Raw genomic sequence first — 72,089 nt, forward strand, 5'->3', positions numbered from 1 at the left:
AGCAACAAGCTCCATAGACTTCTATTGAAAGACATCAAAGGGATATCTCAGGAGATAAGTGTCATAGAAACATGAGGGTGGGCTCGTTTGACTCGGGGCAGCAAACAGCCAATCCTCAATCACCTCAACACATCCTAGCCCCTCCCTAGCAACCATTGTCGAGCACCTTAGCAACCAAAATCCAAAGAGGGATATCTTCCATTCTGAATGTCACAGAGACGTGGCAGTTGGTTTATATCATTCATACTGACAAGCAGCCTTTGGAGTTTCATTATTGACAGCTGCCAAGCCACTCCCTAGCAACAAAATAGAGTACCCTAGCAACCATTTTGCAAGACCTATATCTCTGCATCAAAACATCGTATAGAGATGGGGGTTGGTTTATACATTCACACTGACTTTGGAGCTTCATGATTGGCAGCTGCCAAGCCACTCCCTAGCAACCAAACAGATTACCCTAGCAACCGTTTTGCAAGGCGTATATCTCTGCATCAGAACATCGTATAGAGATGGGGGTTGGCTCTTTTGACTCATGCTAGCAAACAGGACTTGCTACATGCTACACATGCTAGCAGTGAATAGCTACATGCTAATATTGATTAGCTAAGTGCTAAATCATGCCAATAAAATGCTACAAACTCCATAGTAACCGTCTGTGACAACTACCAAACACCTAGTAACACCATAGCAACGACCCAGAATACCCTAGCAACTGCCTAGCAACGCCCTAGCAACCACCCAGAATACCCTAGCAACCGCCTAGGAACGCCCATAACACCCTAGCAACCGCCTAGCAACCACCCAGAACACCCTAGCAACTGCCTAGTAACCGCCTAGCAACCACCCAGAACACCCTAGCAACCACCTAGTAACCACACAGAACACCCTAGCAACCGCCTAGCAACCACCCAGAACACCCTAGCAACCAACCGAACAACACGAATAAGCCATATCTCAGCAGCAGAACATCGTACAGACATGGTTGTTGGCTCGTATGCAATCATGTACCACACTCTAGCAACCGAGTGTCGAGTTTTGCCACTGCAAGCACCATTCACATTTTCTTCTGGAAATGTACGTTCTAGTTAATGGTGCTTGCCTATAGGCAAAGCAACATTAGTGTTATCTTGCATACTTATTTTTCTTCTTATTATTATTCCACACAAAAGTTTGGCGCGAAACTCGCCCCGCACCGTTTGTCACAGACCCCTGAGTGAGGTGTCAAATCGACCGGCTCATTGAGGAGAGGTGTGCTATATCTTTTCTAAGCGATCGGGTGTACGATGTTCGCACAGCGGACGAAAAAGCGGCCAAAAAAGTCCCATTGACTTAACATTGCGGAATTTTCTAAAATTCAAATCCCAACTGTCATTTTTCACACACACAGACACAAAGGGCCTGACACCCCTGCATGTCTCCCCCTCTCTCTCCCTCAGAGGATTTATATTATCCAGCAGCCAATAAGTAATGGCCTAAAATCTTCATAGCCACACCATAGCAACCAGTTACAGCACCCTAGCAACCATAGGCTATAGGCACGAGGCCGCAGGCCTCGTGCACTCATTATAATGCACTCGTTTAATAGAGATTTTAAATACTCTATAAAAACTCACTCATAGGCACGAGGCCGCAGGCCTCGTGCACTCATTATAATGCACTCGTTTAATAGAGATTTTAAATACTCTGCGGCCGAGTGCCTAACCTTAGCCCTAACCCCATAGTAACCATCTGTGAAAACTACCAACCACCTAGTAACACCATAGCAACCACCAAAAATACCTTAGCAACCGCCCTGAACACCCTAGCAACCGCCTAGAAATGTCCTAGCAATCACCCAAATACCCTAACAACCACCCAGAAAACCTTAGCAATTGCCTAGAAACCACCCGGAACACCCTAGCAACCACCCAAAATACCTTAGAACTCCCTAGCAACACCCTAGCAACCACCCAAAATACCTTAGAACTCCCTAGCAACACCATAGCAACCACCCAAAACACCTTAGAACACCCTAGCAACCACCCATAACACCCTAACAACCACCCAAAATACCTCAGAACTCCCTAGCAACACCATAGCAACCACTCAAAATACCTTAGAACTCCCTAGCAACACCCTAGCAACCACCAAAAATACCTTAGAACTCCCTAGCAACACCATAGCAACCACCCAAAACACCTTAGAACACCCTAGGAACCACACATAACACCCTAGCAACCACCCAAAATACCTAAGAACTCCCTAGCAACACCATAGCAACCATCCATAACACCCTAGCAACCACCCAGAACACCATAGTAACCACCCAGAACACCCTAGCAACCGCCTAGCAACACCCTAGCAACCACCCAGAACACCCTAGCAACCACCTGAACAACATGAATAAGCCATATCTCAGCAGCAGAACATCGTACAGACATGGTTGTTTGCTCGTATGCAATCATGTACCACACTCTAGCAACCGGGTCGTGTTTTTTGCCACTGCAAGCACCATTCACATTTTCTTCTGGAAATGTACGTTCTAGTTAATGGTGCTTGCCTATAGGCAAAGCAACATTAGTGTTATTGCTCATACTTATTATTATTCTTCTGATTATTCTTTTTATTCTGGACAAAGTTTGGCGCGAAACTCGCCCCGCACCGTTTGTCACAGACCCCTGAGTGAGGTGTCAAATCGACCGGCCCATTGAGGAGAGGTGTGCTATATCTTTTCTAAGCGATCGGGTGTACGATGTTCGCACAGCGGACGAAAAAGCGGCCAAAAAAGTCCCATTGACTTAACATTGCGGAATTTTCAGAAATTCAAATCCCAACTGTCATTTTTCACACACACAGACACAAAGGGCCTGACACCCCTGCATGTCTCCCCCTCTCTCTCCCTCAGAGGATTTATATTATCCAGCAGCCAATAAGTAATGGCCTAAAATCTTCATAGCCACACCATAGCAACCAGTTACAGCACCCTAGCAACCATAAGCTATAGGCACGAGGCCGCAGGCCTCGTGCACTCATTATAATGCACTCGTTTAATAGAGATTTTAAATACTCTATAAAAACTCACTCATAGGCATGAGGCCGCAGGCCGAGTGCCTAACCTTAGCCCTAACCCCATAGTAACCATCTGTGAAAACTACCAACCACCTAGTAACACCATAGCAACCAGTTACAGCACCCTAGCAACCATAGGCTATAGGCACGAGGCCGCAGGCCTCGTGCACTCATTATAATGCACTCGTTTAATAGAGATTTTAAATACTCTATAAAAACTCACTAACCTTAGCCCTAACCCCATAGTAACCATCTGTGAAAACTACCAACCACCTAGTAACACCATAGCAACCAGTTACAGCACCCTAGCAACCATAGGCTATAGGCACGAGGCCGCAGGCCTCGTGCACTCATCATAATGCACTCGTTTAATAACACAACCACTCAAAATACCTTAGAACTCCCTAGCAACACCCTAGCAACCACCCAAAATACATTAGAACTCCCTAGCAACACCATAGCAACCACCCAAAACACCTTAAAACACCCTAGGAACCACCCATAACACCCTAGCAACCACCCAAAATACCTTAGAACGCCCTAGCAACACCATAGCAACCACCCAAAATACCTTAGAACTCCCTAGCAACACCATAGCAACCACCCAAAATACCTTAGAACTCCCTAGCAACACCATAGCAACCACCCAAAATACCTTAGAACTCCCTAGCAACACCATAGCAACCACCCAAAATACCTTAGAACTCCCTAGCAACACCATAGCAACCACCCAAAATACCTAAGAACTCCCTAGCAACACCATAGCAACCACCCAAAACACCTTAAAACACCCTAGGAACCACCCATAACACCCTAGCAACCACTCAAAATACCTTAGAACTCCCTAGCAACACCCTAGCAACCACACAAAATACGTTAGAACTCCCTAGCAACACCATAGCAACCACCCAAAATACCTAAGAACTCCCTAGCAACACCATAGCAACCACCTAAAATACCCTAGCAACCACCCAAATACCCTAGCAACCACCCAGAACACCATAGCAACCACCCAGAACACCCTAGCAACCGCCTAGCAACACCCTAGCAACCACCCAGAACACCCTAAAAAAACACCTGAACAACATGAATAGCACTATAGTCAACCATAGGCTATAGAGCACTCATTATAATGCTCTCGTTTAATAGAGATTTTAAATACTCTATAAAAACTCACTCATAGGCACGAGGCCACAGGCCTCGTGCACTCATTATAATGCACTCGTTTAATAGAGATTAAACTCACTCGTAGGCACGAGGCCACAGGCCTCGTGCCTGACCTTAGCCCTAACCCCATAGTAACCATCTGTGGTGCCCTAGCAACCAACCAGAACACCCTAGCAACTGCCTAGCAACCGCCTAGCAACCACCCAGAACACCCTAGCAACCACCTAGCAACCGCCTAGAAACCACCCAGAACACCCTAGCAACCGCCTATCAACCACCCAGAACACCCTAGCAACTGCCTAGCAACCGCCTAGCAACCACCCAGAACACCTTAGCAACCACCTAGCAACCACCCAGAACACCCTAGCAACCACCCAGAACACCCTAGCAACCACCCGAACAACATGAATAAGCCATATCTCAGCAGCAGAACATCGTACAGATATGGTTGTTGGCTCGTATGCAATCATGTACCACACTCTAGCAACCGGGTCGTGTTTTTTGCCACTGCAAGCACCATTCACATTTTCTTCTGGAAATGTACGTTCTAGTTAATGGTGCTTGCCTATAGGCAAAGCAACATTAGTGTTATTGCTCATACTTATTATTATTATTCTTCCACACAAAAGTTTGGCGCGTAACTTGCCCCGCACCGTTTGTCACAGACCCCTGAGTGAGGTGTCAAATCGACCGGCCCATTGAGGAGAGGTGTGCTATATCTTTTCTAAGCGATCGGGTGTACGATGTTCGCGCAGCGGATGAAAAAGCGGCCAAAAAAGTCCCATTGACTTAACATTGCGGAATTTTCAGAAATTCAAATCCCAACTGTCATTTTTCACACACACAGACACAAAGGGCCTGACACCCCTGCATGTCTCCCCCTCTCTCTCCCTCAGAGGATTTATATTATCAAGCAGCCAATAAGTAATGGCCTAAAATCTTCATAGCCACACCATAGCAACCAGTTACAGCACCCTAGCAACCATAGGCTATAGGCACGAGGCCGCAGGCCTCGTGCACTCATTATAATGCACTCGTTTAATAGAGATTTTAAATACTCTATAAAAACTCACTCATAGGCACGAGGCCGCAGGCCTCGTGCCTTACCTTAGCCCTAACCCCATAGTAACCATCTGTGGTGCCCTAGCAACCACCCAGAACACCCTAGCAACTGCCTAGCAACCACCCAGAACACCATAGAAACCACCCAGAACACCCTAGCAACTGCCTAGCAACCACCTAGCAACCACCCAGAATGGCCTAAAATCTTCATAGCCACACCATAGCAACCAGTTACAGCACCCTAGCAACCATAAGCTATAGGCACGAGGCCGCAGGCCTCGTGCACTCATTATAATGCACTCGTTACCTTAGTCCTAACCCCATAGTAACCATCTGTGGTGCCCTAGCAACCACCCAGAACACCCTAGCAACTGCCTAGCAACCACCCAGAACACCATAGAAACCACCCAGAACACCCTAGCAACTGCCTAGCAACCACCTAGCAACCACCCAGAATGGCCTAAAATCTTCATAGCCACACCATAGCAACCAGTTACAGCACCCTAGCAACCATAAGCTATAGGCACGAGGCCGCAGGCCTCGTGCACTCATTATAATGCACTCGTTACCTTAGTCCTAACCCCATAGTAACCATCTGTGGTGCCCTAGCAACCACCCAGAACACCCTAGCAACTGCCTAGCAACCGCCTAGCAACCACCCAGAACACCCTAGCAACCACCTAGCAACCGCCTAGCAACCACCCAGAACACCCTAGCAACCGCCTAGCAACCACCCAATACACCCTAGCAACCACTCAGAACACCCTAGCAACGACCCGAACAACATGGATAAGCCATATCTCAGCAGCAGAACATCGTACAGACATGGTTGTTGGCTCGTATGCAATCATGTACCACACTCTAGCAACCGAGTGTCGAGTTTTGCCACTGCAAGCACCATTCACATTTTCTTCTGGAAATGTACGTTCTAGTTCTTCTTATTATTATTCCACACAAAAGTTTGGCGCGAAACTCGCCCCGCACCGTTTGTCACAGACCCCTGAGTGAGGTGTCAAATCGACCGGCTCATTGAGGAGAAGTGTGCTATATCTTTTCTAAGCGATCGGGTGTACGATGTTCGCACAGCGGACGAAAAAGCGGCCAAAAAAGTCCCATTGACTTAACATTGCGGAATTTTCAGAAATTCAAATCCCAACTGTCATTTTTCACACACACAGACACAAAGGGCCTGACACCCCTGCATGTCTCCCCCTCTCTCTCCCTCAGAGGATTTATATTATCCAGCAGCCAATAAGTAATGGTCTAAAATCTTCATAGCCACACCATAGCAACCAGTTACAGCACCCTAGCAACCATAGGCTATAGGCACGAGGCCTGCGGCCTCGTGCACTCATTATAATGCACTCGTTTAATAGAGATTTTAAATACTCTATAAAAACTCACTCATAGGCACGAGGCCGCAGGCCTCGTGCACTCATTATAATGCACTCGTTTAATAGAGATTTTAAATACTCTGCGGCCGAGTGCCTAACCTTAGCCCTAACCCCATAGTAACCATCTGTGAAAACTACCAACCACCTAGTAACACCATAGCAACCACCCAAAATACCTTAGAACTCCCTAGCAACCACCCAAAACACCTTAAAACACCCTAGCAACACCATAGCAACCACCCAAAACACCCTAGGAACCACCCATAACACCCTAGCAACCACCCAAAATACCTTAGAACTCCCTAGCAACACCATAGCAACCACCCAAAATACCTCAGAACTCCCTAGCAACACCCTAGCAACCACCCAAAATACCTTAGAACTCCCTAGCAACACCATAGCAACCACCCAGAACACCCTAGCAACCACCCAAAACACCCTAGCAACCACCCAGAACGACCTAGCAACCATCTGAACAACATGAATAAGCCATATTTCACCACCAGAACATCGTACAGACATGGTTTTTGGCTCATATGCAATTATGTACCACACTCTAGCAAGTCGTGAGTGTCGAGTTTTGCCACTGCAAGCACCATTCACATTTTCTTCTGGAAATGTACGTTCTAGTTAAGTTGGCTTGTGAAAGCCAACATACTGAAATCCTATTTAAACTTATTAATGGTGCTTGCCTATAGGCAAAGCAACATTAGTGTTCTCCTCCATACTTATTATTTTTTTTATTATTATTATTCTTCCGCCCAAAAGTTCGGCGCGAAACTCGCCCCGCACCGTTTGTCACAGACCCCTGGGTGAGGTGTCAAATCGACCGGCTCATTGAGGAGAGGTGTGCTATATCTTTTCTAAGCGATCGGGTGTACGATGTTCGCACAGCGGACGAAAAAGCGGCCAAAAAAGTCCCATTGACTTAACATTGCGGAATTTTCAGAAATTCAAATCCCAACTGTCATTTTTCACACACACAGACACAAAGGGCCTGACACCCCTGCATGTCTCCCCCTCTCTCTCCCTCAGAGGATTTATATTATCCAGCAGCCAATAAGTAATGGCCTAAAATCTTCATAGCCACACCATAGCAACCAGTTACAGCACCCTAGCAACCATAGGCTATAGGCACGAGGCCGCAGGCCTCGTGCACTCATTATAATGCACTCGTTTAATAGAGATTTTAAATACTCTATAAAAACTCACTCGTAGGCACGAGGCCGCAGGCCTCGTGCCTAACCTTAGCCCTAACCCCATAGTAACCATCTGTGGTGCCCTAGCAACCACCCAGAACACCCTAGCAACTGCCTAGCAACCACCCAGAACACCCTATAAACCACCTAGCAACCACCCAGGACACCCTAGCAACTGCCTAGCAACCACCCAGAATGGCCTAAAATCTTCATAGCCACACCATAGCAACCAGTTACAGCACCCTAGCAACCATAAGCTATAGGCACGAGGCCACAGGCCTCGTGCACTCATTATAATGCACTCGTTTAATAGAGATTTTAAATACTCTATAAAAACTCACTCCTAACCTTAGCCCTAACCCCATAGTAACCATCTGTGGTGCCCTAGCAACCACCCAGAAGTCCCTAGCAACTGCCTAGCAACCGCCTAGGAACCACCCAGAACACCCTAGCAACTGCCTAGCAACCACCCAGAACACCCTATAAACCACCTAGCAACCACCCAGGACACCCTAGCAACTGCCTAGCAACCACCCAGAATGGCCTAAAATCTTCATAGCCACACCATAGCAACCAGTTACAGCACCCTAGCAACCATAAGCTATAGGCACGAGGCCGCAGGCCTCGTGCACTCATTATAATGCACTCGTTTAATAGAGATTTTAAATACTCTATAAAAACTCACTCCTAACCTTAGCCCTAACCCCATAGTAACCATCTGTGGTGCCCTAGCAACCACCCAGAACACCCTAGCAACTGCCTAGCAACCACCCAGAACACCCTATAAACCACCTAGCAACCACCCAGGACACCCTAGCAACTGCCTAGCAACCACCCAGAATGGCCTAAAATCTTCATAGCCACACCATAGCAACCAGTTACAGCACCCTAGCAACCATAAGCTATAGGCACGAGGCCACAGGCCTTGTGCACTCATTATAATGCACTCGTTTAATAGAGATTTTAAATACTCTATAAAAACTCACTCCTAACCTTAGCCCTAACCCCATAGTAACCATCTGTGGTGCCCTAGCAACCACCCAGAAGTCCCTAGCAACTGCCTAGCAACCGCCTAGGAACCACCCAGAACACCCTAGCAACTGCCTAGCAACCACCCAGAACACCCTATAAACCACCTAGCAACCACCCAGGACACCCTAGCAACTGCCTAGCAACCACCCAGAATGGCCTAAAATCTTCATAGCCACACCATAGCAACCAGTTACAGCACCCTAGCAACCATAAGCTATAGGCACGAGGCCGCAGGCCTCGTGCACTCATTATAATGCACTCGTTTAATAGAGATTTTAAATACTCTATAAAAACTCACTCCTAACCTTAGCCCTAACCCCATAGTAACCATCTGTGGTGCCCTAGCAACCACCCAGAAGTCCCTAGCAACTACCTAGCAACCACCCAGAACACCCTAGCAACCGCCTAGCAACCACCCAGAACACCCTAGCAACTGTCTAGTAACTGCCTAGCAACCGCCTAGCAACCACCCAGAACACCCTAGCAACCACCTAAGCAACCGCATAGCAACCACCTAGCAATTGCCTAGAAACCACCCAAAATACCTTAGCAACCATAAAACATATACAAGCCATATATCAGCTCCAGAAAATTTTAGAAAATTGTAGAAACATGGAGTTCGGCTTTTTTTGAATCATACAGTTTATGAGATGATATTCAAAGACTAGTTGATAGTCCAAACATGCTGTTTGGTATAAACGTGTAACAACATGAATTACTTTAATTACAAAATGACTTGTAGTTTCAGTGATTTTTCTTTTATTCCTTAAAAAACCTTTATCTGTGGCACATAAAAACAAGTTTTTTTAATTAAAATTGTTTAGATATCTTATTTTATCCATAGGAATGAAACAGTAACTAGGGTAACCAGCATTCGTTTTGCCAGGTTGGGCGGAGCTTCCTTCCCAAATATGTTTTTGTGCAAGGGTATAAAATAGTTTATTAGCAGGGATATAACACAGCTTCTCATATATGTTTGCTCCATTACTGATGATTGACAAGAGCATTACATACATACTACGCACTGTTGCTCAGTATTAAATTATAGCTTGAGATGCATGATATTTTAATTTGCTAACAGAAGGATACACAAGAAGCAAGTGCACGTCAGCGTCCGAATTCACTCACTTCATTACTCCTATAGTGCTATAGGGGTTAGTGAATGAGTGAAGGAGTGAGCGGTTTATACTGTCTATGGCGGTTTCGGACACAGCTTCGAGACAATTCGCTTCCGAGTCATATTAAAGATTTGTTCACGATGAACGAATCGTTCATGACCGACTCATCACTAGAAGGTGTGATTCTATTGGTCGTACAATCAAAGCTCGCTGCTGATTGGCTGAGAGATCGACTTCACCGGAGGAGAACTGCAAACTTCCCGCATTATTCTCTTGAGGTGAGTTCAGATGGTTATTGTCAAATATGCTGTTTTATAAAGCCTTGTAATGTCAAACGCAGCTCTTTTTTTTAATTAAATATAGGCAATATTATCTGTATTACAATATGAGATGTGGTTTTTATCGTTTTTGCTAACACTAGAACTTTTTTTTTTCTCTGTCAAAATTGTAATGTATGATAATGTCTAACGTTACAGCGTCTTTGTGTAAAAACGTTAAATGATATGTGTGTTTGATGGCTGTATTGCGTCCTTTGGTTTTTGATGTTTGTGTAGCTATAGCTTAACGTTACTTGCTGTGTGAGGAGTGTATTCATTTTGGCGCTTATTTTAACGTTTCTGCTGAGGTAAAACATTTAACGCCCAATCAAAGTTATAGTCTCCGGTGAGAACGGATTCCAGTGCGCGCACACTGACAGTTATCATAAACAATAAAGTGCAAATATAATGTAGGCAATGTTATTGGTATTAATATGAGGTGTAACGTTAGTTTATATCAGTTGTGTTTACACTGAAGCTACCCTTTTCTCTGTAAAGATGGTAATGTATGAAAAGTAAGGCTTACAGGCTAGCCACACTTATATCTTTGTGTGAAAACGTAAAATTATATTTTGTGTGTTTGATTTATTTTACATTCATGCATATGGATGGATGTTAGAATGAAGTGTCGTTGATGCAGGTCGCTTCACGTCAATCAAAGGCAGCGTTGAGCAGTACAGCCAATCAGACGCGTTTCTGCTGAGTTTAAAAATGCAACATCCAATCGAAGGCGGTTAGATTAGTCACCGGTGAAGAAATACGTTGATAGCAGATTTCAGTGCACGCTCACTGACACAATTTTCTAATCATAAACCACAAAGTGCAAATATAATGTTTAAGAAAACAATTTTGCACAGTAGACAGCTTTTTTTCAGGGTTTATCCTGCATTGAAAAATGTTTTGGCTGCCTCCAAAGCGAAATTTTTGTCCCGCCAAAGCTTGATTTGATCGGTGAGTGATAGATTACTGCTGCGCTTGTGCTGTGCTTGTGACAGGGCGCGCACTGAAAGAACGAGCAGAGAGAGAGAGAGCGCGCCCCAGCTCGAACCGCGCGCGCGCGCCCTCACCGTCTTTAAAGCACTGCAAATCTGTCTCTCCCTCGCTCAATTAATCAAATTCAAATGACACGATGGTAAAAGTTCGGAACAACAAAGTTTCACGATTTTTTTCCTGAATTATCGCTGGGTGTGAATTGTGCTGAAAAACAATTAGCCTTATCTTCTCTGAAAAGCGTTCCGCACATTCAGCTGACATAAACTACACTTTAAATAAACGAGAAAAAAACTAACTTACCCAGTGATGAAATGTTTTCTGTGTTGACGTGCACAATCTTATGCGATGTCCTAACTACTGGGATAGTAACGTTACACGTCAAATTCGCGAACTATGACTCCTTTGAACCGATTCACTTTGAACTAAATTCACGAGACGTCTGAAACCAATCGATAACACTTTACAATAAGGTTGCATTTATTAAACACTAGTTTAACTTCTAACTTCATTAGTTAACATTAACTATTAATAAACTGCACTTCTACAGCATTTATTAATCTTTTGTAATATTAATTTCACCATTTATATAGCTACATTATTGAAATCAAAAGTTGTATTTGTTAACATTAGTTATGCACTGTGAAATAACATGAACAAACAATGAACAGCTGTATATTTATTAACTAATGTTAAGAAAGATTAATAAATACAGTAACACATGTGTTGCTCATGGTTTGTTATACATTAACTAATGTTAACAAATCAAACCATATTATAAAGTGTTACATACAAATCAATTACTCAGAACACCTCCTAAAGTAAGTACTTTCCCCATTTATTTTAAGAGTGGTTAGCAAGATTTAACCTTAATAAACTAAAGTATTTTCAGGTTATTTATGACAATGTGTAGATTTTTGTAGAAAATTACAGTGGAGTGAGGTGAAAATTTTCAGAAAGTTTTTCCCCCCAGTGTTAGCATTATTTGCAATGAAAGTTCAAGTTACATGGGTTGTGAGTGTGGTGTTGAATTTTATGACACTCTTGTTTCTCTGTTTCAGAATACTTGTGTTTTCACGAATCCTTACTGCATTTTAAAGGTAAAGGTTTAATTAGGGACATGGCCACAAATACAAAATGCTTCAGATTTGGCTTCTTGATTAGAAAATAGTTATAGTTAAAAAATTATCAGGATAAAAAAAAAGCTATTAAAATAAAAACTGTTTTGTTTATGCAAGAAACTATTAATTACCCATCCATTCTCCAAACCACTTTGGATGGCCAGTCCATCAGAGGTTTTAGGACGCATATTTGACATAACTTTGCTTCTTGAAAAGAATGTACTTCAAGAAAAAGACTCTTCTTGAGATAAAAAAAGATTCTTGAGATAAATATATAATTAATATTGAATAAGTTATGTATAGTTAACTCGAGTTTAGTCATTTTTCATTATGTTGTTATTGTTATTTTTTTCAGACTGACTGATCAGAGCACAACCTGCATCTTCTGCTGCACTTTTCTCCTTGGTTAGTATTAATATGGTTTCTTAGCTTTACTATGACATTTTCATCACATCACCATAATTGTAGTCCCTGTGCTCTAATACGTCTTTCTGTTCTGTGTCTTTACAGGTTCCTTGTGTTTTGGCGTTTTCTGCAGAGAGCATTTAATTTCTCACCCCCACTACCCACAAAAAAAAAGAAAAGAAAAAAAAAAGATATATTTTACAAGTTTACACAGTGTCTCTTTCATTGTTGTTTAACTGTTTTGTTTTTTCTTCCTGAGAGTACTACAGTTGTTATCTTTTCAGGCTCAACAGCAGTTACATCGGGAGACGTTTCAAAGTATGTGCCTATCAAAGGGAGAATGTCCTGTCAAAATGAATTTGACTAACAAATAAGTGTATTTTATTATGCATTACTTTTGAGGATTAAAAATAAATACATGGTTAATTTTGATGTTTTGAGTATTGAAAGTAAAATCTCTACTTTTAGAAGTTACCTAGTTAGATAAATTTGTCAACAATTATTCTTTTTATCTCTTCATATTTTAAAGGATGCCGCGGAAAGGAAAGAGATCTCAGGCTCAACAAGTGCGTCGGCGAAAGGAGGACCTTGAGGATGAACAGACCAGAGCCTCCAGGAATAACCAGGTACTATTGATATCTGTGTCTTGGATTTCAACATGCTAATTTCAGGGCACCTTAATGTTTGGGACTAGGACTGTTATGATTCCTCGATTAAATTTGAGTGCTTGATTTGTAAAAAAAAAAGAACAACCTTGATTGCAATTTACACCTTATGATTAAATCCAGCCTAGCGTTAGTTCTAGCTGGTCACTTTAGTCAAGCTCGCATCAGCTGTCTCTCAGCTCATTAGAAATCATTCTAATATGAATATATGAGGATTTGATGCTCAAAAAACATTGAGATAATAAGTGTATCATAATTTACAAACACATTTTTTGCCTTTTTTTAGTTTCTTTATAACTTTTCAAAAATGTCTTTATGTCAAACACTATGAATTGTGATTTAAAATTTAACACAGAGCACTAATTTTGACCAGCAGCCTAATTCCATGAATGATTATTTACAGGTTGAACAGGCAAGCACCAGTGCAGCTGTAGCTCAGTTTTCAGGTAGAATGCATGCAGAAGGTGGTGATATTGCACCCAGGGTTTTGTCTGTGCAGGCATCTCATTGTCAGGGTGATTATAGGTATGACAGTTTCTCAAGAAATCATCAGTGCACCTGTGTAGCGTTGACATTTTTGGCCAACCAGAGTGAAGGGATTGCGTTCAAGATGCCTGACCTTGATAGAATTCTAGAGGAGGGAGATGCGTTATATGTCAGCATTAAATTGCAGCTTATTGCTGAAAGACAGTTTAATCGCAACCTTCTGACGATGGAGGAAATACCGTTGAGTGTTGCATCATTTAACCGGACACACAATGTGCTGAAGTCAGGAGTGATGATCGGATACCTCAGAGCCACAGGGATCCCTGGCACTGAAGAGTGGTGCATTCCACTCACTGAAAGACTGCAGTGTCTCTCCACAGATGTCAGGCATGCTTTGCTCATTGTTGCTCCTGAGTGTATTGCTGTGTTCAGAGACGGATCTGGACGGTACGGATACTTTGATTCTCACTCGAGGACTGCTGCAGGCTTGCCCCATCCTACTGGCCATGGAACTGCTGTCATGTTGACTTTCACCCACCTGAGTGACATGGCAGACAGAGTTCTCAAGATCTTCCAGGATCGTGGTGATGAGACCAGCTATGAATTCATGCCTGTATCTTTTGAAACAGAGCAACAGTCTGTCCAGATGCCTTCAACATCTGTTTGTGAACAGGTATCACTAGTGATTTCAGCTCTACAGGAACCAATAACAAATGTTGGAGCCAATGTAAATCTGGTTGGCTCAGGAGCTAAAAACCCAGATGTGGTATATAAAACAAATAAGCACAGGAGAAGAAAAGAAATGCGTAAAACATCAACATTTTCAAAACAACGTGGAAAACTTGAGGGCACAACTGCATCTAGTCTCATAAGAAGAAATAAAAAAAAGGAATATGAGAGAAAGAAGTATGTCAGCTGTTTGCAATTCCAAACAAAGAAAAAAGAAGTCATTAAACAAAAGTATCATCAGGATCCTTTTTTCAGAAACAAAAAGAAAGACTACATACTGAGGAGATACTGCACAGATACTCTCTTCCAGAAGAAGATGAAAGACTACATGAAGAAGAAATACAGCACAGACGCTCTCTTCCAGAAGAAGATGAAAGACTACATGAAGAAGAGATACAGCACAGATGCTCTCTTCCAGAAGAAGATGAAAGACTACATGAAGAAGAGATACAGCACCGATGCTCTCTTCCAGAAGAAGATGAAAGACTACATGAAGAAGAGATACAGCACAGATGCTCTCTTCCAGAAGAAGATGAAAGACTACATGAAGAAAAGATACAGCACAGATGCTCTCTTCCAGAAGAAGATGAAAGACAATATGGTTAGGAGGTACAGCACCGATACTCTATTCCAGAGGAAAATGAAAGCCTACATGGTTAAGAGATATGCAGGCGACCCAGAGTTCAGAGCACATCACATACTGCGATGTACCCTGCACAAGACCCAGAAATGTGCCGGTGATGTTACATATCACGTTCTTCATCGATTGCAATGCGCACTCAGGATAAAAAGGAAATATAAACCTTACATCCGTTCCAGCCAGGAAACACCCCAGCCTTTGGTTAACAAAGCGATGGAAAGTGCCATACATGCATTCCGGTGTAAGATTCAGCATGGCCCTACACATGTCTGCACAGTCTGCCACAGAGCCCTGTTTCCTGATCAAGTCAGGGCCTGTAATAGAACGAGATATGACAAAAACGTTCACATTGCAGCGACTTGCCTAACCGGGAAGTATGTTCACGCTTGTGTCAGTGCCTGCTCAGGTTCCTGCGTATTTCCGGAAGAGAGAAGACAGGAATGGATTTGCCACACTTGTGACAACCATCTTAAGAGAGGACAGATGTCTTCAATTGCAGCAGCCAACAAACTGGAGTTGCCACCAATCCCTGCGGAATTGGATGAATTAAATGTCCTTGAACGTCAACTCATTGCAAAAATTTTACCATTTGCAAAAATAATTTCATTACCCAAAGGACAGCAGAGAGCAGTACGTGGTGCCGTCGTGTGTGTGCCCTCTGAGATGGAGAAGACTGTCAACTCTCTGCCAAGACCAAGAAGTGAGGCCCAGCTGCTGCAGGTGAAGCTGAAGAGACACGTTAAGTTTAAAGGATACCAGCAGTTCCAGACTGTGAATATGCATAACGTGCTTGCAGCTTTATCAAAGCTGAAAGCAATGCATTCAGAATACAGGGATATCTCCATAAGAGAAACTGCTGTATTTGAAAGTCCCCTAGACGAGGAAGCTGATGTCTCTGAAAGTCCCCTAGACGAGGAAGCTGATGTCTCTGAAAGTCACCTAGACGAGGAAGCTGATGTCACTGAAAGTCACTTAGACGAGGAAGCTGATGTCTCTGAGAAGCAACAAGAAGTCGATGTTGCTGAGCAGGATGAGCAACAAGTTAGCGTTGAGGAAAAGGATGAGCTTCGACCCGGCCTCACATTAGACACGTGCATGCAGCCGCCCGACATCGGACAGGAGATCTTGTCGTACGGTGAGGGAATATTTAGTATCGCACCTGCACAAGGACATAAGCCTGTTGGATTTTTCAAAATCCCAAAACTGGAAGCCATGGCGTTCCCTGTTCAATTCCCCACTGGACAGAATTCCATTGACGAGGAAAGACAAATTTCAATATCTCCCAGTATGTATTTCAACGCGAGATTGTTCAGCGTGGACACGCGTTTTGCAAAAGATCAGAGTTATCTTTTCTTTGCACAGTTTGTAACGGAAACGCACCTGGCTAGAAACAGCATGTCTATCCAGTTGCGAAAAGGCAAACCTGTCACAAGAGATGGCCGGAGAATTTCCAACAGACTGCTTCAAGACAACCGGGAGATTGAAAGATTGGTACACAACAGAGACGCCACGCGGTTCATGCAACCACTGAGAGGCACTCCATCGTATTGGGAGAAAACTTTGAGAGATCTACAGGCAATGATTAGACAGTTAGGAACCCCTACGTTTTTTTGCACATTCAGTGCAGCCGAAATGAGATGGCCTGAAGTGATAACCGCAATCAAGGCCCAGCAAGGTGAACACGTCGACTTTTCCGAGCTTGACTGGGCGACAAAGTGTGAAATCCTCCGAAGCAACCCAGTCACTGTCATGCGCATGTTTGAGAAACGGGTGGATGCGCTAATGACTCATCTGCTTTTGTCGCCTGCCCAACCCATTGGTAAAGTTGAGGACTACTTTTACCGAGTGGAGTTTCAAGCTAGAGGAAGCCCTCATATCCATCTTCTTGTCTGGATAAAGGACGCACCCGGGTTTGAAAAGGACTCTGATAAGGATGTTTGTGACTTTATTGACCGCAACATAACCTGCCAGTTGCCCGATTCCTCGGCTGATCCTGAGCTTCACCGGATCGTCACAGAGGTCCAGCTTCACAGCAGGAACCACTCAAAGTCCTGTAAGAAGGGAAATGTATTGTGTCGATTTGGGTTCCCCAAACTACCGGTGTCTAGCACCACGATCACTCGTCCGCGACCACAGCGTCCTGAAGAAGAGGATGACACGGACACTTCTCCATCTGGAAGCTGCATGTTTGCATCTAAACAACCACAGCGTCCTGAAGAAGAGCACGAGAAAGCCCAAAAGGAATCAGAACGAAGTAAGTTGAGACGGGAGGCTGCTCAAAAGGCAATGAGCGAAGCCAGGACAAAACTCAAGCCGGTGTGGGATCTGTTGAATGACCCCCAAGCCTCCTTTGCCAGCTTGTCAGAGCTACTGACAAAGTGTAAGTTGTCCATCGATGACTACAATGAGAACGTCAAAGCATTGTCCAATGCCAACGTGATTCTGCTGAAGCGTGATCCAAAGGAGTCTTGGGTGAATGGATACAATCCCGATTTGTTGAGGGCATGGAACGCTAATATGGACATTCAGTTCGTTCTTGACGCTTTTAGCTGCGTTATGTATATGCTTTCGTACATTTCCAAGCCGGAGAATGAAATGGGCGATTTACTTAAGAACGTGATCAAGAGTGTGCGTGAAACGAACGTTAGCGAGGAAGATGAAATGAAGCAGATAATGCAAGCCTACTCCAAACACAGGCAAGTTAGCGCTCAGGAGTCGGTGGCACGAACATGCAGCTTACCGTTGAAGAAGTGTTCACGTAGTGTTGTGTTTCTACCGACGGATGATGACGCGTTAAAGATGAGTCTTCCCCTAAGCGTCCTACAAAATAAAAATCCGGATTCGGAGGATGTGTGGATGTCAGGGATGATCGATAAATACAGAGCAAGGCCTCAAACGCACGACTTTGAAAAGATGTGTTTTGCAGATTTTGCTTCGGAGTGCCGCATCGTGTACGGTCAACAAACGAAAGGCAAGAATGTTCACCAGCTGCTCAACGGCATGGGTTTTTTTCAGAAAAGAACGTCTGGGAAGGCTGCCGTTATTAGGTATGCACGTTTTTCGGAGGAAAAACAACCCGAAAAGTTTTACAGTAGATTGCTCAAGCTTTATATGCCACATAGGAGCAACGAACAGCTAAAACCGCCTAGATTTCCAACGTATGAGACGTTTTACAAGAGTGCAAGGGTGAAACTACCTACTCACCCTGGTTTGCTCTTCCCTGTCATTGCCATAGTACAAGCGAACAAGGGAAAGTTCGAAAAACACGGCGACGAGGTGGATAAGGCGTTCGATCAGCTGCAACAGCAAGGGCCATCCGAGAACGCATGGACCGCTTTTGCACCTGAAATTGAAGTGGATCGTTTAGAGTGCGTTGCAGAACGACAAGACATCAATCCAGATGATGAGAATGTACAAGATGATGTCCCAGAATTTCAGATTCTTGAACATGGAGATGGAGTCGTGCCACAAATAGAGGCACCGCAGATGAGCATCGAATTTGTCAGGAGGTTGTTTAGAAGTCTAAACGAGACGCAGGCAGCCATCTTCTACACGATCTGCCAGTGGTGTCAGAAGCGTGTGTGGGGTCATAATCCAGAACAGTTTTTCTACTTCGTGTCAGGTGGTGCTGGTTGTGGCAAATCGCACGTCATCAAGTGCATACACACAGAAGCGACCAAGATTCTGCGACAACTGCCTCGACTACGGGAGGAAGGGGATCTCTCCGTGCCTACGGTGCTCTTGAGTGCGTTTACTGGAACGGCCGCATTCAATATTTCCGGTAAAACACTCCATTCCATTTTGAAACTTCCAAGGAATCTGAAGCCACCGTATCAAGGACTTGGAAATGCCCTAGACGAACTACGAGCAAAACTACGCGACGTGGAGATTCTTATCATCGATGAAGTGTCCATGATTTCGAAGGATCTTTTTGCCTACATCAACTGGAGATGTCAGCAGATCAAAGGCAGCAAGAAACCTTTCGGGGGAATCTCTGTCCTCGCCGTGGGCGACTTTTATCAACTGCCACCTCTGGGTAAAGCCAAACCCCTCTGTGTGTACGAAGAGGATGTCCTGGACTTCTGGAAAGACCATTTCCAAATGGTTACTCTCTCCGAGATCATGCGTCAGAAAGAAGACTTGGCTTTTGCCCAACTTTTAAACCGCATACGGGTGAAGCAGAAGACCGACGACCTTGCCGAAGAAGATCGAGCTTTGTTGCTCCAGGCTGTGAAGGACCCCAAAGACTGCCCGTGTGATGCACTGCACGTATTTGCCACCAACAAGGAAGTCCACAGACACAACACTGAAACAATCCATGCTCTTCACACTGACATCATTACCATCGATGCCGAAGACTACAGGAAAGACCCAAGAACGGGAGGGATGAAGAGACAAGCGAGGCCCGTCACCGGTAAAAAGGACGACTTGCCTGACACCATACAAATTGCGTTGGGAGTACGCATAATGGTGACTAGGAATTTGGATGTCGAGGACGGTCTATGCAATGGGTGCTTTGGGAAGATTTCTCGTATTGTCAATAAGACAAAAGATGGAATCGACACCGTACACATGCTAGGGCTTCAGCTCGACAATCCACATGCAGGGAAGAAAAACCGCAAAAGGGTGCAAGGTGAAGACGACGACTGTGTGTACATCGAGAGATCCGAAGAAAGTCTGAGGAAAGGAGCCGTTCGTCGACAATTCCCCATCAAGTTGGCCTACGCCTGCACAGCTCACAAAGTCCAAGGCATGACGTTGGAGAATGCCGTGGTTTCACTGAAGAAGATATTCGAGCCGGGAATGGCCTACGTTGCCCTCAGCAGAACGACCTCGCTTCGTGGACTACACATCACGGACTTCAGCGAAAAGAAGATCTATGCCGATGCTACAGTCACAGCATCGTTGGAAAACATGACGAGAGCATCATTCGAAGGAATCATGCCGCTTTTACAGCAGGTGAGGGAAACCAACTTGGATCAAACGCTGAAAATAATCCATCACAACACAGAAGGACTGTCATCACACATCGAAGATATCCGATGCCATCACGAACTGCTTCTGTCGGATATTCTTTGCATGACGGAAACTCACCTGACCGGGTCACTCATGACACCCCACGTCCAACTGGAAGGGTACAACGCATTTATGCGAAATAGACATGTCTCCTACTCGACACACCAAGAAATTGCACAGAAAGCTGGTGGTGGAGTCGCAATATATTGCAAAGAGCATATTTCTGCTCAGCCTAGGCAGTTTATACAAGATGTGACCGATCTGGAGTATGTCGTCATCAAAGTGGATAGCCCGATCAAAGCAACGATCGCTGCTGTGTACAGGCCGCCACACTACGGATTTGAAGAGTTCTCGAAAAACTTGAAGAGTCTGCTGGATTATTTGGACATCGTGGACGAACATCCAGTACTAATCTGTGGAGATTTTAATGAGGATCACCTCAGCGCAGGGAATAAAACTGTTCTGGAATTGTTCCAGTCTAAAGGATACACGCAACTGATCACCACAGCAACAACCAAAAAGAACACTCTACTGGATCATATATACATCTCTCATCCGGATTTGTGCCTTCAGTCAGGTGTCTTGCATAGTTATCATAGTTATCACAATCCCGTGTACTGTATTTTGCGTAAATGAGTTTTTGTGATGGACCGGTATTGTTGTATGTTGCGGTAGCTAGTATGCCATACGGAACCGTTTGCCACTGCATCCGCTACTAATGACTACAGTGGGGCTTCCGCGGCCTTATACAAACGGTTGGGCGCGTATGGTTGGGTTGTTATGCCATACGGAACCGTTGCCAATGGACCTGGATTCATGACATCAACGGGACTTCGACAGCCTTCATCAAACGGGTTGGCGCGTATGGTCGTGTTGCGGTTAGATTGTGGCGTTAGAGATTGTGGTTAGGAGATTGTGGTTAGGTCAATTTAAGGGTTTATACCACTGAGCTACGAGGAAGGAGCAACGTCAGCAGCAGCAGCAGGAAGGACAGAGGACTAGCGTGACAGCTCCAGGGAGGACACAGACAGTCAGTGCAACAGTGGCAGTAAGTTATAAAAGACAAGGGAAAGAGAGAAGTAGCAAGACACCATTGTAATGTTTGATTTTGACCTTATAACATACATTTTAACTTGAATTGATGTTCAATCTACAAAATTTGTGACAATCTGTGCGGGATATGCAGTCCCCTGCTATTATTCTATGATTGATATGTGCCCTTCTGTAAAGTTGCAGGAAGAATTGGGAGACCATAGCAGTCCTGTCTGGATATGAGTGTGCAATTTACCTTCTAAAGCTAAGTGTTAAAATGTTTTGCTTTAGCTGTGTACTACTGCTTTTCATAACCGCGTTTGAATGGAAATGTTATATTTGAATCTCTAATTTTAATTTTTATGTTTTTCATGAACCATCCAAATGAAGTGAGATTGTCTGAGAAGATCACGTGTGCTACATCAATGACGACGACGAGCTGGATACCAGATTGTGTGTCAATTTCTTTCCGTAAGTTTTATTTCTGAGTTTGTTTTTTAATTTTTATTAGTATGGGTGTATTCGTGATCCTATTGTTCATTTGTTAATTTCTTTGCCCAGAGAACGGGTCCAAATAACTATGGCATTGAGGACAACTCTGAAGAATGAAGAAGCAGATGAAGAAGCAGAGGAAGAAGCACACTGAGGTCAATACTACTGATAAGGTGTAGTATTTCAGTGCATTTTATTATACAATGGTTTCAGGGTTTTTCCCGCGTCAAATGTCTTCGTTGGTGGCCAACAGACACCGTTGTCCTATCTTGCTCTCTTATTTTTAAAAAAAGAGCAGATTTTACCACTGGATTTCATAATTTTGTTATATAATCATATTGCATATAAAAATAATAGAATCAAAAGGTTTGTTTTAACTAATAGTCTTAATTTTCTAACATATAGCTAACAATTGAATAAAATGAACAGCTAGCTAACAACAACTTGCTATGTGCTTTATGATATTAATCACTCCAGTATGAACTTTTTGACAGTTATTTATTTTAAAAACTGCTGTTCAATGTTTATTCATGTTAGTTCACTGCATTTACTAATGTTAACACTTACAACTTTTGATTTGAACAATGTACCGTATTAGTAAATGTAAAAATCACTAACAAAGATTAATAAATGCTAAAAAAGTTAAATGCAGGAAAAACCATGGGTTTTGTTCAAAGATGTATGATTTGATGTAAAAACTAAAGGCTTACATCTGACCCATCAACTATGCTGCTCAATAAGTAAACAATTCAAATAAATTCACTAACATTATCATATACGTTTTATCTCCTCTGCCCTCAGGATATCCAGGGAGACAGATGCGTGCCATTCAGCATAGAAACACCAGAGACCGAGTTCACCTGAGCGCAGATTGAAACCAGCTTCTCCTGAGCAAACCTGAGAGACGGTCTGCGGGTGGAACTCCAAAGTTGAAACCAAATGTCTTTTTAAAGACAACAACGGCTCTTTTCAGAGCTACCCACTCCTTCAAATAAAGAGCATTTTTACAAATGTATTCACAACAAAATTCTCAGCACTATAGGCTAAACTAGTACATAATAAATAAAAAATATATATTTTTATAATCTTAGGGGTAATGCTTTAAAGATAATTTTAATACAAAGTATATCTAATAACTAATACAACACTAGGATCTAATCCAGGGATGGGCAACTCCGGTCCTGGAGGGCCACTGTCCTGCAGAGTTTAGCTTCAGCCCTGATGATAACTCACCTGCCTGTATCTATCTAGTAATCCTGAAAACATCGATTGCCTTTTTCAGGTGTGTTTAATTAGGGTTGGAGCTAAACTCTGCAGGACAGTGGCCCTCCAGGACCCAAGTGGCCCATCCCTGATCTAATCCATTTGCTGCGTGGAATTTGACACAACAGGCATTTAAAAAAATCTTTTAAATAAACATTTGGTTAATTGACACACACTGTGTTTTTGTCTTTATTGAATGTTATTGAAAGTTAGTCATCATTGTCACAGTATGAATATTTTCTTGTGAACTTCAGAGAAGATCCAGGTATATTCACAGATGGTTCTTTAAGATGGTAAGTGGTCGGGTCATTTAAAAGCTTACATTTAAATGAGCTTTATATACTCAACATTTATTATGTGCCATTTACAACAATATAATATACTCGTGTGCAACCGGGTCGTGTTTTTTGCCACTGCAAGCACCATTCACATTTTCTTCTGGAAATGTACGTTCTAGTTATTATTATTCTTCTGACTAAAATTTACAATTCTATCTCCTCCTAGAGCTTTAACTCTACAAACTCCAAACTCGGCTCAGACACTCAAACTGTTCTGACTCGGTATGCTATATCTTTTCTAACTCATCGGACTTACGGTTTTCCTATAAATGACGATCAAACTCGGAAAAAATCCCATTGACTTAACATTGCGGAATGTTCAGATTTTCAAACTCCCCAACTGCCAAAAATTCAAATCAAAATCCCTTGAAAGCCTAGACTAAATCAAACTGCCATTCTATACACTATATGAGCCATTGAGACTCAATTAAACTCATCTATCTGTCTACCTCAAACTAATTTAAACTTTTTATGAATAAAAACTATAAAAACTGGCTCGTAGGCACAAGGCCGCAGGCCTTGTGCCTCACCTTAGCCCTAACTCCAGGATGCTAATATACACTAAACTCTGAACTCTTAGACTCATGTAAACTCATAAACTCATCTATCTATCCACCTCAAACTATTTTAAAACTTCAAACTAATTTAAACTTCAAACTTTAAACTGTAAACTACTTTAAACTTAAATCTACTTTAAACTGCTTTAAACTTTAAACTAATTTAAACTTCAAACTACTTCAAACTTTAAACTTTTTCAAACTATCTGGTCCAAACTTTCACAAGCCAACTTAAAGTTTGTTTCAACGAACTTTTTAATCTAGTTAATGGTGCTTGCCTATAGGCAAAGCAACATTAGTGTTCTCTTGCATACTTATTTTTCTTCTTATTATTATTCCACACAAAAGTTTGGCGCGAAACTCGCCCCGCACCGTTTGTCACAGACCCCTGAGTGAGGTGTCAAATCGACCGGCTCATTGAGGAGAGGTGTGCTATATCTTTTCTAAGCGATCGGGTGTACGATGTTCGCACAGCGGACGAAAAAGCGGCCAAAAAAGTCCCATTGACTTAACATTGCGGAATTTTCAGAAATTCAAATCCCAACTGTCATTTTTCACACACACAGACACAAAGGGCCTGACACCCCTGCATGTCTCCCCCTCTCTCTCCCTCAGAGGATTTATATTATCATGCAGCCAATAAATAATGGCCTAAAATCCTCATAGCCACACCATAGCAACCAGTTACAGCACCCTAGCAACCATAAGCTATAGGCACGAGGCCGCAGGCCTCGTGCACTCATTATAATGCACTCGTTTAATAGAGATTTTAAATACTCTATAAAAACTCACTCATAGGCACGAGGCCGCAGGCCTCGTGCACTCATTATAAGGCACTCGTTTAATAGAGATTTTAAATACCGGCCTCATGCCTAACCTTAACCCTAACCCCATACTAAAGGTTTTAATAACTTCATATTGTGTGTGTGTGTGTGTGTGAGCAAGTTTGTGTGTGTTAGAACACCCTAGCAACACCATAGCAACCACCCATAACACCCTAGAAACTGCCTAAAATACCTTAGAACTCCCTAGCAACACCATAGCAACCACCCATGACACCCTAGCAACCACACAAAATACCTTATAACACCCTAGCAACACCATAGCAACCACCCATAACACCCTAGCAACCACCCAAAATACCCTAGAAATCCCTAACAACCACCCAAAATACCTCAGAATTCCCTAGCAACACCATAGCAACCACTCAAAATACCTTAGAACTCCCTAGCAACCACCCAAAATACCTAAGAACTCCCTAGCAACACCATAGCAACCACCCAAAATACCCTAGCAACCACCCAGAACACCATAGCAACCACCCAGAACACCCTAGCAACCGCCTAGCAACCACCCAGAACACCCTAGCAACCGCCTAGCAACCACCCAGAACACCCTAGCAACTGCCTAGCAACCACCCAGAACACCCTAGCAACTGCCTAGCAACCACCCAGAACACCCTAGTAACCACCCAGAAGACCCTAGCAACCAACCGAACAACATGAATAAGCCATATCTCAGCAGCAGAACATCGTACAGACATGGTTGTTGGCTCGTATGCAATCATGTACCACACTCTAGCAACCGAGTGGTGAGTTTTGCCACTGCAAGCACCATTCACATTTTCTTCTGGAAATGTACGTTCAGAACACCCTAGCAACTGCCTAGCAACCACCCAGAACAACCTAGCAACCACCTAGCAACCGCCTAGCAACCACCTAGAACACCCTAGCAACCGCCTAGCAACCACCCAATACACCCTAGCAACCACCCAGAACACCTTAGCATCTTCATAGCAAACTCCAAGAACACCCTAGCAACCGGGTCGTGTTTTTTGCCACTGCAAGCACCATTCACATTTTCTTCTGGAAATGTACGTTCTAGTTAATGGTGCTTGCCTATAGGCAAAGCAACATTAGTGTTATTGCTCATACTTAATATTATTATTATTCTTCCACACAAAAGTTTGGCGCGTAACTTGCCCCGCACCGTTTGTCACAGACCCCTGAGTGAGGTGTCAAATCGACCGGCTCATTGAGGAGAGGTGTGCTATATCTTTTCTAAGCGATCGGGTGTACGATGTTCGCACAGCGGACGAAAAAGCGGCCAAAAAAGTCCCATTGACTTAACATTGCGGAATTTTCAGAAATTCAAATCCCAACTGTCATTTTTCACACACACAGACACAAAGGGCCTGACACCCCTGCATGTCTCCCCCTCTCTCTCCCTCAGAGGATTTATATTATCCAGCAGCCAATAAGTAATGGCCTAAAATCTTCATAGCCACACCATAGCAACCAGTTACAGCACCCTAGCAACCATAAGCTATAGGCACGAGGCCGCAGGCCTCGTGCACTCATTATAATGCACTCGTTTAATAGAGATTTTAAATACTCTGCGGCCGAGTGCCTAACCTTAGCCCTAACCCCATAGTAACCATCTGTGGAGCCCTAGCAACCACCCTGAAGTCCCTAGCAACCACCCAGAACACCCTAGCAACTGCCTAGCCACCACCTAGCAACCACCTAGAATGGGCTAAAATTTTCATAGCCACACCATAGCAACCAGTTACAGCACCCTAGCAACCATAGGCTACAGGCACGAGGCCACAGGCCTCGTGCACTCATTATAATGCACTCGTTTAATAGAGATTTTAAATACTCTGCGGCCGAGTGCCTAACCTTAGCCCTCATAGTAACCATCTGTGAAAACTACCAACCACCTAGTAACACCATAGCAACCACCAAAAATACCTTAGCAACCACCCTGAACACCCTAGCAACCGCCTAGAAATGTCCTAGCAATCACCCAAATACCCTAACAACCACCCAGAAAACCTTAGCAATTGCCTAGAAACCACCCGGAACACCCTAGCAACCACCCAAAATACCTTAGAACTCCCTAGCAACACCCTAGCAACCACCCAAAATACATTAGAACTCCCTAGCAACACCATAGCAACCACCCAAAACACCTTAGAACACCCTAGCAACCACCCATAACACCATAGCAACCACCCAAAATACCTTAGAACTCCCTAGCAACACCATAGCAACCACCCAAAACACCTTAGAACACCCTAGGAACCACACATAACACCCTAGCAACCACAAAAAATACCTCAGAACTCCCTAGCAACACCATAGCAACCACTCAAAATACCTTAGAACTCCCTAGCAACACCCTAGCAACCACCCAAAATACCTAAGAACTCCCTAGCAACACCATAGCAACCACCCAAATACCCTAGCAACCACCCAGAACACCGTAGCAACCACCCAGAACACCCTAGCAACCGCCTAGCAACACCCTAGCAACCACCCAGAACACCACCTGAACAACATGAATAAGCCATATCTCAGCAGCAGAACATCGTACAGACATGGTTGTTTGCTCGTATGCAATCATGTACCACACTCTAGCAACCGGGTCGTGTTTTTTGCCACTGCAAGCACCATTCACATTTTCTTCTGGAAATGTACGTTCTAGTTAATGGTGCTTGCCTATAGGCAAAGCAACATTAGTGTTATTGCTCATACTTATTATTACTGGTGCTTGCTTTAGCAAGGCAACAGTATTGTTATTGCTCATACTTATTATTATTATTCTTCCACACAAAAGTTTGGCGCGTAACTTGCCCCGCACCGTTTGTCACAGACCCCTGAGTGAGGTGTCAAATCGACCGGCCCATTGAGGAGAGGTGTGCTATATCTTTTCTAAGCGATCGGGTGTACGATGTTCGCACAGCGGACAAAAAAGCGGCCAAAAAAGTCCCATTGACTTAACATTGCGGAATTTTCAGAAATTCAAATCCCAACTGTCATTTTTCACACACACAGACACAAAGGGCCTGACACCCCTGCATGTCTCCCCCTCTCTCTCCCTCAGAGGATTTATATTATCCAGCAGCCAATAAGTAATGGCCTAAAATTCATAGCCACACCATAGCAACCAGTTACAGCACCCTAGCAACCATAGACTATAGGCACGAGGCCGCAGGCCTCGTGCACTCATTATAATGCACTCGTTTAATAGAGATTTTAAATACTCTATAAAAACTCACTCATAGGCACGAGGCCGCAGGCCTCGTGCACTCATTATAATGCACTCGTTTAATAGAGATTTTAAATACTCTGCGACCGAGTGCCTAACCTTAGCCCTAACCCCATAGTAACCATCTGTGAAAACTACCAACCACCTAGTAACACCATAGCAACCACCAAAAATACCTTAGCAACCGCCCTGAACACCCTAGCAACCGCCTAGAAATGTCCTAGCAATCACCCAAATACCCTAACAACCACCCAGAAAACCTTAGCAATTGCCTAGAAACCACCCGGAACACCCTAGCAACCACCCAAAATGCCTTAGAACTCCCTAGCAACACCCTAGCAACCACCCAAAATACCTTAGAACTCCCTAGCAACACCATAGCAACCACCCAAAACACCTTAGAACACCATAGCAACCACCCATAACACCCTAACAACCACCCAAAATACCTCAGAACTCCCTAGCAACACCATAGCAACCACTCAAAATACCTTAGAACTCCCTAGCAACCACCCAAAATACCTTAGAACTCCCTAGCAACACCATAGCAACCACCCAAAATACCTAAGAACTCCCTAGCAACACCAAAGCAACCATCCATAACACCCTAGCAACCACCCAGAACACCATAGTAACCACCCAGAACACCCTAGCAACCGCCTAGCAACACCCTAGCAACCACCCAGAACACCCTAGCAACCACCTGAACAACATGAATAAGCCATATCTCAGCAGCAGAACATCGTACAGACATGGTTGTTTGCTCGTATGCAATCATGTACCACACTCTAGCAACCGGGTCGTGTTTTTTGCCACTGCAAGCACCATTCACATTTTCTTCTGGAAATGTACGTTCTAGTTATTCTTCTGATTATTCTTTTTATTCTGGACAAAGTTTGGCGCGAAACTCGCCCCGCACCGTTTGTCACAGACCCCTGAGTGAGGTGTCAAAACGACCGGCTCATTGAGGAGAGGTGTGCTATATCTTTTCTAAGCGATCGGGTGTACGATGTTCGCACAGCGAACGAAAAAGCGGCCAAAAAAGTCCCATTGACTTAACATTGCGGAATTTTCAGAAATTCAAATCCCAACTGTCATTTTTCACACACACAGACACAAAGGGCCTGACACCCCTGCATGTCTCCCCCTCTCTCTCCCTCAGAGGATTTATATTATCCAGCAGCCAATAAGTAATGGCCTAAAATCTTCATAGCCACACCATAGCAACCAGTTACAGCACCCTAGCAACCACAGGCTATAGGCACGAGGCCGCAGGCCTCGTGCACTCATTATAATGCACTCGTTTAATAGAGATTTGAAATACTCTATAAAAACTCACTCATAGGCACGAGGCCGCAGGCCTCGTGCACTCATTATAATGGACTCGTATAATAGAGATTTTAAACACCCATAACACCCTAGCAACCACCCAAAATACCTCAACTCCCTAGCAACACCATAGCAACCACTCAAACTACCTTAGAACTCCCTAGCAACACCCTAGCAACCACCCAAAATACCTTAGAACTCCCTAGCAACACCATAGCAACCACCCACAACACCTCAGAACACCCTAGGAACCACACATAACACCCTAGCAACCACCCAAAATACCTTAGAACTCCCTAGCAACACCATAGCAACCACCCAAAATACCTAAGAACTCCCTAGCAACACCATAGCAACCACCCAAAATACCCTAGCAACCACCCAGAACACCATAGCAACCACCCAGAACACCCTAGCAACCACCCAGAACACCCTAGCAACCACCCGAACAACATGAATAAGCCATATCTCAGCAGCAGAACATCGTATAGACATGGTTGTTGGCTCGTATGCAATCATGTACCACACTCTAGCAACCGAGTGTCGAGTTTTGCCACTGCAAGCACCATTCACATTTTCTTCTGGAAATGTACGTTCTAGTTATTATTATTCTTCTGACTAAAATTTACAATTCTATCTCCTCCTAGAGCTTTAACTCTACAAACTCCAAACTCGGCTCAGACACTCAAACTGTTCTGACTCGGTATGCTATATCTTTTCTAACTCATCGGACTTACGGTTTTCCTATAAATGACGATCAAACTCGGAAAAAATCCCATTGACTTAACATTGCGGAATGTTCAGATTTTCAAACTCCCCAACTGCCAAAAATTCAAATCAAAATCCCTTGAAAGCCTAGACTAAATCAAACTGCCATTCTATACACTATATGAGCCATTGAGACTCAATTAAACTCATCTATCTGTCTACCTCAAACTAATTTAAACTTTTTATGAATAAAAACTATAAAAACTGGCTCGTAGGCACAAGGCCGCAGGCCTTGTGCCTCACCTTAGCCCTAACTCCAGGATGCTAATATACACTAAACTCTGAACTCTTAGACTCATGTAAACTCATAAACTCATCTATCTATCCACCTCAAACTATTTTAAAACTTCAAACTAATTTAAACTTCAAACTTTAAACTGTAAACTACTTTAAACTTAAATCTACTTTAAACTGCTTTAAACTTTAAACTAATTTAAACTTCAAACTACTTCAAACTTTAAACTTTTTCAAACTATCTGGTCCAAACTTTCACAAGCCAACTTAAAGTTTGTTTCAACGAACTTTTTAATCTAGTTTTCCTTCCTATCCTATTGGTTTATCTCACCCACAAGTTGCCAAATATGCACCCACACATTCATGTAAAACTCTCTCAGGCATACTTTGTCTTTCTTCAGCGCTCGCGGTGTACGCTCTGTTGATGTTTGTTTAATTAAAAACTGATAATTGTGTTGTCACAGTTTGTTTTTTGTTGAGAGGAGATGAGATGGACAGGTCTCTAGGCAGAGAAAGCATGCATGCCTCATGAATAGAAATACGGTTTCTGTTTATCCAGATTCCACACCTGTGGATCGGCTTGTTCCACCTGAGGCCCTCACCGCCACTTAACTTCCAGAATTTTGAGCAAATGGTGACCCATCACAACAGAATCAAAACTGAATCTTTTTCCGTGCTGGTAAGAATTACGTTACTTGCAAATTGTAGAGCTCCAAATTTTTTTGGCTTCACATTTGGTCAGTTTGTTCGAGGTCTTCGAGTTCAATTTGCCAATGCAATATAAAATATGTGAATATGCAACATGGAGTTGCATTGACGGCTTGCTTAATCATTAAGTATAGCACTCTAATGAATAGGTCAGCCATGAAACTTTATTTGCATTTTGATTGGTCCGTTTAATGTAACGTTCTCAGCCAATCGATTTCACATATCCATTGCAATTTCCCTTTATAATCACAATGCATCCAAACAATCTTCTATCTCTAAACTATATCAGCATGTTCCCATTAATTTTATGTTTCGAGCATTTAGCAGAAAAAAATTGTACTTGCTCTGCAGCAGCAGCATAGCAGATCTAGTGACCATGTACTTGACCATGACCATGTACTTTCACATTAATAAAATGTTTTGCAAACTATCACAAGAGGTGTCATAACTCAAATATCTCAAGGTCACCTATCTATAATCAAATAAGTAACTGGTTACTCAACTAAATAACTGAAGAATAAAAATTGTTGCCTTTTATGTTACATTTATGACAAAAAATGCAGTGGCTTAGTGGTCTGAAACATTGGGCTGTGGCACAGATGTGGGCAATGCCAGTTTTACTGTGGTGCATGATTTCCCAGTTCTGTTCCACCTCTTCACTCTATAATTTCTACCTGAATAAAGGGTGAAAACCCTGAAAACTCTGACGGACAGTTTAACATTCTGAGTTATTGAGGTTAAGTTGGGACAAATGAGCACACTGAGAAATGAAAAAGATTCATAGTGGTGTTCATTCATTTATTAAATCATTCATTCAGTGAATCCTTTCCTTGTTTGCTTATATACATGTATCAAAATACCGCAGTTTCTCAAATTTCCAGACAGAGATAATTAATTCAGAGCAGACATTTTAAGTCAAAATTTCATAATCAGCTCATTATTTCCAATAAATTCCATTCATCTGTCTTTCATACAACTTTAGATACCTAATGCAAATACAGGGAAAATGTGAAGTTTTATGAACTCCTAAAAAATTATTCTTTCCCACCTCTCTTTCCGTCAGTCTATTTATGAGAGGTAATCTATAATGCATATGCCTTGGCTATATGACTGCATATTGTCTTACAAAGGCAGCTCAAAGTGCTCTGTTCAGCGGAAAGGCTAGCACATGCTGACAGATGCTGCAGGAACCTGCAAGAGCATACACCCACCCCCCCCCCCCCCCCACACACACACACTGGAGGAGTGAGATAAAGATGAATTGCTCAACGGAGAGAGGGATTACACAGCTGAGCACGACTGATTCAGACAGAATCATTCAAAGCCCAGAGAAGCCATACAGATCGCTCTAGTCCAGCGAGGTAGAATGGAAGAGACAGAGAGTGAAATGATAGGGGTTTGTTCATGAAAACAATGACAAGAAAAAGATAAATTTATGATGCAATGAACCAAGGGTCAGAGTTTCGCTGGCCTTGTTACCCCCTGCTGGTAGAGGCCGTAAATACACACACTGCAGGTTCATTATAGGCTACTATCAATTTAATAAACCAAATGTTAATAGGCTAATGCATAACTTACATTTTAGACTCAATATTGCCACGCTCTACTTTTGCTCCGTTTTCATAAATAGTTCCAAGCTGAATCGCACATCTGAGCAACACATAGCCTAATGATAGTTCCAGATTGATTCAGTGTGTTTGAATGAATTGCTTGAGTGAATGATGCAGTGGGCCAGTGGCTATAGTCTCGTTCCTGAATTAATCAGTCTGCATACTTTCCTACTAGGTTAAAACAGTAGACAGGGGCGTGGGAAGTAGGGGTGCAGTTTTCACAGGATTGTAAATGCATCGCAATTTTTGGTCATTTAGCTACAATTTATTCATAGCATTTAGTAGGCTACTAAACTACACCAGACAGTGAGCCTGCCCAACAGTGACGCATTTCAGCTGAAATCGGCCCAACTGTGCTTGCTATCTGGGTAATTTATTTGTAATAAACACTTTAAGTGGGCTATTAGAAAAGTGTTATTATGTTTAATTATGTTTTGTTTTTTAAACATACGCCTAGAGTGTGACGACATTGTGACCGTTGCAGTCAGTGTGCGTAAAGTCCACCATCACGTCAGTGTTGTCGTGTAAGGTAGGCATAGGCAGTTTTTTGTGTTAATTTCCATTTCCTGTCGCTGTGCAGGCTCTTTTATTGAATATTACTGTGTAAACAGCTCAATAACCATTTTAAAGGCTAAGTTTATGTCCCGGGATATATCCGGGACTGGTGTGTGTATGCTATGCTGTTCTCACCGATATCCTTGTTGTGTTTCGCGGAGTTTTGACGAGTTTTATAGACATTATGTGGCAACAGATGTCCGAACTCAGTAGCCTACTCATAAAAGAATAGACAAAAATTACCCGGATGACCTAACTTACTGATTCCGGGGAGATTCTGAAGTGTATACGAGGCTGGGGCACTTTACTATTCCATGATGAGGCCACAGGGGAGGAGGAATTGTGAATGGCAGTGAAGCAACGCAACAGTTGGTTGGTGATAATAACAACATGGCAGATTTAGTATGTCTGGATTACTCTACACACTCATAGAATTTGTCGCCACAGTTTGGTATCAATATAAAGGTTCAGTCACATTAGCAAACTTTCGGTGAGATTTTGTGGGCAAAAAATGTTAATATAGTCTATTGTCAATATGTAGCTACTAGCATGAAGCTCACAAAGAAGTCACTTTCAAACCAAGCAGCTTTATTGGTAAACGCTGTGAAAATATGCGTATCCAACTTGGACATAAGCTAAATCTGCGTGGGGAACTTTTTCGCCCTCACATGAAACTCCTGACCACACGGATTCCTATTAAAATGACTGGATTCCGCCAGCTATACTTCCAAGCGCAGCAGTAAATGTGACCACACCTTAACCCAGGTGTGTCCGATGCTGCTCCTGGAGGGCCACTGTCCTGCAGAGTTTAGCTCCAACCCCAATTACACACAACTGAACCAGCTAATCAAGGTCTTAGGCATACTAGAATCACCCAGACAGGTGTGGCCCTCCAGGAGCAGGGTTGGACACCCTGCCTTTAACCTACAGACCATAAAAATCCCCAACAGTAATAACATGTCTGGAACACGCAAACAATCAGAATGATATGGAATGATCTCTGAATGTGCCTCGACAAATCAAATTCAAGGACCAGAACTATAATTATTAATAGGCTATAGTAGATTGACCAGTGACGGATAGTTTTCTCCAGGTAGAGTACCTCTTTGTGACCAACTCTGTAGCTTAATTAACCCAAAAATATGTTGTATAATTTTGAGGAGTGTCTCTGTCTTTAAGTCGCCATTAAAAAGAAGTTGCTATTTTCTTCCCTATTGCGCTATACGAGTGAAACCGCTTTTAAAACAAGAAAATTATGTAGGGTGGGACTTGATTTTGTTCATTGGGAATTTACTGGATCATTGTTTGTTTGCTATAATTGCTGAGTGACTGGTTGTCCTGCCCTCGTGCCAGTAAAAACGTCATCAGAGACCAGAAGAGATGGCATTGCAAGAGGCAGGGAAAGTTACTTTGATTAAAGATTATAAGAGAACATGACTAAAAAAAAAAACATGTTTATGGATAATTTATTATAAATGCCACAATATTCCATAAAAAAAAAAAAGAATCATCAATTTTGATTTCATGGTAATAGGAAAGTGTTAAGGATATGACTGTCATCTCCAGCAGATGGCAATGTTTAGAGTGGCATCACATCTCCCCCACAGCGCACTCAAAAGCTTGTAAAGCCATTGTGATGCAACAATGCCTTGGCCTGCCTGCCTCCATCCTACTCTGTTATATCCAAACACTGCCTGTCAGCACCCAGATTGAATTTGGACATCTCATTTCCAGCCTGGGGAAAAAGTGTTTTTACAAGGTCAACAATAGGCTGAGAGAAAAAGTGAGAGAGGGATGAAAGATACAAGGGAGAAAATTTCTGCAGTTCAGAGCAATCAATATCTCCTCCTCTCTCACGTGGGAGTTACTGTATACTATGAAACTATCCCGTATCTCAGGGGCTCACACACATACGCCGGTACATGAAAGGCGGTCCTATTGTTCGTTTGCTTCCGGGGGGAGTGCTTTATGTTTTTGCAGGGGATGGAGGGTTTTATTGTTTGTGATAAATACATATATCTCCTTAGTGATTACATGCTTGCCTAATTCTATAAAAATTACATGCACAAACACACAAGCATTCAAACTTGAAGGGATATATGCTGATACAAACACCATGAACAAAGCTTTAACCTCTCTCTCCACCTCTTAATGTGGGCCAAGTGAACAGATCAAAGTAACCGTACCTCTAGAGAGACACACACACACACACACACACACACACACACACACACACACACACACACACACACACACACACACACACACACACACACACACACACACACACAGATATTTAACCCCCTACTGATTCCATCAACCCCTCCCTGCACTTTTCATCCCTACTGTCACTCTCCCCCTGTTCAAGATTATTCACACTTTCTACAGTGTCTTTGTTTTAGTCGGGTTGGGTATTGTTTGAATTTTAAAGATGCCGATTCTGCCAAATTCCTAATTTCAATTGCAATAAGGTCAGAAAAAAAAAATACATTTACATATCATTCACATTTATTCAAAGTCTTATTCCAAAACATAGCTGAATACAAAAATTAACAGGCTGAAGAACACTTACACAAGCAACTTTTACCTATGGTTTAAAAATACCACAGCAAAAACAACTAGCCGTAATATAGACTAACTTTCAAGCATTATTAAAGAAGACAAGTAGGCTAAGACTCAGTAATAAAAAAACAAAACAAAACAAAACAAAAAAACAAAAACAAATCAGCAATCGTACAAATACAGCTGAAGTTATAAATCACAGTTTTCTTAATATTGAAAAAATATGAAGAACCATTCAAGCAGTAGAAGATTTTCGCGCTAAAACGTACAAATACACACAAAAATCAGTTTTGTCTTAAGTGAACATAAACAGTTGGCAAAATATATAAATAACAGTATATTAGATCCGTGCAGCTCTTAAAGTGACAGCAGCCTAATATTCCTGCTGCTGTCTCTATAACGTTAATCAAACAACAAAATGCAAAGAGAAATTTCACTCGCTGTTCTTCACTGAATATCTTTTGTAAATATATTTGTAATCTATATTTCATTTTCTAAAGTGCAGTGTTATTTTACATTTAAGTTAGGCTACTTGTGGCCTAAAAATCTTAAAACACATAGGCTATCTTTGTTCAGTATATTTTTTTCAGAAATCTTTGAAGAATAGAAATTTCAAAAGCATTTATTTGAAACAGACTTTTTTTTGTAACAAAGTAAAAGTCTATAACCACAATTTTCTGAGGACAATTGTTGATAAGATTAATATTAAAGTTGGCATAGTTGTGACGTAAATCCAAGTGAAACGGCTTCTCGAACAAAAAAAAAAGTTTTATTTTTATTTTGAACATCATGAATTGTTTAGATTGTTGTTGTTTGTGCTACAATTTCATGTAATTGACAGGTTGCTTGGGGGGGGGGGGGAGATTATTGTCCCACCTTGTGAGAGGGAGGGGAAGTTAATAATATTACGAGGGCACAATTAAAAACAAAAAGCACAAAAGCGCAAGTGATGTGCATGGATAATTCATTAATAATATGCACTGCCATGTATATATATAGAAATAAAAAATATATGTTTTTATTTCATCCATCCATCTTCTTCCGCTTATCCGGGGCCGGGTCGCGGGGGCAGCAGTCTAAGCAGAGACACCCAGACTTCCCTCTCCCTAGACACTTCCTCCAGCTCTTCCGGGGGGACACCGAGGCGTGATTTTTATTTCATGGTGACTTTAAACATAGGGCCTACAATATTCACAAGGTACCAGTTGTTTTGTTTTGTGGTGCTTAAACTGTCCCTGTTAGCTGAAACATTTATGATCAAATCATCAGTTACCGCTAACATGGAGACTCACACTGACACCCATCAGTCAAAATATCAAGGGCACTGAGATCTTTAGGTGTGAAAATGAATTATTACTCTGAATGACATTCAGGATGCGTGACATGGAATTGCATTATTATTTTAAGTGAAAAATGCATTCTATCCTCAAAATGCATTAGGTGCTTGCAGTCAAGGTCAAAGAATGTGCGAATATCCTTTCCTTGGAATTCACAACGCCCACCGCTCTCATCTCATTATCTAAATGACAGGTCTGGGAGAGGGACAGTGCTTTGACTCTTACGCTACCGTTCTTTAGTGCTGGATTATAATCAGTGGTGACACTTGCTTTTCAAAAATCACCTCTGTAATCACATGAGTGTCTTCAGATCATGATGGGATAATCAGTCCCAATGACCATCAGTTATAGTGCCATGTTAAATACCTGCTACACACACACACACACACACACACACACACACACACACACACACACACACACACACACACACACACACACACACACACACACACACACACACTCAGGTCCTGCTCCTGGCATTGAAGATACTGGGCAGAGAGCCAAACTGAAATACACGCAGCAGAACTTTACTTGGCTCAGGCTTTTGAACATAAAATCAGAATTGCCCTTATTTACTCTCTTAATGTACATTTCTTGTCTTATTGTTAATGAGTCATCAGTGCATGTAATTTCAAAGAAAATACACTCTTTTATATACTTTATCTTTTATCACTGAAGCTTTTTTATGGCAAACAACTAATGGAGAACATAATAAAGAAAACCATTATCATTAGAACATAAAACTACACCATAGGGTTAAAGATGATGAAGATAAAATACTTTTTTCCCCTTTGGAATAACATGCACTGATGATTTATTAAAAAATAAGACAAGAAATGTACATTAAGAGACTAAATAATGGCAATAAATATTTTTTTATTGCCTCTATTTACTCCTCTAATCAAATTAAACTTTCTTGTTTCTATAATTTGATATATTCCCAAAAATCCATCAAATTGATCCATTATCATTTATTTTTTAATAGTGATTATAACATAATCTTTGACAGTCAGTTGTGCACATTTATTCGAATTTAAAATGGTTTCCATGCATAAATAATACTATTATAAATCTATAAACAGTTCCAAAAGTTCCAAATTGGAATATTATTAATATTTTAACTACCGTAATTCCAACAGTGCAGTTTGTTGTAGTTTTTTTTCTGAAGGAATTGAAGGAAAACAGGCAATAGTTGCAATAGCCAACACAAACAACTTTTCTTTTCAAACGGGTACTGTTAACCAATATAGCCAAATCTATTCAATACTTATTTAATATCTTGTTTAATTCAGCTATATGTCAGATTACAGATGTGAAATGAGTTGCAGACAATTCATTCAGACAAAGTTGGGAAAATGTCTGTAAAGTATGCATTTCCCTCTTCCATTACACGTGTCATAGTTTGATGCTTCTCTGCACCTCCACAATCCTGCCTAGCAGCACCTGTAGTGCTTTAAAAAGGCATCACCATGAAAGTCTCCACATGCTGTGATAAAAGTGAGAGCTCCTTTAGGCTTAGAGAACACTCAGACTGCATAACAGGACTGCTTTGTGCAACAGTAAGGTTTTTTTAAACATGTTTTTCTCTTCCTGGACACAAAAAGTGCCTATACCTTTGAGAACCTTTTGTCTGCTTGCAGTGGGAACTCTGTGAAGAGTGTGCTGGCATAAATGGATGTGAGTGCGTATGTAAAAAGGTGTTAAATGAGTGGGTAACAATTCTAAAGCAGTAAAGGGAAGGTTGTGGTTCAAACTCCCTTCAGGGCATCCCATCATGCTGACTTAACTCAAAATGAGCGTTTGTTCTAATGTCCCTGCCCTTCGTTTGACCATTGGCTGAGCGTTGGGGAAGGCACTTAACCCTGGGATACTACAGGGGACCTACATTATGGGACTTAGCATAATGGCCTTGAAAAAACCTTCCTTGCATAAATGTATATAAAAACCATGAACAATGAATGAAAAACCTGCACAGAGAAGACAAACTGTGAATCCTTCCTGGTCAACACATAGCAAAATTTCTCAGTGATTAGATAAACCTCATTTGTAATCTAGATGGAAACTGATAGAAATTGGAGGTTTTGTGCAGTTGGGAAGCCTTATGGGAACCAGTTAAATCAGTTTGGAGGCAGTGAGACCTATAAAGCAGCCCTACTGATAACCTCCTGTACCGCCAACGGGCTTCCATCTGGTATTATAAATCCTTTGTCTTAAATCAGGGAAGTTTCGTCTTCCTTATGTCATTTAGACAATCGTTCAAAGGACAGACTGTTAGTCACTGCTTCTGTACACTCCAGCAGTCTGTCTTCTTCACGAAAAACATCCTAATGTTTTATTCCAGCTTTCAAACAGGTGCTGATTCATGGGGTCTGAAGGAGGCAGCGTTGTGGACCCATCGATCGGTCCTCTCATCAGTCTGGATTGGGCATGGCCAATTGGCCAAGAGCTCTTTGATTGATTCCTATAATTAATAGACGGTTTCTCCAAGAGCTTTCCCAGGGCAAATTAAACGGCTGTCAGCACTGGCTTAACTCAGAAATCAGGCAACAGTATTCTAGAGTGTTAATGTGGAATGAGTGTCAGGTGTATGAAATTAAACGAACAAACCAGGTGTCCCACTAGGGAAATACTCTGAATTATTAAAATCTCTGTCTCATTATATCAGAGCTCTTTATATTGGTCGAACACACTGATTGTTGGGAGAGAGCTTTATTGACTTTTGGTCTTCCAATGGTAAGAGTGTGTGATGTGAAAAAGAATGGGGTGAACTGAGGAATCAAATATTTATGGAAGCCCGTTTCCAACTCGGAGTTAAAAATAAAAAAGGGAAATTATATAAAGTTTAAAACAAGAAATTGTCATAATTGTGAGGAAAAACAGTCATATTGTGAGACATAAAGTCATAATTTTGATAAATAAACTTGCAATTGAATTGTGAGATACAAAGTAACTATGAGAACAATTATGAAAAATAGTCACAATTGTGATATTTATAGTTCTAAGAAAATATAGCCTAGTCTGTGAGATAAAAAGTTACAAATTAGAAGAAATAAACTTGCAATTGTGAGGAAAAAAAGTCGCAATTACAATAAATGGTCAAATAGTGAGATTGTGACTATTATGAATACAGTAAAATATAGCTGTTACTGTGAGATTAAAAGTCACAAATTTGCCATTTTGTAAACCAGAGTTATGAAAAAAATCACAAAGATATATAGTGACAATTGTAAGATATTGTGAGATTTAGGCAAATTTTGAATAATGAAAAAGTCACAATATGAGATATAACGTCCTATTCTGAGATTTTTACAAATTTAATTGTGAGATCTACAGACACAATTATGAAAAATCTAATTTAAATTATGATAAATAAAGTTACAATAATGAAATATAAAATTATTCTCCATAAAACATCCCAAAAGATATACATTTTTAGTTATTCTCTTTTTTTTTTTTTTTTATTAAAAAACATACAGTACTTCCATATAGGCTAGAGGTGAGCAGAGATGGAAATGTGGAAAAGAGAGAGTAAAAGGGTCATGGACAAGTTGATTTATAAATACTTATTCGTTTTACAAGTGACTTCCAAAGATTTATGCATGACTTTTTCAATTTGAGGAGGTGGAATGGTGCTGCTTATTGTATACTATCAACTGTACATTGTAATAATATGGACCTGCCTTCAGGATGTAAATATAGCTGGGTAAATAAGATGGGTGTTTTATGTCTATTCTTGGCAGTAGATTTTGTTGGAATGGAGAGAGTAAAAAGGAAGGACATTTGGCTCAGATGAGTTCACTGGCACCTCAGTTAAAAGCTGCCTGTGCGGGAAACAGTTGTCTTTGAAATCTTATCTTTTAATCATCGGAGCTTATGTGTCATCTCACATGTACTCAAGTGGATGGAGCAATTACACCGCTGCGTTTCCAAGCTCATACTGGACGATGACACATACCATACACACTAAAATCCCTGCTCTCCCTCATAAATTGGCGTGCTTTTAAGATCCAGGCTTTATAATAGTGGATGCACATGGCATTTAGCCATCAGGTGCTAGCACAACATTAAAAAACAAACGCTATGCTATCCTGTCATCATATGTCATTGTTGCATTTAAAAGAAACGGAGACAAAAATGTGTACTTTTTGGGTCTCTAACCTCAAAGAACATGATTTATAATCGTGGAACTGCCAAAGTTGTCACTGCTTCCACATCCAAATGAAGACAAAACTACCTTTTCCGTCGGGTTAGATCCGTTTTGTGCATCTGTAGGTTTGGAGTTTGCACAGAGTAATCTGGTCTTGGATCATTTTCTGAATCAACTTCCACCAAGGGCTCTGAGCCTTGGCAGCCATTTTGGCTCAGAGGGCTCAGCAGTCACAGCAGTTGCATCTGGAGTGCATTGCTTTCTGACAGAAGACGGGGTAAAGAGCTGAAACGGGCAGATGGGCCAGAACCCCGCTGCTCTGCAAAGGGCATCAGCTAACAACCGCACACTCAGACCTCTCAGACCTGACCCAGCATGGGGAACGCGAGCGAGGGAGCAGAGACGGAGAGATGGATGGATGAGCAGCAGTGAACGAGAAAGACAGAAAGATTTATCATGAACATGGAGGAACAACGAACAGGTGTTGGGAGAGATGATGGATTGAGAGATGGCTTGCAGAGCTTGGATGAGCCTCACAAACCTTATGTGACCATGTTAATCAAGACAAAGGCCACAGGAAATCCAGTTTAAACAAACTGTCTGGATATGCATTACAAAAAAAGGGACACCAAGAATCAACTTTGCCGATAAACTACTTGCTAAACAAAGAAGATTTAATCATCAGAGCTGTGCGCAAATTCCCAACGTCTAACTATTATTCCATGATGTGATTGGGCATCTGGTTGATTACCAGCTGGTGGTCTGCATGTCTCCATGGCCATCGTGACCAAGCAACATGATTGCGGTATTCTGCAAACATGTGTTGCCATCTGGCCCACAGCGCGAGAGTTAGTGTAGTCAGCAAACACTGTGCCAGTGCAGAGGACTAGTTCATGGGCACTGCCATGAGAATACCCCCTGTTGGCATTTCACACACATTAGAAATTCTGGGCATGTACTGAATCCAAACTGTTAAATTCCCTGCATTTGATGAACTATTTGCTTTGTTTTTGGAAAGAGATGTTTAATTTGAAGTTGATAACCATTTTCAAGATAGACACTAAAAATTAAAGGGGTGATATAATGCCCTTTTCACAAGATGTAAAATAAGTCTCTGATGTCCCCAGAGTGCAAAAACGCACCGTTTTTGTGTCTGTCCCTTTAAATGCAAATGAGCTGCTGCTCCCGGTAGAGAGGGCGGAGCTTCAAGAGCTTGTGTCCTTTACCTCACACGGACATGCACTGAAAATTTCAAAAACCTTTAGCCTTTTATGTTCAAACCATAGTCAGACAATGATGGAGAGACTCAAGAAGTGACAACATGTAGAAGCAACAGGACTTTTCTGAATGGTTAGTTGATGAATTTATGTTGCTTATGTGTAGTTATCTTCTAGTCATTGATTAGCATATTCTGTCATGATAATCTATAAATCGTGTTCCAGGGGCGGGGTTTATGTAAATGTTAGGGTTAGTGATGTCACTAACCCGGGAGGAATGTCGTGTAGTCCCTATGCCTTTGTTGTAGTCCTTAAAAAGCAATTTCTTTAAAAGATAATATCTTCCTTTGCTTTGAACTTTGAGCATTGTAACTTTGCAGATGTTGTTTATGCTCAAACAGCAACATTACACACTAACTAAAGTTAGAAAAGTGAAATCATAATCAACCACCCCTTTAAATAATGTTGTGAGGTACAATGGAATGAGAACAATATCTGTTCACTGGATTATATGGATTCAGCGAGTTCATTCAGTGAAGGATTCGTTAGAATTTTTCAAACCTGTAAAGTCTAACTACTAAGTGCTGAGAGACTTTTTGAAAAAAGTCTGTAACAAAGTTCAGGGAAGAAGAAGGCTGGAACCAGTGAATGTTAATCATAACATTAATAATAAAATAAACATCAAAATTAAAGTAAAGTGGCAGCACCTTACGGAAGACTGCCACATATAAGCATAAAACACAACATAAATGTCCCAGGCCTTGTCATCTCTCATTCTTCACTGTCATCACTCCTTCTTATATCCTTCCGGAGCTCCTCTGTGGGACTTGCCCTGCTTGCCACAGAGCCATTAAAATAACCTGTTCATAAGAGTCATTTTCTCATGTATTGGAATATGTTTTTGATTAGTTAGAAAGAACATGCTCATAAGAGTCTTTTACTCATGACGGAGTTGGACAACACTGGGAACGCTGTATGTTTGTTGTTGCATTCAGAATACCACGAGGACAACTCCTTAAAAAGACACGTTTTCTTGCACTACTTTGTGATACACAATTGTGTGAAACAATCATTCTTAGAATGTTTTTTATCAGAGGTCAAGATGACTGTGCCAGTGTTCCAGTTAAAACAGAACTGAACCCTATTTTCCGGCTCTTGACAGTGAAGATTGTTAACAGACTAAACCAGGGTTGACTTAGAAAAATCAATACGGCTGATTTCATACATTACAGAGCATCAATCCTCAGTAATTGTTTTTTTTTCCCCTTTGTATCTCAGTGTTTCATTGCCAGTATTTCTTTCTCTTTTAGTTTATTCTCCAGAATGATGACAATATGTATAGAGCACACTGTATAATATAATGAGCCAATCACGTGCAGACTTTGGGGCAATTTTGAATATTTATCAGTTACTTACTGAATATGTATGTTTCTCCACACTGCACTCGAAAATGAGCCTTATTTTATATGCTGATGGTTAAATGAGACTTTCCAACATTTGTCTTCATCAAAAGCACATTTGAGGACTTGGTCCCATGTTTCTGGAGCTCCGAGCTTATCTTTCTTTATAAGGCCTGACAATCCAATCCATGAAAACAAAACCTCTCATTTTCGTCTCCTCTGAGCTGCCACATTGAATCACACAACCAGGTTAACTTGCAACGCTTTAAATAGCCAAACTAGTACTGCCACATTACGTTACATTTACGTTCCTTTATTGATCTGAATGAGGTGTAACCTAGACTTGAGTGTTGGCCAAAAAAAAAAAAAATCCACAGGTCAGGATTTGTAAATTCTCCAATTATAGCCAACGGGACAGAGCTTTTTACACAGAGAAAGGCTTCCTTTGAACACTAAACTGCATCCGTTGGAAGAAATTGGTTTCGCATGTTTATGCTGAGAGCTACATTCTCTGAATATGCACAAAAAAACTGTCAGCTTATATAGGAGAATGAGTAAATGCGACACCAAGTGTGTGAACGACCATGGTTTGGTAGCAATTAATTGATATTGCTTGTATACATTTTCAGCGGGAGAAGAAGAACGAACATTAAACATGTCTTTGTGTTCATCTTGCCGCATCAGCAGGGTGTGGTGCGATGTGGTGCCACCCAGAGAGATGTTTGACAGATATGCACATATGGAGAATCAGCACTCTAAAGGAGCAAAACTGCAAGTGACATGATGAGAAGAGAGGAGATTGTTGTGGCTGACTGTAAGACGTGACAGAGGTCAGACTTCGGAATGATTAAGACGAACATTGACAGGGATAAAACCCAAAACTGAGGCGAGGCGCCCACATGAGGACAGGCCCATTGTATGGCACTCAAGCGCATTACCAGTGTCTCTATGGAGATGATGTTGGACCATATCTACAGCGTGACAGGATTGTGTGTCTTTCAGTGACGGCACGTGTGTCTCGGTGTCTAGTGGCTCAGTATAGTCAGTGTAGCTGGTACTGAGTGTGCCGGTGTTATCAAAGGCTCTCTTTACACTGGCAGCTGAAGAGGTTCCTCGCTGCCGGCTCTCTGTTCCTATGCCGCCTTCTCACTCGGAAACAAACAGCACGTAAAACAGTACACTTGCCTCTCTGACAGCCATGCACACCACAAAGACTTCCGGAAAGACTTTCATCTGGATGTTTTTGTCTTCCTGTTTTGCAGTCGATAGATTTCTTGCACAGGAACCGGCCAGCAGTGGGCCGATGTTTTGAAGACGATGCTTTTATTGTCTATCTCATGACACTAAATATAAAATGTTTTGTTTTGCTATTAAATATAAGGCCGAGCAAAGCCTCACAGGTGTTATGTGTGCGTTTGCCAGAATCATTGGGGAAAGTAATCCACAAGGTCGTTGTAATTGAAAACCGAATGATGTCTGTGTGCAGGTGTATTGATTTAGTGTTTAATTCTCTCAGAGAACTGAGAGAAAGCGCAATGTTCCAGCATGTTCCGTAAACATCGGGCTGAAAAAATCAGGTTACAATTTCAAATATATATTTAAAATGTTATTATTTACCACACATTTAAATAGATCATAATAAAATGTAATGCAACGTGCAAGGACGTCTTGGAAAATCATAAGATGAATTTTTACTAACAAAAACATAATATGAGCATTTCTTCTTACTGTAAAAGTACACCTTGTATGATCTTGCTGAATACAATATAGATTTTTAATGTAAATTATAAGGTAAATTATACCTTTTACTTATTTAATAAAACATGCATTTTACAGTATATTACCATTTTATCTACCGGTAATAAAAAAAAAAATGACTGTATGGATATAGTAACTTACACTTACCAAATTAGATTTTGTAGAAGAATATTTACACAACAGTAGTTAATTTTCCTTTAAAATATTTGTACTTTACATGGCAGTTTTAGATTGTCACTGAAATGCCCAACCACATAAGAACACATTGGTCAGAACAAGGTATACAATCATTCGTCAGCCACTTTGAAAGTCCTTTTCTTTTGTCCATATTTTTGACTTTTGTTCCGACACATTTGTGTGTGTTAATGCAGGTCAACACTGTTCAAGTGCAAACGCATGGCTAATCCCCAGAATGGTAATTATGTACGTCAGCAGCTTTCACTACTGTGAAATTGAGTCATGTGATAACGGTCAAGGTTTTTCAAAGGGAGATTTGACTAATTCACAGTATACTCTGCAGGGTTGGGCTGAGCTGGACAACTGCTGAAAGACACAGAGCTTTGAAGTTAGCTGTCTATACCTCTCGCTCTCAATCAAAGCACACGGTGCTCTGACTCACAGCCCTTCCAAACCGCAGCAGGTGGAATGGGCAGAAAACACTGACTAGACAATAGTAATTTGTCATTTTTCCAAATGATTGAATGTGAACTCTCGTTTGGGAGCATGTGTCAGCCCTAGAATGAAATAGAAAGAGATATCTGTGCAATAGGTCTTTTCAATTATTAAAGAAGAGATAAAGTGAAGATAACAGGAAAATATCGTTAAATGGAACAATAGCAATATAAGATCTTAATAAGCCAGCCGGGAGGGGAGCACATATCTGGACCCCGTCCCTTCCTGGATGAAACCTCTTTCTGCACTGCACAACTAACACACTTTAAAACAATTTTTAATCCATTTTGGATTACTATGGCCTACATAGCCTGTGTAGACCTTTTTAAGGCTCAGTTTCTGGTGACTTCATATTTTACAATAAACCATATTAATATCTTTGAAATTAATACCTTCCGTGAATTATGTAAATGGGCCTTTTCAAGAATAAGTGTGATGTTCACCAGAATGTTTATTATGTGTTATTTTCAATAAAGTTTTAATTTGGTCAAATTATGCAAAAATTATATGTATTTATCTTATGTGTGTATGTGTATAAATGTATAGGCCTATATGTGTTGTACATGCTATGAGATATGTCTACAGACTTAGACAAAAGTCAGCTATTTCCAAAAATGTTCAGTGTCATATCATTTCCACTACAGAATGATATTAAACAATATGGGCCCTATCTTGCACCCAGCGCAATTGACTTTGAACACCGACGCATGTATCATTCCTATTTTGCACCCGCGCACAGCGGACTTTTCCCTCCACAGACGCACGTCGGTAAATTAGGGAAGGAACTTGCGCTCGCGGGTGCGGTTGGTTCAGCGCAAAGAGGAGGCGTGTTCCGGCGCAAAGCTTCCATGGTGCTATTTTCCAGTTTTAGAAAGCAATTGCGCCATTGACCAGGGAAAAAACAGTCTAAAGACAGTGGCGCGTTGCGCGTTAGTGATATGGTATTTTAAGGGCGCGTGCTTGGCCATAATGTTAACGCGCATCCACTTTGATTCTCTAATATAAACAGATGCAGCAGTTTTCATTTTTGCAAATCATACATTATTACAAGGAAAAATATTAACACACGAGGGAAATCATTGTTGTGTCCGTGAAGATGTGAAAAAGATGTATCTAGATACAAAAAAAAAAAAAAAAAACTAGATTAGGCTACACATTTATTACCCAAATTATACGCCTGTTTAACCGAAGCTAATTTGGGTGGGTTTCTCCCATCATCCCCAATGTCACTTCTCTGTGTTTTACGGCACTGACGAGAACGTCGGTTTCCTCGGCTTTGAACCGCTCCTGGCGTGCGCCTGGCAAATCCGCCGTTATAATAGCGATCCGCCATGGAACAAGCGCAACGGCTCTTAAAGGGAATGTGAGAGGACGCTCTGATTGGTTTATTTCACGTTACGCCCAAACCACACCTATGAATAATGAAGTTACTTCAGACCAACCCCTTTTAGATTTGCGTCGGGCGCAAGAGTCATTTATCCCGCTGGGAAAATAGCAACAGCGCCGGGATCCGCCCACAAAGTTACTTGCGCTTTGCACTTTGACACTTGCGTTTCAGATCGTTAAAATAGGGCCCTATGATTTGATATGTGGTGGGAATGAAAATAACAAAAATAACACAAATCTCCTGTGTTGAATATATACACTGTTGGACATTTTAGTTGACAAATAGTGAGAGTGTGAAAAGTGTTTTAAGACAGTCTATTAAAAAGTGTTTTAAGACAGTCTTGCCACTCTGTTTCAAGGGGAGAGGGGAACGTGAAGGATTAGGGCTATAGGCGAAGGGGTATAAAATAGAATTGGGATTGAGCCTAGTCTAAGGTTGACGACCATAGTTGAAGAAACACCTAATGAGAAAAGTTCTTGGCCCCATTTTAACTCCTGTTAAATATAATGGCCTTCACAATTGCCAGACACTTTTAAAACTTAAATTCCAGAATCCCCAGTGAGCAAATTAGATTAGACTGATAGTTTTAGAATATAAGTGGAGCTGAATCTAGATTTCCTTGTCTGGCTGCTGCGGAACTCAAGTGTCACCGTGCTGCTGCAGCGGCGTTCTCCTCCGGTGATCACACGTTATTGATTTCTGGAAGAGATGACGACGCTGCAGTTTCTTCATTCACTGCTGTGTCAGACTCCCGCTGCTAAAAAATGGCTGTTTGACGGTATAATCTGCGGTGACAAGTGCGTTAATCTGCTACAATAGCAGAGAAACAGCATCTGTGGGTGGAGCCTCGGGGTACATACAAAGAGTTGAAGAAAAATAATACATGGAGAGAGAGCGAGAGAGAGAGCGTAGAAGTGAGGAACAAACTATTCAGCCTGGAGAAAGAGAGAGCGAAAAAGAGAGTTAGGCACAAGCCACATCTGGAAATTAGCCAGAGGTACAGCTGATACTAAACCTCCAAAACTATCCTCACACAAATGTCAGTGAGCAAACAGAACAGTCAGGGCAGAGACATGGGAAACAGTGTAAATGGTGAAACCTCAATCCTGAGGCCTCACCTTGCAGGGGACACAAAAGACAGGACAAGCCCCTGGGAGAAGAGCCGAACAATTTGTGTGACAGAGAATTAATGCTAATTCACACTGCCACAACAACAGAGGCCATTAGAGGCTATATAGGCCTACAATAGTTAGTTCCATGAAATTGTTCCAGTCTGTGCATTTATTAGTGGTGAGGATTTCAGTGACTCTTTCTGCAGATACATTGTTACGCCAATAGGTGGTGACATTGACTGTCTGTATGAGTGAGTCATTGACTCTAATTCATTCAGAAACGCCTCTGGTTACAGTTATTATGAGTGATTCATTGAATAATTTACTCAGTTATTTAGAAATCAATCAGGAATGAAAGAAGTCTTTATGAATGAGTCAAGACATTCTTCATTCAGCCGATTCATTCAAAAACACAGTCACTAATGCTGAAAAAAAAAACTATATATATAGGCTACTACTCTTTCTACTCTACCGTATCTCATATGGCAGGAATAGTAAGAGTGGAATGATGTTCCAAATTCAGAATGATTCAGTCAGGCATTAAACAAGTGAGTCATTATGAGTGATTCAATTAATCATTCACTCACCTAATTCGATACTAAACACTGGCTGCATCTGAAATCGCACTTTCCTAGGCGAAAAAACAGTATGTGACAAAAGTATGTCTGAAGTCAAGCGGAGGCAAAAAGTACCCAAATGACCTACTACTTCTGGCGAGATTCTGATCTCATGAGGACACAGGAGAGGATTTATGAATGTCAGTGAAGCGACACAACTGATGCCGGATATATCACATGATAATGACAGCATGGTAGATGTAGTACGTCCGGATCACATTCATACTACACACTCATTTATATATAACATATTTTTTTAGCGGTTGTGAAGTAATTTATTCAAAATAATACCGTCTCAAGAGAGTATGTGATTTCGGAAAGATTCATTCAGGAATGAAACACAGCTGATGTGTGTTGTTTGAAGACGAGCGGGGAAACATTTCAAGTTATGGACTTACACAATTTGGAACTGCAAATTATAATTTTACACTCATTTGAAAGTGACCTATAACATCCTATGACATTAAATTACCGGTAATCTAAATAAAAAAGATCTCATGGATGTGGCAGTTGTGGTTCGTGGTCATATAGCACCAGCTGGCTGCAGGAAATGTGGCATATTCAAACGATTTTGATGTGGTTCTTTTACATTTACCCACTTTAAATGCACATTGCCCATCATACACAGTTAAAGCCATCGGAGTGGACCCTTCATCGCTGTATGCAGCTATATTTTATTTTGATTTGCTTCACTGAAAGGCTTAATAGATATCCTTTCTACTTTAAAAAAATATAAATGAGTGTATACGCTTCATGATAAAAATGTTTTTGTTTTGTTTTTTGGACCAATTTTATTACATTACATTTACATACAAAGTTTTATTACATTTCTGTTCCTGAATCCACCGTTCTGTTGGGATCAGGATAAACTTTAAATAAAATCAATTACAGGTATCCCAAACTTACTAAAAGGTTTTGAACATCACATACAGACGATTTGATCCAGAATAAAACCAAGATTGGATTTTGTGATCCAATCTGATTTCAGAATCCTATTTTTACTTTTGAACAACTGATCAGATTATCTTTGAACAACTGGGCCCTGGTTACACTGACTGCCCCAACAAACACCAACATTTCAAACATTACAGTTGACTGTTAAATTTAGATGTTTAACACGAGCCTTTAAACAATCTAACAAAACCACCCTAAGTGTTTAAAGTAAAGAGTATAAACATGCGTCTAAGAGTTCTGAGTACTATAATACTTGGATTTCAGCATTTGAAAGGTGAACAGCATACAAATCATTCTCTTGTCTCCATTTTGCAGCTTTTGCTCTGTGTGAGAGAAAAAGAGTACAAAACTGCAACCCTGGCTGAAATGAAAACATGGTATTGCAATTAAAAACGCTTATACACTGATCTGTTAGCATCTCATGTCAGTCAGCATAAGCTCAGCTTAAATAAACTTATCATTACTTTAAACAGAGTGGTGTCTTGCTGCAAAAAATTAAAAGCTCTAGCCAATTAGCCCCCCCCCCCCCCCCCCCCCCCTCAACTCCCCTCCCCCCGGTTCATTAGGCTTCGGTTTTTGTGCTGTTGAACTCCTTAAGATGGATGGACTTTCACTAACGTCTTTATTTGATTACGAGCCAATTTTTGAATTTGAGTTTTACATTTTAAAAAATGATGACAAAGAATTGTTTCTAAGGACCTTTGCTCTGTCAGCTCTCGGCTGCCGAGAGGAAATAGAGGAATTTTCCACAGACTTGGCAATTTGTCTTGTTTCTGCTCATGTGTAACTGGGCTACACTAATCAGCATCATTTATGCAGAAAATGTTTAGGCAACTTATTCTGTGTTTGTGTGCGTATATGTGAAACAAACAGAAATACAATTTTGTATTGGTCTTTGATTGCGTTTAGAAATGTTTTATTCTGTTTTCAGTTTAGTTTAAGTTAGTTTTATTGATGCATAAATAATTTATTTTTATCTTGTTTTGAAAATGACTTTTGGAAAATGTGTTTTTATTTAGTTTATCTTGAATATAAATGTACATGATGTATTGCATTCATGGTATAGTTTTTGTTCATTTGAAAACTAAACTATTTTTATTTTAGCTAACAGTAATATTGTTTAGTTTTCATCTTAATGTTTTTCATCATAATAGTTTTGGTTCACAATAATATAACCTTGGTCTGTGATTTCAGTTTGTGTGTATTTGTATGCCTATGAGTGCGTGTGTATGTTTTTGTACTTGCTCTCAGGCCCCGTGGCTCATCTGTTTAATGAGGTCACTCTTTGAAAGGGAGAGAGATTCAAGTGTTCACTGTGAAACTAATTTAAAACCAATTCTTGCTTCACCCTGGAATTACAAGGGGATCGAAGGGGTACTGGAGAACATCACCACAAGCTTGAGATATACTCTTGGTTTAATAATGAATCATATAGCTTTCACGAGAGAGAGAAAGATAGAGTGTGTGCGTGTGTGAGAGAGAGAGATAGGAGAGAGAGGAAAAAAGCAGAACAGTGCAGTCAGATGTGTGGAGGCATTGTTCACCTGGCATATTTCCATGCATTGAGATTCCTTACAGTTTGATATTCCATAATTACCATCAATATTTTTTTTAATTAATTATCGGTAAATGTAGGGGAACTTTTCTGTGCACTTTATTTTTTTATGCTAGATGAAATGGAACAGAAAAGTAATATCACACAATTTTATATATGTTTATGCAACATGACAAGTAATAAAGAAATAACCATACTTTCATTTAGTACAGCACTAAACTAAATAAATTGCATGTACGAATTATCTTTGTCTGCATGATATGCACATCTGGTAATGACCAATGAAATGGTATTCATTTGAATTTGCATGCAATGAAATTAAGTTAGTGATGTTCAAAATTTTCAAGAATTGTGTTGAATTAGCATAATATTATTTCATTAAAGTGACCAAGTAGCAAAAATTCACCTTTTTTATGCTCATCTGAGACTCCAGTAGAGTGAGACTGGACTTTTGCCTAATGAACTAAATCCTACTGTATGGGGGTTAAACATGCACATCCAGATTCCCCTTGTAATAGCCTATCTTTTGTAATAAATGTGCTCATTATAAGTATATTTAGACATAGTGTAACTTCTTAAAACTCACACCCGGCCCAACGAGACCATTTATTGAAACTAAGCTGAAGTGTGTTTTTTTTGCAAAATATTCAAGACTGAAGACATTTTGGCTCCAAACAACATTGGACCCCACTGACCCCAATTGGAGAGAAAAATTGACTTCTTTGTTTACATTTTTTATTTTTTTGTGTGTTCTACAGAAGTTCATACAAATTTGAAACAACATGAAGGGATGAGTAAATAATGACACAATGTTAGTTTTTTTGTGCACGTGTGTGAAAATGATTAGAATTTTAAGGCTCAGACTCAGAGTTTTATAATGTTAAGTGATTTGTTTTGGTGCAAGAAACCTTGGCTAATGTTATAAGCAGGCTTACATACAATAGTTAAATACAATAAATGTACAAGATCCATATAATACAATGTGTCAGTCAAAAGTCTTTTAAAAGTCTTATAATGTAACAGCTTTTATATGTAACGGCTCCATCAACAGATTTGCCTAAAGATCCAATTAATCAAATATATTTTGAGTTTAACAGAGTTAAAGTAATCAGAAATGTATGATAATATGCAACCACAACCTTGAGTGGCATTTCCCCATTTGCTTCTGACATTCTGTAATTTGCTGTAGACGTTCTCAGATCCTTAGCATCACATATGGATGAGTGTATACGATTCAAAACTGCTGTGCTAATTATTTAAGCAGCAAATAAAGACATTGCTTTATTGAGAAAGACTTGATTAAGCGGAGTAATCTGTCTCTTTGCTTGACGATCCAGAGTGTTGCTTAAGCCAATGCATTATCTGAGAGGAAACATAGAGGACTGAGCTCAGCTAAATGTCAACAACCTGCAGCCATGCAGCACTGCAGCTTTGCCTTTGTTTGTTCTTTTGTCTTTACCCTCTTTCCATTGCCTGTGGTGCTAAACTCTGGGGCAGCAGATTTGGCCTCCGTTCCTTCCTGCTTTCTCTCGCTCTCTCTGTCTCTCTGTTTCTCTCACACGTACACAAACATTCCTCACCTTACCCCTCTCTTTGTTTCTCTCTCTTTCTCCCTCCCAGAGGAGCGTGGTCCCTCTGTATTTCTGTAGGGAGTGCTGGCAGCGTGTTCCGAGCCCCTGAGATGCCAAGCTGGCACTGCCTGCTGTCAGATCCGTCCATGCTGGCTGACCTCGCCCTCACCACCCCAAATGCCTCCGCCAGCCAGCCTGAAGCTGTTGAGTCACTTCCCTTTCTCCTAACCACACACGGGCACCATCTCACTCAAAACAGTGCTGCACTGTCCAAACGCTACGGTAGTGCAGATTTTGCAACCAGTTGTATACTTCCTCACATTTGGACAGTAGTAAAGAGAATGACACAGTTAGTAAAAAAAAACTTCTGATGTCTCCAAGAATAAATCTGTTCCAAAGCCGTCTGCGAAGGTTATTACTGAAGGTAGGCAGCTTAATTATGCTGTCTACTAAGATACCTTCTTTTTGACCAAATTGTACAGCAGCATTGCATACAGTTCAAGCAGAGAATGTAATCCTAGATTGCTCAGTGGCAAAAATTCGACACGCTTGGTAATAAAAAAAAGAAGTGGGCAAAAGCTTGTGAAAATCTGTTTTTTTTTTATTAGGCTACATTTTCAATTTTTTTTAAATGACTTAGCAGGTTATATGTGGCCAGGTCGGTTTCACATTGGGTTTCATAGCAACAACGCAAACTTGCATAGACTCATCATATATATTTAAGCAATGGTTATTTCACCATCGATTATGTTTTTTTTATGAGGGCAGTATTCAAATCATAACACATTTGTAGTACACAACAGCATATAAACCAGCTGACATAACCTGTTGCACAAAAAAAGGTCAGTGTACTTTTGAGTCCATTCCTTTTTCCTTTTTTTAAACAGAAATGAAATATGGAAGATGCAGCTTCTTCTTTATTGATTCTAACGAATAGAATAGCCAGATACAAACTCATTTTTAACATATAAAAATGCTACATTTCATCCCTATAGGACCTCACTGAAAGGGTAACTGTTGCCAAAATTGAACATATAGGCTCTTTTTGTTTATCTACCCGAGTTAAACTTTCGTGTAAAAGCATAATTAGAATGGAAACGCCACTTTTAAGATTGACCGTATTTTCGTTTTAGGTCAAAATGCCTTTTGAATGGGAGTGCATGGGGCACTTCTATGATAGCATCAAAATCGCTGTTTTTAAAACAAGAAGGCTCGACACAACATAAAGCCAGGGGCTCTACACATGAACTTGAGCATTGAATTCATTGTTTGTGTACACAAAGTTTACTAAAAAGAAAGGTTTTGAACGACTCACTTTATCAGTTAGTGTTTCCTGTGGCTGGAATTTTGTCAGTCAAAAGTAGTCGATGGTGATACTTCAAGCACAGTTTTATGTTGTGTCGAGCCTTCTTAGTGTTTTAAAAATAGCTATTTTGATGCTATCATAGAAGTGCCCCATGCACTCCCATTCAAAAGGCATTTTGACCTAAAACGAAAATACGGTCAATCTTAAAAGTGGCGTTTCCATTTTATTTATGCTTTTACACGAAAGTAAAAAAAAAGAGCATAGGTTCAATTTTGGTTACAGTTACCCTTGAAGTGGGCGGTAAACCAATCGCTTTCAAGAAAACGTTGATGTCAATAATGACTCGCATCAATATTTCTTGTTTCTCAAAATATCTTTATAAATTTGCACACCCCAAAAGATGTATGACATTAATTAGGCTACACATTTAAAGGGATAGTTCACCCAAAAATGAACTTTTGTTGTTTTTGTCACCTTGGTTAAAAAAGAAAGAAAGAAATGGATGCAAAATCTGATCTGATCATTTAGGCTGAGAGATGTATTAACAAACACCTGATTGTAATCGGATTTCAGACCACGAAGGTTTCGATCAGCCTTATATCCATTTTAGGAGAGGATCTTAGGAGAGTAAATTTAGGTGTTATTTTATGTTTTTTTTCAGTAAAGGGGAAGTTGTTGTTTATTTATGTTAATATTCAGTTATGTTGGACATTTAGTTTCTGTAATGTTTTTGAATTTTGGTTACCATTATGCAGAAGAGTGTCAACTGTGATTACTGCACTCAGTAATCCGTGACCAGTCTTTTCTTATTTGTTCATTATTTTCATTCTGTATAATGATGAATGAAATTGCTTGTTTGAACTTAAGAAAATTAAGTCTCAGTCAATGAATAAAAAAGTTCAGTTTGACTAATTAATAATAAAATAAAGTTAAACTTGCTAGAGTAAATTAATTTGAACTATAGCAACTAAATTGTGTTGACCCAACTGAGCTGATTTATTTTAAATTAACTAAATGAAATTGAGTGTATATATATAGTAGGACAAAAAACAGTATGTGAGCCAAATATGTCCAAATTCAATTTGGGGTTCCATTTTAGTTAGGAAGCCGCCAGTTAGTATGTAGTATGTGAGTGTTTGAAGAGCACTAATATGCTGTTTTATCGGTACAATGCGACTCCAAATACACACATTGTGATCCACTGTGGAGCTGACATCATTTTAAATTCCAATCAAGGTTGATACTAACCCCGTTTGCTATGTGAGTTTCAATCTTGATTTAGGTTGATTTCATAGGTTTGCTGATAGACAGCCAAATGACATGTTTTTCCACGGTTTGAGTGAACTCTGGGGAACAATCAAGAAAGATCAGACTGCCTTTCACACTGTCTTTCGGGGAGGGGGGACACAGAAGCTTCAAAAGCTAAAGAGTATGGAAAAAGAACCTGATGCTAATTATGCTCCAGACACAGACAGGGAAGGGAGAGAAACGTCTGGATCCAGGGAACAGGGGTCAAACATCAAACAACCATAACAACAACAAAAAGAGAGCAAGAAAATCTCAGACATTAAAATCAAAGACGCGCACTAGTGCATGCAATGCTATCCAGTCAAGCTAATTTCATCTACGACTCTAGCGACCGCTCACCATCGTGTTCCAGAGAGTGGCAGCTTTTCAGACCTTTTGATGTTTGTTTATTCACACACATTCTTTGTTCTAGTGTGTTGCTCGTACATGTAGATGCTCGTGTGTATTGTAACAACAGGCTGAATGCCAAGTTTAACGAGCGGCACATAAACAAATGATCCATTGCAGTCTGGGGAGAATCCAGAGTAAACAAAAGAGACAGATCAGTATTATATCTGTCACTGACAGCTTACGTAAACGCATTGATCCTGTACGTTTATATACACCTAAACATTAACTGGACTTTTGCAGAATGGTTTTTTTTTTTATGGTTTTAAATTAGAAGGCAGAGCTACAGCTTTTTTAAAATAAACTCAGGATAGAAATTAATTGAAGACAGCGGTATTTAATTGTCATTCATATATTTTTTTTATTGGTTGTAATATGTACAATGCATGAGAGAAAGAGGATTTGTGGCAAAGGCTCAGATATGTCACAGTAGCCTCCGAACAGACTAGGTTTTAGTGCATTTAATGGTGTATTGCAGAGGTTTTTTGAACAGGATGGTACCGGCTGTTAGTGTACCACCAACCAGGAGCGTAGGAACCATTTTTGGCATTTTTACATTAAAGGTCCTGTAAAGGACTTCCGTCATTTTGCTTTTACCAGACATCAGCAAACCTGTGCATGGGTGTGTGTTTTTTTTCAGTGCACTTTTGTGTCCAAGGGATTGATTCTTATTAAAACGAACAGGTTTAATATGAAGTTTACAGTGGTCTGAACGAATGATCATTGTCTTCATTCATTTTTGCCAGTTTTATTTATAGATTATATTATTTTATTTTCCCAGACAGAAGTTTGTGTACATGGTTACCAAGGAGACAACAGTGTTAATGCATCCTTGAGACGAAATATGCAACATGTGTGATGAAGAAACACTTATGGGCAAAACATTTGTATTGTGCATCATTTCCAATCAGGCTTGAATTTTGATTTAAGAGAGTTTGTTTTCTAAAAGTCCACAGGGCCAAAAGTTGAAGAAACACCCACATGCACAATGAGTTTTTCTGATTGGAAAAAAAAAAAAGCATCATGGTTTGTTTACTAAGCCTACAGCTGTCACTGAGACAGAATCGCAATTCTATGATCATTGTGTGAAGTATCCTGGGAAGAATCATTTATAAAATTCAAATTTCAGTTATAATGTAATGGAATAGAAATGTACTGTACACTGTGGTCCTGCTCTGGTTGGCAAGTGTGATTAAGCGTGATATGCTGACATATTATATAGACCAGTTGCTTTTGACTAAATTCTGTGAGAGATTTAAAATAGAGCACATATCTACCGATCAATCGTGTCGTGAATACCAGAGGAAGAGATGTGCGTTTTTGCCGAGGAGTTATCGGCTGAATCAGATTCAGAGCTCCTATCTCAAATCAATCTGCAGTTGATGCTCTATTTATAGCTGATCCACCCTTGAGTGTCTTATTATTATGTGCATGTATTTGTCTGGAAATGGCTTTGGTGATTATCGTTACTCATTACCTCCCGAAGCTCCTTCCTTCTGGCCTGAACTTAGCTTTTTCTTGTGAATATTTAATGAGTCACCAAACATTTATTCTTTCAGACTGGAAAAACCAAGCCCTACTTGTGGAAAATAACATAAAGCCACTTGAGGCTAACAGTGTTTCTTTGTGGGTCAATTCAAAAGGCTTTCGATCCAGTTCCTCTCATCCACAAAGTACGTAGCCAGATTAAATGAATGTCTGCAGTAACCTCATAACTAAAGTCTGTGTGGTCCAACAGATGGACCTGATGTATTCCGCTCTCCAACACATTCGTCCTCAGTATGCGAGCAAGAAATCCTGCCATTGTGCGAGACGTGTCGCCATATGTCAGAAAGACACGATTAAGGATCACAGTCTTTCATGAGAAATGTAAACACCCAACCTTCGATGCGTCGAGACAGTGTGCAGCTTTTGTTCTGCGGCGTTATGGATGGACTCAACATTCCCTGCCTGTTGAACCAAAGCTCATTAACACTTACTGCCATAACCGCGGAGCATATGTCACTAGCCCCATTGTCATACAAATCCAGCTAATTAATCCTAGCAATGAAGCGCTCGCATACTCCGTGAGCCTGTTGCTGAATGAGGCACATTTATGTGTCCAAACCTGAGAATGATGACGGGTGCAGTTCCTCAGCCGTTGTTTGTCAGAAAAGGGAATAGTCAGTCTTGACTTCTCATGATGGATGAGGCTTAATAAGGGAATGAAGTAAAATGATGTCAGAGAATAACATATTTCCCCCTAATTATTTTGTGCATTGGTCTGAGCAGTAATTGCAGCGTTTTTTTGGGGTCTACGCCGCACTGAGGCACAACTGATGGATGTCACTTGTCAAGTGGGTATGGAAATTCTGTGGGAGTGTGCTGAAATTTCTAATATTTCCTGGGAAGGCAATCTCTTTGTGATGTCGGTATCTATTTAGCCAGTATTTCCTTTGGCTTGTCAAAACTTTAGAGTCAGAGAAAAATATATGACTCACTTGACGCATGCAAAAGTACGTATATCAGTGATGACAATGCAACATTTCTAGTTCCTGTAATGAGTAAAGCTTATATTATATTATATTATATTATATTATATTATATTATACTATACTATATTATATTATATTATATTAGTGAAGCTTTTCTCATATTATTTTTAACCATACATTTTCCTGACCTGCATAATACCTGGTATATATATATATAAAATGTGTTTTTATTCTATACTGGAGATGCTACAGTACATAGAAAGTATTTTTCTGGTTGTGTAAAAGGGCTTAAAATAAACACATTTTATTTATAGAGAGTTTTGTACATGTATTCAACATGATGTCTAACTGTAGATCAGCTCTAGATCTGTCTGGGGTTTTTTTCCACCAAAGTGAGACTCACACATTCAGAGTCAGAGAGACAGAATTATTCTTGAACCAACAGCTGTTATAAGCATCATTTATAAGGAAGATGAGATAAAAAAAAATTCTTGACAGCAACTGTTTTTGATTGAACATTGCTGATTATTGGTAAAAAGTTGCTGCTGTCATGCTGTTTTTCTGTAGTATATCTATTTAAGAAACAGTTTTTTGCAGTGCAAATATTTGTTGAAATGCACATTAGAAATCCCATCTGTTTATGTGACATAAGGTAGATAATACAGACATATTTGAAAATGGCACTTAACCTTTGCCCTCCACAAACGATGACAGCTGACAGACTGTAGATTTCAGATATTTGCACCATGGACATTTTTTACATCAACTAACTGCGATCAATCAGGCAGATTTTTATGTCTCTCAGCATGTCGTAAAACCAAAATGGTTCCTTTAGAATTTGTCAACACTTCATGACAAGTAGATTTAGATAAGTCTCATGAAACTTGACTACAATGGCACACTTGTAACATTTCTCTCCAGGCAGAGAGGGATTTGATAGATGTGGCTTGGTGATATAGTGCTGTGCATCAGGCACGATTCCCCTGAGAGCAAACCACCTGCTCTCTGCTTGCCAGATTGTGAGAGACATGGGTGTGAAATATGATAATTTTATCTTCAGCAGGCTTGTCAGGAAGAGATCCTCTTTCCTCAGAGCTCGAGCTGAGATAAGTCCAGTAGCTTCTGGCTGACGAACAAGCCCGAGAGAGCTGGACTATAGCTTGCAGGGAAGCACTAGTTCTCCTGCTCTTCAAGCCTGCTGTAATTGTATGTCAGTAACAGTGCTGAGTAAGTAAATATGAGCTTTAAAGATTTGATTATGGTTGAGTAGATGACATTAGTTTTGAAGCTGTTTTTTTGTGGTGTCATGTGGTGAGAGATGGTGCAGCTGTCTCATTTCAAACTATTTTAAATAAAACATTTTTTAAAATTATTTACTAATAATAATTATTATGCATGCTGTTTTGTGGCCACTGAGAGAGTACATGCAATAAAATATTGTAATTTATTTTTTACAATTACTATTAGAATTCAATGGTTACACACCATTCAAAAGTTTGGGGGCGGCAGGATTTTTTTGTTTTTTTAAATGAGTTTCTTATGCTCACTAAGGCTGCTTTTATTTGATAAATAATACAGTAAAATGGTAATATTGTGAAATATTACAATTTTAAAACTTTAAAATAACTTTACACATGATCCTTCAGAAATAATTCTAAAATGCTGGTTTGCTGCTCAAGAATCATTTTCTGTTTTTATCAATGTTGAAAACAGTTGTGCTGCTTAATATTTTTTTCACAATGAATAAAACAGTTTTTACTGTATTTTTTGGTCAAATAAATGCAGCCGTAGTGAGCACAAGAGACTTTCAAATACATAAAAAATCTCACGACCCCAATTTTTTTAACGGTAGTGTAAATCAAATAAATATAAAATACAAAATAAAATTGACACCTGGGCAATTTAATGGTCTTATAGTGAAAGCAAAAAATATATAAACAAATATTTAGGATTCATGACTATGTTATGCATCAACTAGTTTCGCATAGACAGATCTTCAGACTGACGGCAGAAGGTCTGCACTCTATAGAGAGCTTTCATTGGCCAAGGACCGCCCAGAGGCCGTTTGACTGACATGTAAAGCAACCAATCACAGTTTGTTTTGTTTCTTCTTTTATGAGGGGGTTTGGCAACACGCTGGCTTTGTTTCCAGGTGGACCGCTAAAGCCATGACAAAAAATTAACAGAAAAGTAAAGAGAGATCAGAAATGTCAGTCACTCTCGGTCTAAAATTGCATACTTATACGGCATTAAATGAAAAGGTTACTTTTCATTAAGTTGATTCTGGAGTTATGCGACTTCATGGAATTAAAATTGATAGTTATAGTAATCTAAATTAACTGGTTTCATTCAAGTAAAAAAATATTGTTTAATATTAACCAACCTAAATTAATTTACACCAACAACAGTTATTTTATGGGTTCAATCAAGCAATTAACACTTTTCACAGTGTAGCCTATATACAATTGTTTTTTTATGACAGTATAAGGTCAAATAAGTAAAATCATTTAAATACATTATTTGTTTAGTGAAATTAAGTCATGCTTACTTTGTAATTGTAAAACTTTACCTCATAAACTATGATGTAATGCTTTAATCTTGATGTCCTTGCTTATAACATGCTTGAGCAACAGTTTTCTCGTCTAGACAAAAAACACAAAGGCTGCATGTGCCTCATCAGTCAAGATCTTTGATCTTTTCTTTTGGCTTCCACTTGTCAATCTTCATCTGAACAATACACCTCCGCGTCCCCCCACCCCCGCCTCATGTAGGAGTCGCAGATTACCCTGACGTGGAGGGGAGGCTCTTTGAATTAGACTTTCATAACTCGGTTATTTTAAGACCATCCGCCCCATGCCTCCCCTCCTTTGGTTCCTGCGTGCATCCTGCGGCCCTGGCGAAAAAAGTGGAAAATAATGTATTACATCGTAAGATCAGACGTTCCATTCTTCTTGCTCTTATTATTCTAGTGTAACAAATCTCTGTAGAGTATAGGAGCCATTTCAGTCATAAAGGATGCGTCTGTGCTCTGTTATTATGCAGTGACTTGTTTCATTTATGGGGCAGTGTTGATTTTGTAAGTAACAAAAATTACATTTTGATGCAGTGTCTCAGTGAGTATGCTTCACACAGAAGTGCTGTAAGTGTGTAATTGGAGGCCTGCATCACTGCTGAGTGTGAATCATGAAATCAGGTGATAGAGAGGCATCAGCAGAGAAACCAAGCGCTGCAGGGGGATTGTGAGTCATCTGACACTTCTTTTTCTTTTTTTTTTACAGTGAGCCCCTGTTGATCTACACTGAGATCTGATATGCTGATATATACTGCCTAACAGAATGACTGACAAGATACTGACTGGTGAGGAATGAGAGTCCATAACAGTGTTGGGGAAGCTTTGAGACTGTACAGTAGCTTGCCAAGATACAGTCTACACATAAAGTAGTCAAGCTATCTTCTTTTAAAAAGTAGTTTTAGCTACACTACAACAACAAAAAAAGTAGCTCACTACATAGAAGATATTTAAATTCACGTATCTGGCATTCAAGCTGCATTTAAGCTTTAATTTCTTTCCAATTCATGCATTCACTGGGAACTCATGACATTGGCGTTGCTGGTGCAATGCTTTAATGTTTGAGCTAGAGAGAGGCTGATTCAATAAAAAAAAGAAGAAAAAAAAGACCAGGGTGATTAAATATTCATACATCAACATAAATATAAAGTATAAACAACATATACCTAAATAAAAACCTGTATCTAACCTTTTTTTTGTAATTAACCATATTTATTTAGTTACAAGAAAATATTATGTATTAATATGTATTTTCTCAGATGGGTGTAACTTAATTGTGATAAAAACAGAGATAACAGTGAGTTTAAAGTGCCCCCATTGTGCTTTTTCGAATATTACCTTTCATGCAGTGTGTATTATAGCTGTTTGTGAAGGTCTGCAAAGTTTTAAAGATCAAAGTATTCGACAAATAAAGTTATTGTCTCCTAACAATCGAGTCTGAACTGCCGAAACGAGTTGTCAGCAATTCCAGTCTCACTTCCGTAACATACAGTATTTACGTAGATTTGTAACAAATTTGCATAAAGCCCGTGTATGATTTTCTTTGGCTGCCCGCAAACAACGTTTACTTTGACCCGTTCTCAAACACTGTACAACACAACTATAGTTGGTTGGTGTTGTCATGCTGTTTTCTACAAAAAGCAAATTCTCACACACTTCCAAAGCATGAGGATGTGAAGAGTCAGTGGTTAAAATACATTTTTACAACATGAATTTGGCAAATGAGATGACATGCAATGTATATTATGAGAAATGAGAGAAATGAAAGTGTTTTTTGACCTTGGATGCATGTAAACCTTATTGTAGGTCCTCCAAAACAAAACTAGGAACATTTAAAATCGCATAAAATGGGCACTTTAAGTTTTGCTACTTAGGCTCTGACCCAAATAGCACACTTTATGCCCGTGAAGTCCATAATGTTGGTCGTGAGGAGACCATTTCTCATTTTAGGTTGCAATGGTGCACACAAGTGTGAATTCGGAGGAGAAAGGGCAGTTTTTGGGGAAGAGCCACAGTAGACATAGAGCTCCATAAAAGCCTGTTTATCATATTTGTGTAGGCATAATTTTGCCCTGTTTATAGCTTACAAAATGCAAAGGAGGAAATGTTCGCAGGTGTTTTAATTTAAGAATGGCTCTCATATTCCCATTTAAACAAATATACCTCCCAAACACCGCAATAATTCACCCGGGGCTGGGGTGAAGTACTGTATGCAATGTACTTTGAGCTGTTTGACACCCTCACAGGTTATAATCTTCCTCAATATCTCAAACGGAGAGAGAGAGCAGTATTAGCTCCAGCTCAAGATCCAATCAGACAGACCATTCCCCTTAATCCCTGCTGAGATAACTATCCAAACAGAGGACACTGAATCAGTGTGTGACCTTTGTGTGGGAGTAAAAGTGTTCCACACAGTTCCTCGCATGCACCGTGGCAGAAAACATGCCGCTCTGTTTTTTTCTTTACCCTGTCCCTCAGATATAAATGTATGTTTGTGTTGGCGGAGAGGATAGAGGGGGTATTATGTGGTGACTGCCCGTCGAGTGTGCCAGTTTCGTATTTAAGACAATGATGTGAGCGCAGGCAGCTCTGCAGGGGGGCACTGCAGGCCAGCCGCGTCACATATGCTACAGTGCTGCCAGGACGCTGGCAGAAGTGTATTTTTGGGCACGTCTCAACAGGATGGTGCATAGTCAGGGGCTGGAAAACGCTTCAAAGGCAGAAAATAGCCCCTCTCGCGTCGGAAATTGGTGTGATTTCACTCTCAGAGTTTGAACTCTTTAGGGGGGTGTTGAGTGCTAAATATTTAGTAACAATCACATGGCCAAAATACAAAAAAGGAAAAGGCGGCTCTTAAAGACACAGGCGGTATAAAGCACACTGCAGTGCATTTGTTCAAATTATCCTCGCCGTTTGAGTGTATTCTGGGTGTCTAATGCAACTTGCAAGCGTCTGTTCTTATGAGGATTAAAGCACTCTCATAATACGAGTACAAGTACCGTTGCCATGTTAAAATGAAGCACATCATCAATATTTTGCAGTCACTTCTTAAAGGGATAGTTCGCTTCAAAATACTTATTTGTTATAATTTACTAATTTACCCAGATGCCATTCTAAACCAGTTTGACTTTATTACTTGTGTGGAACACAAAAGAAGATGTTTTGAAGAATGTTTCCTTTTTTTTTTTGCCCATTCATTGGAAGTCAATGGAGTCCAAAACAACAGTGGACCGAACCCTTTAAAGGGATAGTTCACCCAAAAATGAAAATTCTGTCATCATTTACTCACCCTCAAGTTGTTCCAAACCTATATGAGTTTCTTTCTTCTGCTGAATACAAAATAAGATATTTCAAAGAATCTTATTTTGTGTTCAATAGAGGAAAGAAAGGTTTGGAACAACTCGAGGATAGTAAATGATGACAAATTTTTCATTTTTGGGTGAACTATCCCTTTATGAAGTGATTGCAAAATATTTACCTTTTTGGGTGAACTGCCCCTTTAAGAGTTGCTGTAACATAGTCTGATCTAAATAACGTATAGGTGTGTTACCGAATCTGATATCGAAATGTTTGTCACAATAAAAGCTCTCCAGCAGTGCTTCTCTGCCCATAACCCATGAAATGATGAAATCTACACCCATCCACAATATTAGCTGTTTCATTAGCCTGTGTGTGGTGCACAGTCCTTCCCATAAGAGTGACCTTTTCAATGATGTGGATGGTTACCCCTCCAGCTTTATACATGCCATTAAAGATAAGCCATGTGTGACATTGGACTTATTTTACAGGCATTACAGTGCTTTTGTGGTTCTACTAAAGGAGGCTGCGGAGCTGCATGAAACTCATTCCACGATTATAACAGAAAGTCACACGGCACTCAATCAGCTCGACAAATTCAAGCCAAATCTACTCAATAAGTGAATCTATTCAGCGATGAGCCGCAATCAGACTCCCACAGAGATGAGAAACGCTTCCACTGAATCTCCCTTGCTGCAGTCACAGCTGAGAACAAATGATTAATTAATACACCAGACAAATGCCCTACAATATTCTTTCTCCTCCTGAATTATTTCATCCGCCCACCAATTGTGCCCAGTTACTGAGCAAATAGCCGGCGAACATGAATAGGTCATTATGTCTGCCCCTCAGCATGACTCTGAGCCGCATGAACTTTCTTTTGGGCCGAGAGGCCTTGTGAACAATGCACAGCTTGTATAAACATTAAAAAAAAGAAATCAATATGAATTTAAAGTCGATGAGAAATCTATACACGAAGAAATCGGAAAACTACACAAGCCTGTGTTTGTCAAATGCGTTCGCATTGACTTAATACGAACTTGTTTTGCATGCCTCCCTGAGAGAATTCCTTCTGCTGTTGTCATCCATGAGCAGGTAACACTTCTGCATGTTATAGTAATGTGCACGGTGCCATGAAGGTGATCTTGTCCAGTTGTCGGGTAATAAATTTCGCTGCCTTGTCGCAGTGTATCTCTGACCTCTTTCACATTAATTTTCAGCAAACAGGGGGTTTAATACTTCATCATTTAATCTAATTTAATCTGCAGTGACACAGGCAACCAAAATAAACATATTTTCACTATATATCACAGCATACTTTGGCTTTCTGGCATTACAATGAGGTATTTTTGTGTACTTCATCCCAAGGACAAGGCCTAAAGGTTGCACGTCTAAGCAATGTTTTTTTATACATTTTCTAATTAGGATTCTAGTATTGAGTTTAGGCTATATCATAAATGTGTGAGTCCAGTCCAACAGTATTCATAATAGGCTTAAAAGGTATGTTTACGGTACATGTATATTACTTATGAATATGTATATGTGACATAAAAAAATAAAAAACACTTTAATCCTCCCTTGTTTGGCTTATGCTACTCTGAGCAATGCCTGAACTTTGTATTTTGAGCACTACTTCTAGCGTTATTTTTGCCTCTTCACGATGACTCGCTTGCTGTAGTCCTCAGTTGTAAGTCGCTTTGGATAAAAGCGTCTGCTAAATGACTAGCCTAAATGTAAATGTAAATATGTATATGTTCTACTTGTATTTCTTCAAAGATATAATAATATTTAATCAAGGCACAATATGTACGATTTTCCAAAAAACAATGTTATATAGTTTAACTTATGTACTTACATTATCCCAAATGTTTCCAACAATGTTTAAATCCAAAGAAATCAGCAATTTTAACCAGGACACGCACCGTGTCATTTCATCGCCTGTCAATGACATCATATCTGCGTTACCCTACATTTTTCTTGAGAAACCATGGACACATCAAAGATTTTATATACTATGTGTTTTACTAGACAGGTGAGCAACTGTTTGGATACTTTTATTGACAGAAAACGAGTCATTGTTATATACCTCAACACGGTAGTCTTATTGTTTGAATCGCTCGTTTTCTTGATTTATCAACACTATTTTGTCAAGTGGCTAACATACCATAATCAGAGACAACTTTCCCCATCACACAATACATTTCAAAAGGAATTGCATGTCATTTATCAACACAAGTCATCCAGTTTTTATTAATATTCTAATTTTGATCTATTACGGCAAAGTGCAACAAGTCTCGTAGTAATGTTAACATAACTTTCAAAACACTCAAAAGTATGAAGTATGATTGTTTTAACAAAGTAAAACAGCACTGCTTTACCCCATGCAACGATAAGAGCAAACATTAAGAGCGAAGAGAGAACATTAATAAAACTTGAATGCATTAGCTCATCCATGAGCATGGTTTCTGCCCAAGTCCGTCGGATTCCTGTCCATCGGCTGTAGGGGTGAAGACGACAACTCCCATGAATCCACGCTCCTTCACGCCGTCATCAAACTACACCCTTGTTTTGAATAAGAGACCTCTAATGGCGAAAATGACATATTGTGCCTTTAATGTAGAAGAAATTTTGTTTTATGAGGTTGTCTTGGAAAAGTGACTCTAGCATTTGTTTGCAGATGGTGCTTTGATATTTTCTATGTAATAAGTGTCCAAATACTTTTTAGTTTAACTAGCACTGTATTGAACAGCTGACCTCTATGACAGAACTCCAAGAGCGAGTGTATTAACTAACTGTTGTATTGATAAGGAGCCTGCGAGTGTCTTCAGAAGTCATCTTCTCTTATGTCTGAACCTAAAGGCTCCTCAGCTTCAGTGGGCTTCCTGCCTCTGCTGGTTTCAGAGTGACGATCAAACAGTCTAGCTCTCTCTGCCACTCTTGCAGTCACTGGGGGAAACTCAGCTATCAAAGAAAGACTTATACCCCCCCTTTCGCACTTCCTGATCCCTGTCCCGTCTTATCCTGCGACCCGCCGCTAAAAAGAGTTCAAGTGAAAAACACACAATTAGGCTGAACTTCAGCAAAGACTGATCTGTTAAGTGTCTCTCAGGGGGTGAGTAAAAGGACACCCAGACTCTTCTCAAACCCCCGTTCAGACGGCCTGACTAAATTAGACGAATGCAGACGAGAGACTCGCTTTAAAACGACAGGTAGAACTGCCTATTAGACAGAGACAAATGGATGTGGAGAATGTAACTTTGGAATTATATGCTAATTGTGGTTTAATAATCAGCAGGTGTGTCTGACATTATAGTGTGAATGTATACAATACTGTAGTATTGTCCCAGCACTACAGTACCTGCTGTCGCTAAGAAGGAACAGATTGTGGTTAAGAACAATGAAGACTAAAAAAAAAAAAAAGTTGACTTTGTTTTTTGTTTCCCACAGAAGTTTATCAAATTATGCTGGAGAAAATTATTCTAATTCAACACATCTGAGCCAGATGGAGGCAGTGGTCCATCACGATGTGTTTGACAGCAGGGATGTGATAACTTCCAAGCGCAGTTCAAACAGTTTTGCTGAAGACTTTGATGCAGAGAGAGAAAAGTCTCTTTAGAAACCATTTCCTCTTCTGCCAAAGATTCCCTTGTGAACATGCCACCTGAGGACACTCTATATTTAGAGATTATTGACTCGGTATACAAACAATAATGGGTTTATCTCTGCAAATTGAATGGGTACTGTATATTTAAAAGAAATGAAGCTGTTTTATGTAACCGAGATCACAGTGGCACCATTCAAACCCTGAGCTGGTTTTGATTGATTGCATATTAATCAATATTGTAATTACATCAAATCAAGATTAAAATTCATCTTTTTTTTCTTTTCTTTTTTTCTATTAAAACTTCATATTGGATCCCTCTCGTCAGGGACCATTGGCCCCAGCGTTTCTTCTCTGAGTTCTTGAAATTTCCTCCCTTCCATCTGTGAACTGGTTTGGGTGTCAGACAATGTGCAATCTTCAGATTCTAATTAGCTGAAAGTGTGTTCCTGCTGTGTTGGTGACAGAGCTTAGAATATGCTGCATTCCTAGGTTTATACATTTCAGAGACGTGCTGGTTGACAGAGGAACGAGCAGCCAGATCTTAGACTGTTTCTTGCAGTTTAAGACTTTTGTTTGGAAATATGTGTGCTGTGTTATGGTAGTTGATGACAGTTAAAGAAAACTCAATGAAAATATGTATAATGAAGAAACAATGAGCTTGTTTTAGCTGAAGTTTGTTCTATGATGCTTAAATAATATTGGGGAATTGCTATAATAATTGTAATTGTTGTAATACAATAATAATTGTTGTCAAACAGGTTATCTGAACATTTCCTCCATCTGTCTATGTTCTCCAAGCGGGGGTGCATTTCCCAAAATAATCGTTACCAATTATTATTATTTCAATGTATTTTGCCTACAGGGTCAAATTATATTAATTCCACAAATTTGGAAGACTAACCCAGTGCAAATAGTGCTTTACATACACTAGTTTCTGCATATAAGATTGGATATGAGAATTTATTTCAACATTTTAACATTTGTATTGTTTTTAAATGACACTTCAGCTTTGATTTCTTTTGAGTTGTGTCATTTATACAGGCACACAGGCATACTGTGAATTATTGACTGAAGATATTCATATATATTCTATACAACAACACCACAGAGCAGTGCTTCTCTGGTTTCTATAATAACATGTTGATAGATGGAAAGAGTTTGCTAGTTTAAATAGATTTGCAGTTGGAAACTGCGCTGTGAACATATGCTGTGAATGAAAGCGTGTATCATAAAAAGCATTTTACGAATGTGCATTACTGCAGTTATCAGCACTGTTTGATGTTAATGGTACTCATTTTTGCCTAGCAGCTGACTGCAGTCGTACACTGTTCCTATAACTGTAATAATGCAAACCTTCTTGTTTTGATGTAATGGAAAAAGTCTGTGTCCCTCTATTACAGAGGTGATAAGGGTTTAAGGGCCAATTGTTTTCTTATATAGAGAAAGCACCTGGGAATTATTCATGGAAGAAGCTCTTTTCACAGAACATTCTGCTAGTCTGACCACACTCTCCAGCCCCTTTGGTGGCTTGGCTGTGTCCTAATAAAGTGGAACAAGCTCAGAGTGTAGCCTATAAATGAGTTCTCTCTCTACTAAGGTGCGGTGCACACCTTAACAAAGTGCTTTTTGCTTCCCTGGGGCCAGACGTACAGCACATAGAGAGAGGAGTGGAGATCGTTCTTTTCAAAGGAGAAAAGTATCCACTAAACATTAAATACAATTCAGGAGGAAGGCATATTCGGCAGCTCAACCATAGCAGATTTAGTGTTGTGTATTACTGCAGGGGTTTTCAATTTGTTTAATACCAAACACCCCCAAATAATAAAGGGAACACCTTACTAAAATATCCAGGCATTATAAATATATAAACTGTGTAAGAAATAAAGTGTCATTAAAATCTTGACAAAATATTAACAAATTATTAAAATATTATATGGATACTATTTGCATTTTTTTTTTTAAATGAAGTGATAAAAAATGTAATGCATTCAGAATATTTACATTTTCAATATTATAGATGCAAGGCATGCAAAATAATGTTTTTTTAATTAATGTGCTACGTTTTATACAGTATTACACACACATACAGTATATACTGTGCAAATACGTACATCTAATATAAAAATTTGTGTTTACATAATTTATGTGTGTGTACATGTATGTATATATATTCGAATGTATATAGGACACACACACACACACACGCGCGCTGGTGCAACATTATGAGGACTCTCCATAGGAGTAATGGTTTTTATACTGTACAAACTGTATATCCTCTTACACTGCCCCTATCCCTAAACCTACCCATCATAGGATACATTCTGCATTTTTACATTTTTGATAAAACATTGTTTTTTATGTTTTTAAGATATTTGAATTGACTCATGAAATGTCCTCATAAACCACGTTTAAGTTGTAATACCAGTGTAATACACGTCATTATACAAATTTGTGTCCTCATAAATCACATAAACAAGCACACACACACACACAAATATATATATATATATATATATATATATATATATATTTGTGTGTGTATATATATATATATATATATATATATATATATATATATATAAATTTTCTAATATACACATAATATATGATATACAGATACACATTATGTAAACAAACTTTTATGTCAGATGCGATTGATCATGACTAATCAATTTCACAGTACTAATATTATTGATATATAAATTATTGATTCCTTACATTTTCTGTTAGATTGTTGAGCAATTGATCTGTGGCATCAGAAACAGTGAAAGATGTTTCTAGTGATGGGAAATAACAGATCACACCAAGGTTGCTGGAACACAACAAACTAAACGCTGAGAGATCGATCACGATGGTGGCATTGACTGTAATGTGAGGGGGCATAGTGAAGACATTGGTATCACACTAAAAAAAACAGCTTGTTCCAGACTTTGTGTCTCGAGACGGTTTACCCGCACTGTTGCCGTTATGGATGAAAAGCTTTTATCAAAGGGCCCAGAGCTCTGAGGTTCACGCTGAATGTCTACACGGAAATCAATAGCACAGTATCTCAGGTGGCGGACCGGTGGACTTTGACTGCGCGTTTCTGTCAGGGAGATCATTCATCATACGGGTGATGGAGGCCCTCAAGACCTTTTTTTCCACTCGCTGCCTTTCATTCTTATTGTCAGAGGGATCATGTGAAATTAATATCTCTACAGTTGTCCATGTGGGTTCATGGCCCGGGTCTGCACCATTCCATCAACTGTAATATTCTCTTAAAGTGAAAGCAGAGCTGACAAAGTTATGCCTGTTGTAGCCGAGCAAACGCCTCAGAGATATACAGACTTTGGACTATCAGCACAAAATCTCATTCATTTTGCGGCTTATTCTGGCCAATAACTGTCCAATTAGACTGGAAGGTTTAAAGGTGTAGGAGTGCCTGTACATTGATCTGCATTTTCTCGAATAAATGAGAACCTGCGACAATAACAATATGTAAATTCCCACTATAGAGAATGAGTCACACTTTGAGCCAGAATAGG

General features: G+C 40.2%; 1 protein-coding gene across 1 annotated transcript; it reads left to right on the plus strand.

Moving 5' to 3' along the window:
• Window positions 1-12,383: 12,383 nt before the first annotated feature.
• Window positions 12,384-23,330, plus strand: LOC307006221 (uncharacterized protein). Its single transcript, XM_079626981.1, has 8 exons — window positions 12,384-12,427; window positions 12,804-12,853; window positions 12,959-13,171; window positions 13,383-13,479; window positions 13,922-21,437; window positions 21,620-21,892; window positions 21,983-22,086; window positions 22,715-23,330. Exons 4-5 carry the CDS (start codon window positions 13,384-13,386, stop codon window positions 21,023-21,025), a joined length of 7,200 nt encoding a protein of 2,399 aa, XP_079483107.1. The 5' UTR covers window positions 12,384-12,427; window positions 12,804-12,853; window positions 12,959-13,171; window position 13,383; the 3' UTR covers window positions 21,026-21,437; window positions 21,620-21,892; window positions 21,983-22,086; window positions 22,715-23,330.
• Window positions 23,331-72,089: the final 48,759 nt, after the last annotated feature.

This window comes from Phoxinus phoxinus, assembly GCF_949152265.1.
Source record: "Phoxinus phoxinus genome assembly, chromosome: 10".
Taxonomy (NCBI): Eukaryota; Metazoa; Chordata; class Actinopteri; order Cypriniformes; family Leuciscidae; genus Phoxinus; species Phoxinus phoxinus.

Coding starts and splice junctions, on each gene's coding strand:
- LOC307006221 (XM_079626981.1), top strand. CDS start 13,384: ATGCCGCGGAAAGGAAAGAGATCTCAGGCTCAACAAGTGCGTCGGCGA. Junction 13,480..13,921: donor GAGCCTCCAGGAATAACCAG/GTACTATTGATA, acceptor GATTATTTACAG/GTTGAACAGGCAAGCACCAG.